The 61,254-nt window shown below is 44.5% G+C and overlaps 2 protein-coding genes across 2 annotated transcripts; both read right to left on the bottom strand.

The window, feature by feature from the left end:
• Positions 1-661: 661 nt before the first annotated feature.
• On the bottom strand, positions 662-6,318 carry LOC128627226 (carcinoembryonic antigen-related cell adhesion molecule 21-like). Its single transcript, XM_053664124.1, has 4 exons — positions 6,237-6,318; positions 5,944-6,125; positions 4,704-5,057; positions 662-977 (listed from the first exon to the last, which is right to left on the bottom strand). The coding sequence occupies exons 2-4, from the start codon at positions 6,005-6,007 to the stop codon at positions 697-699; spliced, it is 699 nt and encodes a 232-aa protein (XP_053520099.1). The 5' UTR covers positions 6,008-6,125; positions 6,237-6,318; the 3' UTR covers positions 662-696.
• A 52,577-nt stretch (positions 6,319-58,895) lies between these two features.
• Positions 58,896-59,948, bottom strand: LOC128627225 (cofilin-1-like). Its single transcript, XM_053664123.1, has one exon. The coding sequence runs from the start codon at positions 59,872-59,874 to the stop codon at positions 59,425-59,427; it is 450 nt and encodes a 149-aa protein (XP_053520098.1). The 5' UTR covers positions 59,875-59,948; the 3' UTR covers positions 58,896-59,424.
• Positions 59,949-61,254: the final 1,306 nt, after the last annotated feature.

The raw sequence follows: 61,254 nt of genomic DNA, 5'->3' as shown, positions 1-61,254 counted from the left end.
ACAACACCTGCAGTCTCTCTAGCTTTTAGTGATTCCTCTTCTCCAAGAGAGACCAGAAGACCAAATAGGTACAACTGAGCTCCATAAAGCATGAGGTCATTTCTAGTTCCTTGGGCATCAGTCTGAACTAGGACATTTGAGCTGAAACCTTGGCTTTATTACCAAAGTTTTCAATGGTATCTTATTAACAAAAAGAACAGAGAAGTACTAAACTCATGCAAATAATTTTATCACCATATAAATAAGAATACTCAAGAGACTTTAGAAATATTTTGAAAGACGTCAAAGAGAAAGACTAAGATCAGTGTTGCTACTCACATGGGTGTCCTCTTGTCCATCCCCATTGTCTACAACAGTGTCCAGGTGCCTCCACGTGTTTGCACGAAGAAGGGAAGGAGCTCAGATCCTGTGGGCTTATCACCTGCTCCCACTGGCTATCACACAACCACTGCTCATTCTCTGAGGGACACAGTGTCACCCCCACTGTGGACATGGTACATATAAGACAACACTGAGGCAGGGGTTGCTCTGAAATGTGACCTTAAGTCAGAAATAATAACAATGTCAGCTCACATTGTTAGGTATTGGTTGAGTCAGTGAAAATCTTTTAAGAAGTATGTATTTTCAGAACAAATTTATCATAATAATACAAAAACCTTTATTTAGAGTTTGATCACAAAGAGGAGGGGAGAAGGGTTACTCATGTTCCACATGTAGCTCAAGGGGCCAACTTTCAGCAGAACTGATGGGGTTGGAGGCTTCACACTGGTAATAACCAGCGTCCTCCCTCTTGACAGGGTCTATGGTGAGGCTTCTGCGGTCCTGGGACAGCTTCCTTCTCTCTGATAGTTGCAGATTCATGCCATAGAATAACCACTCAGTGGAAACTGCATTTGTGTAGCAGGTCAAGACCACGGCATCCTTATTCTCTGTGACTGTGGTGCTGTTGGCTTGGAGGGTGGGCTTTCTCACAGGCTCTGTGGAGAAAGAGAGAATGGGACTGAGAGTGGGCTTGAGACAGGGAGCCACACGGCTTCCTCAGAGATCTCAGCCACTCACAGCCCACGGTGAGCTATGGAAAGGTCCCAGAGTATGGTCTTGACATTTGCAGAAGGACAATGGTCTAAGTTTAGGTGACAATGTATAAGGAGAGATCTGACCTTAGACCTGGAGGAGTTCCATCTAAAAGTTTTATCAGTCTGAACAAGACTGTATTTCCTGGCCTGCTGATCGAATATACTGGTGAAATAAATCTCTAGAAGAAAGTGGCTACGGTTTTAACAAAAGACAGAAATCTAAGAATAGGAGAAAACTACTTACTATAATAAAGGCCATATATGAAAGCCCACAGCTAGCACGATATGCCATGAAGAAACTTCAAAAACTTTACTAAGATCATGAACAGGACAACAATGCTGTTTTCCTCACTTATTCAACATAGTACTGGAAGATTTGACCAGAACATTATATGCAAGAAGATGAAATAAGTTGCATCCATACCAGAGAAAAAGAAAAAAAACCCCTCTCTTTTTTAAAAGACAACATAATCTTATATATAGAAAACCCTAACGATTCTATGACAACCATTCACAAAGAAAAGTGTCAGAGCTAATAAATAAGGCACAGTTGCAGGAAACAAAATCAACACTCAGCATCACTTCCCTTTTTTGCAATGAGAATGAACAATTTCAAAATGGAATTAGAAAAAAAACAGTTCCATCAACAATAGCATCAGAAAGATTAGAATACATAGAAATAAACTGAATTCATAAGGCAGAAACCATATACACTGAAAAGTGCCAAATGTTTCTGAAAGGAAGTATATTGGAAACAAGTCACTTGGAAGACACCCATGTTCATGGATTGGGAGACCCCCAATGCTCTACACATTTGATACATTCCCTATCAACATCAAATAATTTTTTTTTGCAGAAATAGAGAAAATCCATCCTGGAACTCATAAGAAATTTCAATGCACCCCACATGTTTGAAGTGATCTTTAAAAAGAATGAAATTGGATGTGCCAAACGTTCTAATTTCAGCGCTCACTGCAGAGCTAAAGTAACTGAAACAGTGTGACAATGGCATGAGAACTTCTATCAAAGGACACAATGAAATGGTGTCAATGAAAATGTCAAGACTGTTCAATGGAGAAAAGACAGTCTTTTTAATGAATGGTATTGAACAGTAATATCCATACATTATTTTAAAAATGCAAATAAAAACTTTTAAAGTCAAAGTTGTTGCTTGTGATGTTTGGCATGGTTCACTTTGCTCTGCAGGTAAGAAAAAGAAAATCGCCCTGAGTGGTACCTTTGATTCCTCTAAAAGCTTCTTCAACCAGAGTTGAGATCTCTCAACCCTCACCTCTCAGCCAATTTGAGTTCTTAGAAGAACAAGGCAGGTCTGTACATCACAAGACAAATGCATGGGGGGTCTGAGGGCTCAGAAAATGTATGGCCTCCAGCTCTGTGTCTGGGGGAAAGTACAGACTCTCTCAGGTGACAGTTAGGTCTCAGGGTTTGGTTGTGGAGAGACACAGACTGTGAGTCAGAGACACCCCTGCACTTCTCCTGCTTCTTCACTGACCAGCTGACTGCCTGGTTGACCAGAAGCCTTTCCTTCCAGCTGCACAGCCCTCCATCACCCAGCTGAGGTGTGTTTCTATGAGGCATCACTTCCCTGGACATCCCAGAGGCAGGGGTTTGTGCAGAAATAACACATATTGCCCAGGGCCAGGCTGGTGGTCAGTTGACTACTCAGGCCTCTGGGCCAAAAGGTGAGTCATGTCTTCCCAGGTGTGTGTGACTGAAGTGAGCCAGTGGGTCACTAAATGATAGAGAAGAGTCTAAGAAACAGTTCAGAAAACAAGTGAAGTGGACAGGCAGAAGCTGACTATGGCAGCAGAACCCTGGGCTCTGCCCTTGGTGATTAAAGTCCTTCTACCTCTGCTGAGGGCAGGTGAGGATGTGTGCAGATGCAAAGTGGGTGATGGATGGCAAGTGGGGAGCATGGACTTGCTGCAGTTCAGGCCCATGTGGGCCACTTGGGTTGGGTGGCTATGAGATAGAAATTTGGGAAAAGCACAATTTTTCCATAAGTGAAAAAAGTATTACTGAAACCCCAAGGCCTAAGACCAAATGCAGGAAAGACTTTTCACTGGAGAGCAGAAAAGGCTCTGAGACATGGGGCTGTCCCTGGGGAGGCAGAGAGCTGGTGCCCTGTGGCCAGAGTTTCAAGGGCTCTGCATCCAGGTTTGAGGCCTTGAAGAGATTTTGGATCATTCATTCATTAATTCACTCATTCATTAAATCACTATTTACTTCTTCCTAATTCATCAAAAGCAACTGAGTGTTACATGTTGGTCCCTGAGCTGGTTCTGGGGTAGAGTGGGAGATGGGAAGACAAAGCCCTTTTATCTATATCTGGTGGGAGTGACTCCACCACAGCAGGAAATAAACGAGTGATTTCAAGTCCAGGGCAGGGAGCTGTGGATAAGTCACCTGAGTTACAGGCCCAGGTGTTCTCTGCACTGACTCTGATCGTTACTGCAGGTAATTTGGTTCTAGAGTTAAAACAGATTATTTCTTTATTTTCTTTCACTCCCCAGACCAGAACATATTTCTCTGAGGTGAGTATGCTAATAGGAAGGAATCTGAACCTATGGTAGGTTCAGGAATCCACAGACATCTCCTCGGGCTCCCAGGAGAGAGGAGAAGACAAGGCTGTGGCTGCAGACTGACCTTGAGCGACCCTAACCATCTGCTCATGGTCTGTGGGACTCTGCTTTAGTGACTGTACCTCCTTGTGTCTCAGTTTATTCTCCATGAAGGAGGATGAATATTTGGCTGCCATGTTATCAGTGTATTAACCACAACATATTCACATATAGGACCTAAATCTTAGGATAGAGAGTAGCTCGAATAAGAGGCATCTGCTATTGATCAACTCCAAGAGAGAATCCTCTGGGCCAATCTCTGGTGAATGAGGAGCTTCCAGAAGCGTCTTTTTTTTCTGTTTTTTTTTTTTTTTTTTCCTGGGGATGTGGACCTTTATCTGAACCTGACTTTGCTAAGTCTCCCAGGACAGTTGGCTAATATACAAGGACATTGTCCAACTGTGCTCTCCACACACAGTCTCAGGTGATAGGCTGAACTTCATTTCTGCCAAGATGTGGCTCTTGGGCCTGAGCCCTGGCTGGTGAGCAGCTCAGAATCCTTGTGACTCGGGCATCCATTAAACTGCTACCCAACTAACCCTTTTTTAGGAGGCCAAACCCAGCCTGACACAGGCTCCCCAAGGTCATTGGAGTCAAGATCCCTGGACAGGATTCTGGAGTAATCTCTGTAAGAATTTCAGGGGGCTCCTCAGAGCAGGCTTTGACAGAACCCTGCAGGGCCGTTCTCAGGGTCGAGGTCATAGGGAGGAGCTCAGGGCTGCACTTAAACTGGTCTCCCTTTGCTGAGTTACTCTCATCAGAATGGTCTTCAGCCAGCAGTGATTGTTTGCAGGGCTTCAAGTTGGGAAGGGAACTGAGATCTTAGGAAGTTCGTCTCCACTGGGCGTGTCCTGCACTAAATGCCCAACTCCAGCCTGGAATGTGATGCAGAGGGGGATGGAGGCTGAGTCCAAGACTGTCAGTCCTGTGTGTGAAGTAGAATTCACCCCACCTGACACCCAGAGGGCAGAGAGGAATCACTCACCGTATACATTAAGCCGTCCAAATCCTATTTCTTTTTTTGAATTTTGAAGGTGGGCCACTACGGTGTAGATGCCTGTGTCCTTCATGGTGACCTTCTTTAATTGCAAGGATCCCTCTCTGTATATTATCTCTCGCCCAGTGTATAAAGGCCCTTTTGCAAATGCTCTTATGCTTACTGAAATAGAGGCAATTCTACGATTGAATTTTTCCCCTTCCCCCCTGTACCACAAGAAGCCTACAGCATCAGGAGGTGTATTGCGGAGACGTAGACGCACATCCTTCCCTTCAGCAACATCGGTTGACACAATAGCAAATTGTGCAGTGGTGGGCGGGCTCCAGAGGTTTAATAGTGAGACTAGAAGAGAAGAAAAAAGTTAATCAATATTTGGACCTATGGTTTGGAGGGGAAGATGAGGCCATGGATTCTGAGTAAGTCTCTTCAACTCTCAGCCTTGGTCTCCGTGTGAGGGTGTGTCTCCGATGGCCAAGGTCAGAGTCATGGGCACCATTACTTCAGCACCTCTGAATCTGTCCTATTTTCTTTTTCAAATATTATCATCTAGGTGTTTGTCTCATTCACCCACTCACTGCCCTCAGACCCCTGCTGACACTCGGGAGTGTCTTTGAAAGACGTCTGTGCTGACCATCTTCTCTAAAGTTTCTGTGTCTTCACTTTCTGACCTCTTCCTGCTCTTCTTGTTGATAGCTCTTGTGGGTACCTGACATCCCATGTAGACCTTCCTCATCTCTCTCTTCACTAGATCATAGCTCCATGTGAGCAGGGGCTTGTCTGATCGTATCGTACCTCTAGCGACTGCAAAAGGCTGCAAATACCGGTGGGTAAATAAACAAGTTTTCCTGGGGCCCTGCATATCCTGCAGTGTATTTGACCATTTCTGAGGCTGGTGGTAAAGACAATGTCTAGCACCCTTGGTTATGTTTTTTTCTGGTGTTTACTGACATAAATCATTATTGTTATTATCAGTTCTCCTAATTCAATACTCAATGATGAATAACAGGAAATGAACAGCAATTGAGGCTTTCCTGTCTCTCACCACTTCCAGATTATGAGATTTTCCTTTTGCTGAGCCCTCTTCCTCATCCTGCTTTGCTCCCTTCTCCTTCACCCTCAGGTCAAAACAGAAGCCTTCCCTCTTTCTCAGAGCCCCGGTATTTTCAGCAGACCCCAGCCAGTGTCTGTCAGATCCCTAGTCAACCCCAAGGAATTGTCTCACACTTACCAACCACCAGCAGCCCTTGCCAGTGGACGTGTCCTCTGTGGGTAGAGACTGAAGGGGACCCCATGGTGTCTGCTGCCTCCTCTGTGGCTGTGTCTTTGAGAAAAGCCTGAGGTTCTGTGAGGCTCACAGGCACCTCGGTCCAGAATGGTGCAATCTGCTCTGTGTCCTACCTGTGGGCTGAGCTTTATTCAGGGGTAAGATTACGATTCTTGTCATGTGGGCTGGAGGCGGAGCCAGTGCCCAGGACCCTCCCACTCCCAGACCTCATTTTTGCCATCATTGTCTCTTCTTACCAGTTTACTGTCCTTTGATATTTAGGTTCCCTGGGAACTGCTGAGGCCTTTGAACACCACACGTACACACACAGCTACATGCATGAACTCACACACGCATATACAACACCAGCCCACACTCACATGCTGTGTCTGGAAAAACACAAGCCTGGGGTGCCTGGGTTTCGGGGTTTCCCCACTACTTCCTGTCAGGTGAACAGTAGCCTCCCCCTCAGCCCTCTCTCTTTCACATTTGACTGTTCCCTTCAGAGCAGGAGTTCTTGGGCTACTTCAGAAACACCTGTCAGAGGGATGGCATTTCTCCTGTGCTTTGAATCACCTGTGGAACTTTGTAAACGTTGCAATGACCAGGTGACACCTTAAAAATGCAGCTTCAGGGGCCGTCCAGTTAATGTGGGTGCCCATTCAAAATGAGATCTCTTGATGTGAAAGTAGAAGCACCTGTCCTGCTCTCCTGTGCACAGGGGAGGTCTCCAGGTTAAACTGCAGGTTCTGACTGGGCAGGGGGGGTGGTGGGTCAGAGACTCTGCATCCAACAGGCTCTCAGGAGGGGTTGATCCTACTGGCCTGTGGAGCTCACTGACAATTGCAGGGCTGATGGGGACACAGATGTCTTGAGAGGATGACCCACTCACCCTAGCACTGGCCTCCACTGTTTCTTCATCTTGGGTCTGTCAGAACCACACAGAAAGCCCCAGGTGTCCTGAAAAATGGGGATTATTTCTGTTTGTGACACAGGAACCCAGCTGGGAATCCAGGCTGCTTCATGATCTCAGATGCTCTGAGGTTTTATTTCCTCCCAGTAGGAAGGTCACGCAGGTGACTCTGGGGGTGATAATGGGTCAAGCTTGGTGATAATTGCAAAGGGGACCTTTCTTCTATCTCAGGTGTCACCAGCCTGGCTTCTGCTTTCAGGGACAGAGACCTAGGACCAGGAGTTTGCTAGAACCTTCAATTTTTGGGTGTGAAGGAGGAGGTGTCCTGTGTGTCCCAGGAAAGGACTGTGCTGAAAGGTCAGGTGCCTGTGGGCTTCCTGGTCATGGAGGGACAGGTTCAGGTAGACCTTTCCCCTCCATGTCTGTTTGTTGGGCCTGTCCCTGTGCTCCCTGTGTGTTGAGACAATATCTGGTTTCTGCCTGGGAGGCTTCCTTGTGGTCACCAGACTTGCCCACGGGTGATGTCAGGCTTGGGGTAGAGAGCAGCACAGAAACTCCTGAGGGAGAGGTGCTCCCAGGTTCTATAAAAATAAGAAAAGTGCAAACCCGTGGAGTAATTTGGTGAGTTTGTCTGAGCCAACCTGACGTCATACGCCTGGGATCAAGATTTCAAACTCTGCAAAGAATGGCAGTTTTATTTTTTTCTTTTAAAATTATATTTTATTGATTATGCTATTACAGTTGTCCTGATTTTTCTTCTTTTGCCCTCCCTCCACCCAGCACCTGACACTCCCTCAGGCAATCCCCCCACCGTTGTTCATGTCCATGGGTCATGTGTATAAATTCTCTTGCTACTCCTTTTCCTATACTGTGCTATATATCCACATGGCTACTTTGTAACTACCTACGGGTACGTCTTAATCCCCTCACCTCTTCCCCCATTCCAGTATATCCCACTCCCAAGGGGCAACAATCAAAATGCTCTCTGTATACATTATAATCAAAGGAGAAGATGAAAAAGTTACATGAAATCCACTAGGAGGGGAGAAAAAGCATAATGGGGAAATCTCTAGAATTAGATAAAAGTCAAAATGGAGAAACCCACACTTTTTTTTTTTACATTCACGAGTACAGAAAACTAACATTTATAGGACAGAGGGGGTGTGCAGGGGACCCATCTCTGGGGCCTTGTACGCTGGTCCCAGAGTCTGTGCCTTCCAATGGCCTAGCAAAGAAGATCACTCAGATGTGTTAAAGTTATGCTCTTTAAGATGCCTAAAAACAGGGATCGGGGCTCACTTAAGGTAAAGACTGACCTTTGCTAAGCAAGGTGTAGGCCTGAGAGGGGATGACCTGCCATCACCTGCCCAGTTAGAAATTTCTGACCAGAATATTGTGTTAGGTTACATTTGCTCCCTGAGCTTGCCAGGCCTGCCATGTGGCCCCCTGAGCTTGTCAGCGTTGCTGCACAGCCCCGTTTTGTTAACAGTCTCTAGAAGTAGCAGGTTGGACAGAGCAGGCATGAGGGAGGGCCCGAGCAAAGCCTACTGAAGCAGGGGATGAAAATCAAATTCCTCCATCTTCTTAGCCAAAACCAGGTTCACATGAGAATTTCCTGTTTTGTCTGAGTGTCTCAATGTTGCCCTCTGGAGGACAGGAGTAGATCTGCAGCCAATGTACTACACTGGGTTGCTGACTAGCGCAGGGTGAGCCCAGTAACAGAGGTCAGGCATTGTCCAGAGTATTAGGAGTTCAGTGTCAGGAGAACTGTCCCACCAAAGAACTGTCCTACCAGACAGAGCTCTCTGCTTTAAACCATTCAAATGAAGGGCCTGGTGAAGGTTCTCCTGAGGCTACTGGGAGAAGGTGCTGACCTGGAAGTTTGATCCCCAAAACATGTTATATATCCTCCAGCCCTGCATTGGGGCTTTGAACATAAGTCATCTGTGTCCCTGTCTGTTATCTGCTCGAGGCCTCCTCCCAGGGCCCAGGAGCTGGAGCAGCTCCATGTGACGACTCAACCAGGAGACCCTGTATGTCCTTCTGTTAAGGGAGGGGAGGTTCTCGTGAAACCCTCAGCCCCTCTCAGATGGAAGCGACCACAGATTTTAGTCCTTCTGTCCTGTCAGGTATGAGAAGTTTCCTTGTTCCCCAGGATACTGTAAACTGGTGACATGTCTTCAGAAACAACAGGCAGATGTCTCACAGACCAGGGAGTCTGGGGAAGAAGACTCGTCCCCTTGATTTCCTTAAAATCAGGGTTTGCTCCTTCCTCCCTGGGCAGTAACTACCTCAACTACTAGGGGATGAGGATCCAGAGTTTCTGTCAGGTTGGGTACCTGTGAGAACAGGAAAAACACAGGCCCTGAGTGATGAGACTTAACTCACAAGGTGGGTCTCTGAAGGGCTGTGCTTTTCTGGGAATAAAGTGTGGCCCAACCTTTCACTGTGAGGAGGTTTCTTTCCTGCTTTCTGAATGTGTGGAGAGCAAGGACCTGACCCTCGGATGACCCAAGCATGTGGGGACTTCCTCCCACGCTGACACTGATGCCTTTGTGTCTATAAGAAACTTGCTTTGACTGCACATGTCAGAGTGACAGGCTGACATTGTGTGGCCTTCCTAATCAATTTAATGAGTGCTCATGGAGCACCTGTAATATGCCAGGCTCCTGGCTTGGCCCTGGAAACTCCAAAGAGAATGAGACAAGCGTGGGCCCTGTGCTCATTGACTTTACCTTGTAACAGCCACCGGCTTTCAGATAAATCATGGCTCTCAGGAATTAGTCATAAATCAGTGAAGGGTCATAAAGGAAAACTTCTGGAGCTTTTAAAGCATGTACTCAAGTCTCAGCTGGACTGGGGGTCACAGAGAGCACTTCCGACAAAGTGACCTCTTGCCTGAGTCATGAAGAGTTAGTGGCCATTTACTCATTGAAGAACAGAGGGTGTATTGAAAACCAGTCTGCAGAGGACTGACCTTTGGTGGGCTGATGCTTGGCTGGGTGGTGTAGCAGACGCAGTCTACTGTGGGGAGACTGGAGAGTTAGAAGGGCTGTGTAATGATTGATGCTGATAAGGTTGGTCCCCGCTGGGCTTTGAGTGCTGCTGACTTAAGATCAGCAGCCCCTAGGAAAGGCTTCAGGCTATGGATTACCTCTGTCACCTAAAAATGTGCAAGGAAAACTCATGTGACAGTTAGGTCTGTATTGAGTTTTGTATTTTTTATTCAACTTCTATGGTAAGCAATACTTCATGTGTGTGTATTTAATTTTAACATATTTATTGAGTTATGGTTGAATATAAGATTAACATATCTAAAGCATACAATGTATTGAGTTCTTCCTGAGGCACACACCAGAGAAGCTGTCACAATGAGGATAATAACCATGTCCCTTACTCTCAAAGCCCCTTCACACCCTCTTGCAATCTCTAGATTCTACCCCACTTTACCTTCTTCCCAGTGTTAAGGAAACTCTCATCTGCTTTCTGTCATTATAGATTCATTTTCATTTTCAAGAATTTTCACTTTGAATCACACGGTACGTAATTTTAGGAGGAGTTTCCCTTCTTGACTGAAGAAAGATTATTTTGACATAGTTCTTTCTTTTGATGCTTTAGTTCTATCTTATTCCAGGGATGCATTACATTTGTTTATCCATTCACCCTTTGTGGACATTTGTGTCGTTTCCAGTTTTGGGCTGTTATAAGTGAACTGGTCATGAACATTTGTGCAGAAACATCTTTAACACAAAGAATGAGTGCTTGTAAAACCACTGAATAGCTAGAGAAATTAGAAGTTAGGGAGCTACCTTTGGAAGTCTGGTCTCAAGGTCACACGGCCACAGCTCCACCCAGAGGTACAGAATCACCTGCTTCTTCACATGAAGCTGTGTCTGCTGCTGCCCACCCACCAGTCAACACAGCAGCAGAAACAATGGTTCCATCTCAGTTCCAGATTCTGAATTGAATGTAAGCGCACCTCAGAGGCTGAATTTGATTCACACCTGTATTTTCAATCACTGGGACCAGGGAGAACTTAGCATTTAAAATTTCAATGCTTCAGATATAGGAGGAAACCTAGAAAAGAAGGAAGCACAGATGCCAAGTGCCAATAGACCACACCTGGCACGTCTGACTCCAGTTGCAGGCTGTGTGCCCCTGGCAGTGACCCCACCTCGAGAAGCCTCAGGTCGCTCACCTGACATCACAAAAAGCCATTTGGTCTTCTTTCCTGGATGTAAGAAAAGAACACTGGAACCTTTGGAATGCTCTTAAGTGAGAAGGGTGATAAGAGTGCCCTTTTCAGGATGAGGCAACACCTGGCAGGCCTCTGCGTGGTTGCCAACGGAGACAGGTCAGCAGAGAGACCAAGTCTGGATCAGAGTCCTGGAATCCCAGCCGTCAACAGAACAAACCTCTAAACCTATAGCAAGGTTTTACGAGTCTATTGGAGTCTAACTTGACAATTGCTGGAATCCACATCTCAGTGGATTGAGACAGCACTCTAGACAATGGCAGACTCGCACCTCATTTTGTACAGTGCAGTCAAAGCCAGAGGCCTGAGGGGTTCCATGAACTCCACTGACAATAGATTAGGGAGGTGGGAGAAAGCATAGTGCCTTGATCTCTGACATTTGAGTAAAATGTAAAACAGGTCGGTACGGGATAGTTGGCAGTTAGTAATAAACATGGTAAGAATACCAATTAATACAGGGTGCAGCCAAGGGGGGGGCAAAAAAAGATTTGCAATGGTGTCCAGAATTCAAAGTGTATAGGAATATTGGAGAGACATATAAGATGTTCTCACCTCACCCCCCCCCGCCCCCAGGGGGAAGAGACAAATAGAGCCAGGGCCATTGAGAGCTATTTTGCATAGCAACAGTTTTGCAGCTAACATCTGGAATGATTATTTAACATATCTATAACTTTTAACTGGTTTCATAGATATGTTAAATAGCTGTGGCCAGGTTTTGGGCCAGGGAGAAGGGAGTAGCTGGGACTCAGGATGAAACTAGGGGCTGCGCTCCTGGGAGAAGGCCTGTGTGAGAGCTTGGAAAAGACTGGCTCTGGGACATGAGGGGATAACTGCCCAGGTGAAAGGGAAAACCACGCAGCTTTGCCAGAATGGAGATCCCTGCAGCCAGGTGAAGAAGAAAGCCACATGCTTTTGGGGAAGTGCGGACCCCTGCAGCTTTGGTAGAAGAGGCCCACTCGGCTTTTGGGTGCTCCCTTTGGCCACGTGGCCTGGAAAGCAGGAGAGACTTTGACTGGAACTTGGTAGAAAGAACTCTTGCCAGTGGATCATGAGAAGGTGCCACATGATTGGATTAACGAGAGATCCTGCCTACACAGTGACACAGCTGATGGTGCCAGCGGCCTGCAACACAGACGTGTGCTCTTTTCCTGATTTAGGGTACCTGGAGTTGGAACAGTGGGAGAAGGGAGAGCTGTGTGGGTGTAGGTGTATACCCTAAAGGACTTTGCTATTTTAGTGGTGGCGGCAGGCCTGAATAGCATTAAATAAACATTTTGTTTCCTTTTCACAAATCTCTGGCATTAAGAGCTGTCTTTCCAATTGGCGGCGGACAGAAGAGCCCAGTAGATATTAGTATTCTGTCCTTGGGAGGGGCCCCTGTTGTATAGCAGTTTTTGGCATCCCTAGGTGGGCCAAATATTGTATTGCCCCTCCCTCGGACCTCTTGTTCGGTAACACAATGAGGCATTTTGTGGTCTCTGCTCTGGTGCAGTGAGGGGCCTGGAAAAAAAATTTCCCTGACATTTTAAAGGCATGTTAGAGAAGATGCAAAAAGACAATGAACATGTGCAGCTAAGGTAAAGATTGACCTTTGTCCAGAAAGGTACTGGCCTCAGACATGACTACTCACTATGAGTCACTTTGGATTAGAAGGTTTAATTTCAGACCATCCTGTGTGGTTACTTCAGGTCTCTGAGTTTGTAAGTCCCACCATGTGGGCCTCTCTTGAGCTTGGCAGGTTTATCATGTGGCTGCTTTTTTGCCCACACTTCCCCTTCTTAGTCATAAATCAGTCTAAAGAACACAGTGATGACCAATCTTTTGGTTAGTCAATATTATCTCAAGTGCTAGGAAGAGATTCTTAGGAAGTCTTACTATGAGTGTGTGTCTCGCTGAATGAGAAGCCATTGGTGATGCAGTAAGATCTTCACCTTGGAGGGAAGTCAAAGCTGAATGTTCTCAAATAGAAAAGCAGGTAAATGGGAGGCATTCGGTCCCACAGGCCTTTACTGGAAAAACATTCTTGGTCATTTCTAACCTGTAAGGTATCATCACCTAGGTTTTCTTGTCTCATGTCTCTGTGTTTTGTATCTTGTATCTTGTATAACATTTACTTTGAGTTTGAGGGCCTCCTATCAACTTCTTCAGTTTTAATAGTCTGACCATAAGATGGGTGCTCATTTACGATGGACCACTATATTTAATAATTAATTATTCATTATTAATCTGATTTTTGCTAGTTGTACACTTGGAAGCTGTCACCTTAAGATTTATTTGGGGGCCAGGCTGTAAGAACACAATGCTATAAAGTACAATTACTGTCTAAAAGTTCCACAGGTGAGGACAGTAAGAGTTTTATAAGTACATTTTCTCTGTTTCAGCAGCAGGTATGGAGGGTGGTATTTTATAGCCACTTCAGCCTCCATTTGTATTAATATAGTTAGTAGGCCTCATTAAGTTAGGGTGTAAGGACATTCAAATAATTAGATTCTTGCATTGATTTGTGAAAGTCCTTTCTTAATATTTTTATTCCAGTAACCTTCTACAACTTTCCTTGATTTTCTTAGTTTGCCTCTTTTTACTCATTCAGAAATGACCAACTTATAAGGATAAACTACACAATTTTTACCTCTCTGAAAACACACACATCCCTTTTTCTTCTTTTTGCAATAGCATTTCTTCTAAATTTCAAAATGTTACCAGAAAGGGGACCTGGCTCAGGGGAGGTTTGCTTAAGGGTAGCCAGTTGTGCATGGATTCTCAACTCTGTGCAGGAAGAATTTCTCTAAAGAAGCCCAGGTGATTTGGGGAGTATGTTTATTAAAGCTGGGACAGTGAAACTCGGATGGACTGAGAATAGAAAGAGTAGCAGGAGGGAAACTGGGTGGGGCTGCTGTGGCTGTCTTATAACACTATGGGAAATGTGTGAGACTAGGAGGGGCTGCTCTCAGCTTATTGTAGAGTCACAGAAAAAAGGGGGGCCCTTGGGAACAAGTTCAGGAGGTTTGCCTAGGACAAGATGCCAATGCCCATTGCTCCCCTGGTTGCAAGCCTCATGAGGACCCTTCAGAGTTTAGGAGAAAGAAAAAATTTACTTGAAAAGGAGATTTCAGTGGGCGTGCCTCCCACTGAACCCACTCTGGCTTCTTTGTCTCTAAGGATTTTATCTGCTTTCATAAGGTAATGATTTTAGGCAAGGTCTTAGGAAAGATCTGAATAAAATGTTCATCAGCTTTTTCAGATGTACCTTTTTAGGGTCATGGTCTCCACTACCTGTTTGGTGCCAGGGCAGAAGTTCCAAAGTACATGACTAGTGATTTTCCCAGTAGGGGAAAGGCCACCGTGCAGATGAGGTCCAGCGCAGGTGTGTTCATTGCCAAGCACTTGAAGATTTTCACCCTGGTGAACTTTTGTATATGGCTATAAATTGCTCACACAATTTGTTCAGCTATCTGTCTAAATATCCACATTTTACTTGTCAAGACATATTCATAGCTTCTTACTAACTTACCTCAAAAAGAGAAACCATAAAATGAATACTTTTGATAATACAAAAGTTGTTGTAGACACCTTTAGAAATTAAATACCAATGACATATTTCACAGATATAGAACAAACATTTCAAAAATTTATATGGAGCCATAATTGACCCTGAGTAGCCTCAGCAATTTTGAGAATGAAGAATAAAGTAGGAGGGATCAAGATACCTGGTATCAACTATATTATAAGGCTATGGTAATCAAAATAGTCTAGTACTGGCATAAGAACAAACATGTAATCCATTGAATAGAACAGAGAGCCCAGAAATAAACCTAAGTCTCTATGGTCAAGTATATTAAACAAAGGGGGCAGAAGCATAGAATGGAGTAAAAATAGCCTCTTCAATAAATGGTATTGGGAGAGTTGGACAGCTACATGCCAAAAAAAATGAAACTTGATCACCAACTCACACAAAAATAAACTCAAGATGTATAAAAGACTTAAATATAAGTCACAATACCACAAAAGTCCTAGAGGAGAACATAGGAAAATATCAGATATTCCATGTAGCAGTATTTTCACTGATATGTCCCCTAGAGCAAGGGAAATAAAGGAAAGAATAAATGAATGCGACCTCATCAAAATAAAATGCTTCTGCACAGTTAAGGAAAATATCAGTGAAGTGAAGAGGGAGCCAAATGTATAGGAAAATATACTTGCAAATGGTACCTTGGACAAGGGTTTCATCTCCAAAGTATGTAAAGAACTCACACAACTCCTCTTCAGGAAAACAAACAACCCAATTTAAAAAAATGGGCAAAAGACCTGAACAGACACTTCTCCAAGGAGGACATACAGAGGACCCAGAGGCATATGAAAGGATGCTGAACATCATTAGCCATCAGAGAGATGAAAATTAAAACCACAATGAAATACCACTTAACACCGAAGATAATGGCCATGATAAACAAATCAACAAACAGTAGGTGCTGATGAGGTTGTGGAGAAAAGGGAACCCTACTACACTGACTGGTGCAGCCACTGTGGAAAACAGTAAGGAATTTCCTCAGAAAAATAGAAATGGAACTGCTTTTTGATAATTCCACCACTGAGTCTATACCCTTAAGAATCTGAAACACCAGTTCAAAAGAACCTATGCACCCCAGTGTTCATAGCAACACAATTTACAATAGCCAAATGCTGGAAGCAATTTAAGTGTCCATCAGTAAATGAGTGGATCAAAAAACTATGGTACATTTACACAATAGAATACTACACAGCAGAAAGAAAGAAGGAGCTCCTACCCTTCACATCAGCAAAGAATGGAACTGGAGAGCATTATTCTATGTGAAATAAGCCAGACAAATAAGTGAAAGACAAATACCATATGATCTCGCCTCTAAGTGGAACCTAGTCAACCAAATAAACAAGCAAGCAAAATATAATCAGAGACATTGAAATAAAGAACAAATTGACAGTAACCAGAGGGAAGGTGGGAGGGGATAATGGAGGAAAATAGGAGAAGGATCCTTAAGGAACATGTATAAAGGACACATGGACAGAGCTAAAAGCAGGGAGTATTGAGGGTGGGGGGTGGGAGGTGGGGATGAGTGAGAGGTGGGTGGAAAATGGAGACAACTTTATTTGAAAAACAATAATAAAAAAAGCAAAAGAGAAAAAAAATAAATACAGGTAAAGCTGAGAATGGAAAAAAAGAGAAATTTATAAGAAATTAAAAAAACTTGGTTATCAAAAGAAAAATTAGTGGGTGAAAAAGAAATGTACAAAACAAAATAAGTATTTACGAATCCCATATATCTGTTAAGGGGTTACCATCTAGAGTATATTAAGAAACCCTACAATTTAAGAACAACAAAAAACCCAAATTACCTGATTAAAAATGATCAAAACACTTGAATAGACATTTCCAGAAGAAGACCTACAAATAACCAACAAGCTTATTAAATAATGCCCAACCTCATTCATTACCAGAAAAACGAAACTGAAACAAGAATGCGATGTACTCTGATGCTCACTGGAATGGTCACTACCTGAAACACAGAAGGTAACCTATGTTGGCACAATGTGGAGAGATTGGAGCCTGAACCCACTGTTGGTGGAAATGCAAAAACGGTGCAGATACTGTAGATATCAGTTTGTAGATTTCCCTAGAAATGAGGAATAGACTTTCCAGGTGGTCCTACAATCTCACTTTTGTTTTAACATCTAAATAAATTGAAAGCAGGGTTTAAAAAATATTAGCACACTCAATTTCATTGCAGCATTATTCATAATAGCCAAGAGGTGGAAACAAACTGTTTATAGATGGAGTAATGGAAGAAGAAAATGTGGTATGTATATATACAAAAAATATTAACCTTGGAAAAAAGGTAAATTTGGTTATTATGCTTGTTGAAACAAATCAGCCACAGGAAGACAGGAACAATATCTTCCACTTATATAAAGTATCTCACGTATTCACATTTAGAGAAACAAAAAAATAGTTGGTCATCGTAGGTACTTGGGAGAGAAAAATGGGCATTGATTTTTAGTTTTAATGATGAAAAAGTGCTAGAGATTTGTTTGGCAGCAATGAGAATATATGTATCACTACTGAACTATACACAGTTTATTGGTGCATGATGGTAAATTTAATACTATGTGTTTTTAAAAATACAATTACATAAAAATTTAAGGAAAAAAAACTGGGTTAAGAACCCCAAAGCTTTTTTTAATTTTCTTTCTTTTTTAAAAATATTTTATTTATTTATTTTTCGAGAGAGGGGAAGGGAAGGAGAAAGAGTGGGAGAGAAATATCAATGTATGGTTGCTTCTCATGCGTCCCCTGCTGGGAACTGGCCTGCAACCCAGGCATGTGCCCTGACTGGGAATCCAACTGTGATACTCTGAAGAACCCCAAAGCTTTTGAGATCATTCTGCCTCAACAGAAGAAATTCTGGGTGTAATAAATATAAGGTGTGTGTGGTTTGTGGGTTCATTTCTTATTTCTATCCATTTTGTTTCATTTCAGTTGCTCTTGGAGTCTCTGAGCCCCTCAAGAGACCATGATGGTGAAAGAGGCTCAAAAGCTCCATTGACTGTTGGTAGCTAAAGGGCCCAGGTGGGAGGCGGAAGGTCTGGCAGGTGGAAAGACTGTCAAAGAGACTGAATCTGGAGAGGAATACAGATAAAACATTCAGGGGAGCCAAAGAGTCTAAAAAACCCCCCAAAACAAAACCATGGGGGAAGGGAGGATGATGATGAAGACATCTTAGATGAGCTCTTTTGGGGACTACAAAGTCAGTGGCCCTGTGTGGCCAATGAAGCTCTCCTTGTACTTGAGAAACTTTTACCTCTTCTGAAGATATTAAACTGAGTTAGCACCCTAGTGTTGAAGCATGTAGTCTATGGCAGAAGAGGAGGAAGGAGAAAAGTTACCCATGGCATGGCAGCCTGTGTCTCACTAAACTTCAGCATGACAGCCTGCCAGTGGTCTGAGTGCCCATCTCTGCAGGAGCTGCTCTGCTCGGTCCCCATGTGTGGGGGTTCAGGGGGGTGACCGATCTTTGCAGTCACAGAGGAAGGAAACCCTGCCTGGATAAATGACACCATGGCGAGAAAAGGATGTGAGGGGAACAACCGTTCAAGTGGGACACTTATTCTGGGCTGACTTGGAAAAGTGCCTTCTCAGTTAAAACACAGAGTGTGAATATCGACCTCTATAGCAACAGTAAAAGCCCTGTCACTTAAAAAGAGAACGACAGGAGGATCCTGTCCTAATGTCTTCTTGTTTTCTCAGGGCCTCTGAACTGGCATTGTCAGCCTTTGTTGTGGCTGTAGGGGAGGGGCTACCTGCTCCTGATGCTGAAAAGCTATTAAAACTGGTTGAAACAGGGAGCCACGGCTTCATACAAAGTTTTTGAATTTTAGTCGGTTGTATAGCAAACATATTGTAGTGGAAAAACTATGTCCTAAATGGGCCAGCTTGGATTAGTGTTTGGAAGAGCACATTGTATTACAGAGAGAAATTTAGCAAATAGTTAATACAACATTAATATTCATACATTGGTGGCATTTCTATACACCAATAATAAACTATCAAAAAGAGAAACTAAAGGAAAGAAACTGAAGAAGGTACAAACAAGTGGAAGTATATATCACCGTCATGTATTGGAAGAATTGACATCCTGAAACCACCCAGGCTACCCCACAGCAGTCTGTAGATTCCATGCAATTCTTATTAAAGTACCGATGGCATGTTTCACAGATCTGGAATATACATTCTACAGATTTAGTCTTCCGGTCAAGATGGCAGCATAGGCAAACACAGCTTGCCTCCTTGCACAACCACATCAAAATGACAACTGAACTATATAGAGCAACCAACATTCAGACCTGTTGGAGATCAATCTGAATGGAAGTCCTACAGCTGTAGAATTAAAGAAGAAGCTACATTGTGCTTGGTAGGAAGGGCAGAGATGTGGAAGGGGCTGGTCTCACACCCATGTGAGGTGCATAAAAATTGGAAGGGATATCTCAGGAGCAAAGTGTCCCAGCCCCGCACCAGGCCCCCCAGCCCAGGGTTCCACTGCCAGGAGGAGAAGTCACACAACTTCTGGCTGTAAAAACCAGCAGAATTGAGGCTGTGGAATACAGAATCTGCTTGACTCCCTGGCAGTGCTTCCTGAAGGGGCCATGCACAAACTTACTCAGACTTACTCGCTCTCAGTTCCAGTGCAGGGGCAGCAGATTGAAAAACATTAGAGATGTACAGGGAGGAACTGAATTATTTATCATCAGGGTGAAAGCCGGGGGCAGCTTTCTCCCAGACAGAAGTGCTGGCAGAGGCCACTGTTCCTTTTCCGAGCCCTCTCTGCACAGAGCCACAGAGCTGACAGGTGGGCACCACATCAGAGACTCCACCAGGCTGGCTCACACTGCTGGCCTGCAAGTGGCTGATGTGGCAGGGATCAGCTTATTTGCTAGAGTTGTTTGGTTCCATGACAGAATGTCTCACATTTTTGAGCATTTATTGACTCAATGAAGTTATTTAAAAAAACTTCTACTGTATCAACAAATTTACTTAAAAAGGGCAAAAATACTTATTTAGAGTTTAATAACATAGTAGAGGGATAAATGCTGCACTTTCTCTTTTTTTAAATTGTTGTTCAAGTACAGTCGTCTCCATTTTCAACCCACAATGGCTCCCCACCCCACCCATCCCCCCTCCCCCCTCAAACTCATCCCCTTTGGCTTTGTTTGTGTGTCCTTTATACATGTTCCTTGGTGGACCTTCCCCTATTATTCCCCATTATCTCTCTCCCCCCTCCCCTGCTTACTGTTAGTTTGTTCTTAATTTCAACGTTTCTGGTTATATTTTGCTTGCTTGTTTGTTTTGTTGATAAGGTTCCATTTATAGGTGAAATCATATGGTATTTGTCTTTCACCACCTGGCCTATTTCACTTAGCATAATGCTCTCCAGTTCCATCCATGCTGTCATGAAGGGTAGGGGCTCCTTCTTTCTTTCTGCTGTGTAGTATTCCATTGTGTAAATGTACCATAGTTGTTTTTATCCACCTGTTTCCTGATGGGCACCTAGGTTGCTTCCAGCACTTGGCTATTGTAAATTGTGTTGCTATGAACACTGGGGTGCATAGGTTCTTTTGAATTGGTGTTTCAGGGTTCTTAGGGTACAATCCCAGCAGTGGTATTGCTGCTGCACTTTCAGTGGAACTGATAAGGTTGGAATCTTCACACTGATAATTCCCAGCATCCTTTCTCCCAACAAGGTCTGTGGTGAGGGTTTTTTTGTTGTTGTCGTTGCCCCAGGACAACTCATTTTCTTTGCAAGCTGTAGATTTATGCCACTGAGAAAACATTGTGTGAAGATCGCATTGTGTAGCAAGTGATGACCACGGTGTCCTCATGTTTTGTGACAGTGGGGTTTCTGGTAGGAGGGTGGGCACTTTCATGAGCTCTGTGGAGAAACAGAGGTTGGGACTGATTAAGAGGGGGTTTGGGACCTGGGTCCACAACGCTACCTTGAACACCTCAGCTGCTCACGGTCCACAGGGAGCTCTGTCCAACTCGCCAGAGGGTTGTTCTGACCTATGAAGGATGATTGTCTTTGCTGAGGCAACAGTGTTTAAGGAACGGGCTGCACCTTTTCTTGACCCCAGATCACCCCAGAGTGACCCCTGACTTGTTCCTGCAAACATCTCTGTATTTGTCAGTGCAGAGAACCCCTTCCCCACCCACGTGCTCTGAAACTTCATTTTCAGGTGAAATTTTCTTTTCATAAGCTTTTTTTTTAAACTTTTTTTTATCGATTATGCCATTACATTTGTTCTATTCCCCCCCTCCATTCCCCTCCACCCTGCACACCCCTGCCCCACCATTTCCCCCTTTAGTTCATGAACACGTGTCTCAAATTCTTTAGATTCTGTATTTCCCCTACTATTCTTACCCTCCCCCTGATCTATTTTCTATCTACTGTCTATGCTACTTATTTTCTGTACCTTCTCCCCCCCTTCTCCTCCTCCCACTCCCCCTGTTGCTAACCCTCCATGTGATCTTCATTTCTATAGTTCTGCTCCTGATCTAGCTGTTCTCTTAGTTTGCTTTTGTTTTAGGTGTGGTTGTTACTAACTGTGAGTTTGCTGTCCTTTCACTGTTCATCTTTTTTATCTTCTTTTTCTTAGATAAGTCCCTTTAACATTTCATATAATAAGAGCTTGGTGATGATGAACTCCTTGAATTTGATCTTATCTGAGAAGCACTTTATCTGTCCTTCCATTCTAAATGAAAGCTTTGCTGGGTAGAGCAATCTTGGTTGTAGGTCTTTGGATTTCATGACTTGGAATACCTCTTTCCAGCCCCTTCTTGCCTGTAAGGTCTCTTTTGAGAAATCTGCTGACAGTCTGATGGGGACTCCTTTGTAGGTGACTGTCCCATTAGCTCTTGCTGCTTCTAGGATTCTCTCCTTCATTTTAATCTTGGCTAATGTAATGATGATGTGCCTTGGTGTGTTCCTTCTTGGGTCCAACTTCTTTGGGACTCTCTGAGCTTCCTGGATTTCCTGGAAGTCTATTTCCCTCTGCCAGAATGGGGAAGTTCTCGTTTATTATTTGTTCAAATAAGGTTTCCACTGGTGACTCTTCCCCTTCTGGTACCCCTATAATTCGGATGTTGGAGCGTTTAAAGATGTCCTGGAGGTTCCTAAGCTTCTCCTCATTTCTTCTGAATTCTTATTTCTTCATTATTTTCTGTTTGGTCATTTTTTTCTTCCTTCTGGTCCACTCCCTTGATTTGAGTCCCAGTCTCCTTTCCATTACTATTGGTTTCCTTTGTATTACCATTCATTTCAATTAGTTTCGCTTCCATATGTTTCTCTAATTTGTGACTAAAATCAACCAGTTCTGTAAGGATCCTGATAACCAGTGTTTTGAACTGTGCATCTGAAAGACTGGCTATTTCTTCATCACTTAGATTGATCGGTTCTGGGGCTCTGAGTTGTCCTAGAGCCATTTTTGGTCTATTCGTGCCATTAAGTAAGCGAGCGAAGCCTTAGTTGTTTACCAGGACGGGGTGACCCAGGTCGCTGGTTTGTGACGCTATATGTGGGGGCGTGGTCAGAGAGGGAGTAATGGCGGTCCTCTCCGCTAGCTCAGTCCGTCCAGTCACACCACTCGCCCTGGGCCTGTTTATCCGATTGGAATTGTGCGAGCCAGCTGCCCGCGCAGGCCCGCGCAGGCTCACTGGTTTATCGGCATGCAGATGCGGGACTGACTGTAGACAGCCCACCGCGCCTCTTCCCTGTGTGCTCCCGTAGCTAGCCCGCGATCTGCACCTTCGGCTGCTCGTGCACCACCCGTTGGGGATTTTTTCTTGCCAACCCGCTCCGCTGCTGGCTTCGCTCCTATTACCGGTTTAGCTGAGCATTTCGTTGTCTTCGGACTCCGTATTGTCGATTTTCTGTGTGGCTTGGTTGTGTTTATTGTTGTTAAAAATAGTTGTTCTTAGATTTGCACAGAGGCAAGGTGGTTCCACCTACACCTCCATCTTGGCGGAAGTCTCTCATAAGCTTTTTTTTTTGATTCTTCCCTAGGACTTTGTTTGACTTCAAAAAGCATCAGATGCCACTTCTTATGTAAACTTCTGTGTATGTTGGGGAAGACAGGCTGAACCCCTCTGTCTATCTCTAGGGACAAGGGGACTTTATAGGGATTGATGAGGCTGTGCCTCATGTTAAATGATTTATTAGGCAATAAAGATGACTCAACCCAGTCTTCATGTCCTTGTACCTGGAAAGGTTTCATTTAATAGATCCCTCAGTCTGAAGAGAACTTTACTTCATTATCTGTAGATTAAATGTGACTGTGAAGAAAAGCTTTAAAGAAATGTGGTTATTGTTTTGACAAAAGGCAAGCACTGTAGCATAGAAGGAAACACTCATATGGTAAAGACCTTACATAGGAGCCCACAGCTAACACAGGACTCCATGGAAAAACACCCAAAATGTTACTAAAATTGGGAATGAGACAAGGATGCACCTTTTCCTAGTTATTCAGCATAATACTGGTAGTAGTGGCAAGAAGATGAAATTAAATGTATTCAAATTAAAAGAGAATAAGAAAATATTTCTCTTTTACCAGACAACATAATCTTAAATGTAGAAAACTTTAAGAATTCTGAACCCCACACAGAAAAAAGTATATAAGTTAATATATTTAATGAAGTTGCAGAAGACAATAATTAATACTCAGTATAATTTCTATTGTATTTTTTGCAACATAAATCAACAAACCCAAAATGGGACTAAGAAAATTATAATAACATCTGAAAAAAGTAGAAAATTTATCAATAAATTTACTCAAAGAAGGTTACCAAACCTTTCATGACTCTGAATGCTTCTTTCCAGCCCCTTCTTGCCTGAAAGCTTTCTTTTGAGAAATCAGCTGACAGTGTCTGATGGGAACTCCTTTGTAGGTAACTATCTCCTTTCCTCTTGCTACTTTTAAGGTTCTCTCCTTATCTTTAATCTTGGGTAATGTGATTATGATGTGCCTTGGTGTGTGCTTTCTTGGGTCCAACTTCTTTGGGACTCTCTGAGCTTCCCAGACTTTCTGGAAGTCTATTTCCTTTGCCAGATTGGGGAAGTTCTCCTCCATTATTTTTTCAAATAAGTTTTCAATTACTTGCTCCCCTTCTTGTCCTTCTGGCACCCTTATAATTCAGATGTTGGAATATTTAAAGTTGTTCTGGAGGTTCCTAAGCCTCTCCTCATTTTTAAAAATTCTTGTTTTTTTAATTCTGTTCTGGTTGAGTGTTTCTTTCTCCCTTCTGCTCCAAATCTTTGATTTGAGTTCTGGTTTCCTTCCCTTCACTGTTGGTTTCCTGTATATTTTTCTTTATTTAACTTTTTATAGTCTTCACTTCTTCCTCTATTTTGTGACCACACTGAACCATTTCTGTGAGTGTCCTGATTACCAGTGTTTTGAACTCTGCATGTGATAGGCTGGTCATGTCTTCATTGCTTAGTTCTAGTTTTGGAGTCTTGACCTGTTCTTTCATTTGGGCCATAATTCTTCATCTCAGCACACCTGTTATGTTGTAAGGGGCAGAGCCTGACATCTCTGCTTTGTGGCACTGTATATGGGGGAGGGGTCCAAGAGGGATCAATGCTGCTTGCTTGGCTCTTGGCTGGATTCCAGTCACTTCCCCTGCTACTCACAAGCAAATTGGGCCCTTCTGATGCTTATTTCTGTATGGGTGGGTTTCTGTACATTCTAGGACCCTGTGGGTCTCTCCAACAAACTCTCCTGCGAGGCTGGGAGTTTTTTCCTGCCCCCGCAACCCCCACAGGTTTTTTCAGTCCGGGGTTTTGAGGCTTTTATTTCCCCACACTGGAACCCTGGGTTGTGTGGTCTTTCTGGCTCCCCAGTTATTCCTCCCAGTTTATCCACATGCCAGTGTGGAGCTGCCAGCTGCTGCCTTGCTCACCCAGCCCTCCAGCCACTTGCCTTGCCATGCATCCTGTCCACCCTGGCTGTCCATCTCCACCCCTCCTACCGGTCTGGATGAATGTTTCTTCTTTAATTCCTTGTTTGTGGGACTTCCATACAGTTCAATTTTCTGACAGTTCTGGTTATTTTTAAATTTTTTCTTGTTCTTCTCTTGGTTGTGCGAGGAGGCATAGTGTATCTACCTATGCCTTCATCTTGGTTTGGAAGTCCTGGCTCTATGATTTAATAAAAGTACAGACTTTCTTAGGTGTCGAGTAAGTATCAGGGTTTGATCATGAAATGGCAGGACTGGGAGTTAATGACCCACATGCACTTCTGGTTCTTCACTGACAAGATGGGTGGCCTGCTTGACAAGGCATTATTCCTTCAGCCTGCACAGACCTCCTTAGCCCAGCTGAGGTGTGTTTCTTTGAGGCACCATTTGTCAGGACATCCTAAGACTTGGGTTTTAACAGAAATGACACATAGAGAGCACTGACAAGTTGGTGGTCAGCTGACTATTCAAGACCTTGGACCAAGATGTGGGTCAAGACTTTCTAGGTGACTGTGACTGATAAATGACAGAGCAGAGTGCAAGGACTGAGCTAGAAAAGAGTGAGGGTGTCAGGCAGGAGCTGACTGTGGCAGCAAGACCATGGGCTGTGCCCTTGGTCATTAAAGTCATTTTTCTTTTGCTGCAGGCAGGTGAGGGCTTGTGCAAATGCAGAAGAAGTGATGGGCAACAAGACAAGAACATGAATTTGCTGAAATTTTGGCCCTTGTAAACCATTTGTTTGGTGGTCGTGTGATAGAAATTTGAAAAGTACTTATTTTTTTTCTGTATGTGAACATTATTATCAATACCCAAGGGCCTAAGAATGATTGCTGAAAAAAATTGTTTTTCTAAAGAACAGCCAAGAGTCTGAGACATGGGTTTCAGCTCCTGGAGAAAAAAGACGCCTGTCCCATGTGGCCAGAACTGTAGGAGCTCTGCATCCAGGTGTCAGTCTCTGAAGAGGTTTTGGATTATTCATTTAATCATCCATTACTTCAGCATTCTCTCCTTCTCTCTCATATAAAAGAGCAGTTGAGTGCTGGTCCCTGAACTGGTAGCAGGTATAGAGTGAGGAGTGAGAAGGCAAAGTCCTTTCCTTTGTCCGTATCTGTCTGTGGGAGTGACACCAACATATCAGGAAGTAAAGAAGGGATTTCAATCCAGGGCAGGGAGGTGTGGAAGGGCCACCTGAGGGCGAAGCCTGGGCGTTCCCAGCACTGAGTCTGATTGTTACTGCAGGTAATTTCGTTCTGGGGTGAAAACAGATTAAGTCTCCATTTGCTATCACTTTCCAGAACATGATGTCTCTCACTGTGCCAAAGAAACCTAATGTAAAAAAAAAAAAAGACATGAGCCAGTAGATAATCTAGGAATCCACAGACACCTAATAAGACCCCCAGGGCAGGGAAAACAAAGGGGCTGTGGCTGCAGACAGACCTAGAGTGACTTTGATCAGCTGCTCATCGGGGCTGGACTGAGATGGTCTCCTGTCGCTGAGTGTCTCTCATCAGGCTAAGCCTTCACTGGGCAGTAAATGTCTGCAGGAGTAGAATCTGGGAAGAAAACTCTGATCTGAGAAAGCTTTTGTCCATTAGGTGTTGTCCTGCACTAAATGCCCAAGCCCAGACTGGGACGTGATGCAGAGGGGGATGGAGGCAGAGCCTAGGATGTGAGTCCCGTGTGTGAGTAGAATTCACCCCTCCCAACACTCAGAGGGCAGAGAGCAATCACTCATGGTATATACATGAATCCATCCAGTTACTTCTTTATTCTAAAAAAAAATTTAAATAGCTTGGAGGGTGTAGCAATCTGTGTCCTCCAGGGTGACCTTCTGGAACAGCAGGGATCCTTTGGAGTACATTGTCTTTTGACCACTGTGTGCAGGCCTGAAGGTAGTTTTTAGAAGGTCTATTATGTGATGCAAAAAAGATGGCTGTCTACACTTTTTTTTGTATCAGGCATAACCTGCAAGATGCTCAAGCAGATTATCATAGAAAAACACATCCTTTTCTTTGGAAACATTGGATGTCACTGATGCAACAATGAATTGGGAAGATATGCATGGGTTACAGAAGGTTGAGAGTAAGATTAAGAAGAGAAAGAAATTTCAATTAATATTTGGATATTTGTTTTGGGAGAGAAAGGTGAAGCCCTGGGTCCTGAGCAAGCCCCTTTCTCTCTCAGCCTTGATGTGTGTCTGTGTGTGTGTGTGTGTGTGTGTGTTTGTGAGTGTGAGTATGTGTCTCTCTCATGGTCAAGGTCAGCAGCATGGCCATCATTACTTGAGTACCTCTGAACTTGTTATTTTCTCTGTTTGGAAGTCTTTTCTGTATGTGTCTGCACAGCTCACCCCTTCACTGTCCTCAAACCTTTGTTGACACTCAGAGGCATCCTGGTGTCCTGTTTTTCTGGTCTTTGTGAGCAGATGTTCGGTCCCTGTGAGCACTCCCTGAGTGAGCATTTCTTCTCTGTCAACACTGGGCTTGGTCTTGTGATGCCACAGAGACAGGTCTGATGTGTTCCCTGTGTTGGAGCAGGTGCTAGTCATTTAATGTAGTTTTGGAAAGAGTATTTTATCATCGTTGTGAGAGTGTGAAAAAAGTACCTAGTGTGATGGGAGCATCTAATAGATCTTCCCTGGAGAATAAAATACTTAGTTTCGCTGGACCTGAAGAGTGAGTTGGCCTGAGTGAATGTTGGCTCTATTTAAGACAGAGGGTGGTGGGGGAGGAGCTCCCTGCACAGGACTGACTTTCAGGTGGGTTGACGTCTGGCTGGATGGCGGAGCTGACAGAGTCCAGTGTGGGCAGCTCGAAGAGTGAGAGGGACTGTGGACTCAAGAGATGCTGGTGAGAATGGACCCTGCTAAGCTGTAAATGTTTCTGAGGGGGTGTCAACAGACCTCTTGCAAGGCTCCAGGTGGAGGAGTAGATCTACTACTCTCTGGCAGAGAAGCAGAATTATGTGCAAGAAAAAGTCATTTTACAGTTAGGTGTTTTTTTGAGTTTTGTATTTTCTACTCAACTTTTACTTTAAGCAATATTTCATATGTGTACATGTAATTCTTAACATATTTATTGAGTTATAGTTGACAGGTAGTAAGCTTAACATATTGAAAATATAGCTTGTTAAGTCTTGCCAGATGCATGCACCAGAGAAGTTATTACAATAAAAATAATGGGCATGTCCCTTACTCTTAATGTCTTCTCAGTCCCTCCTGTAATCTCTTTATTCTGCCCCTCTCTCACCCCCATTCTCAGTGTTAAAAAAATTCTCATTTGTTTTCCATCATTATATATTTATTTGCATTTTATAAAATTTTCAAAACTTGAACTATATATTCAAGTATGTAATTTTGGGCAGAGTGTGGCTTATTGATGCAACATGATTATTTTAAAATAGTTTTTTTTCTTTATTATATATGAGTTCTATTCCACTCCAGAGATGCATTAACTTCCTGTATCATTCACCGTTTCTTGGACATTTGTGTTGTTTTCAATTTGAGATTATGACAAATAAACCTGCCATAAACATGTATGCAGAAATATCTTTAATGCAAAAAATAAAATGCTTGTAAAATTATTAAAAGGTGAGATAGAGGAAAGTTTCCACTTTCAAGGTTGTTTCAAGGTCGCACAGCCCTTACAGCCGTGACCCTATAAAAAAAACACCTGCATCTGCACAGAAAGCCGTGTCTGCCACAGGCTGCCCACCACTCAACAGAGTTGCAAAAATAGCAGCCCCAGCTCCTTTCCCGCTTCCAAATTACACACAAGCATGTAACGGAAGCTGAATTTAATTTACATCTAAATTCTCAATTAAAAGAAGAGGAAGGAATAGTATTTATGATTTCAGTCCTTCTGATGCAAGAGGAAGCACAGAGGAAAGTGGAGCAAAGGGGCCGAGGGCCCACAGACAGTGTGTGACGTGTCTGAGTGCCCTGCAGGCCGTGTGGCTCTGGGCAAGTGACCCCCGCCTCGGAAAGCCTCAGTGTCATCCTGTGATACCTTAGACAAATGTGTGGCCTTCTTTCTTTTATCTTGGAATGCAACAGCTAAAACTATAAGGGTGATAAAAGAGTGTCTTCTGTCATGCAAAGGCAACTCTCGGCAGGCTTTGAGGTAGTTGCAGGATGAGGACAGGTCACTGGAAAGATTAAGTCTTGATTAGAAGCTTGGAATTCTCAGTTGTCAGGGTAAGAAATGTTCAAACCTGTAGAACATTTTTATGAGTGTATCTGAACCAGAGTTGACAATGATTGTCAGGAAGCAAAATCGCCAGGGATTTAGAAAATGGTGAGGAGAATGGCAGTTTTGCCTCTTATTTTATTCATTACTGTCAAAGCTGGAGGCCAAAGGGGTCACTTCAAATCCGTTAGCAGCAGATTAGAGAGGCAGGAGAAAGCAAGCAAGAAAATCATCAAGATTGTTTAAAAAGTAAAACAGGAAGACATACTTTTTTTTTATATTGGGTGGTACAGAATAGTTGGTATTTAACAATTAAAATGATAATGACAATAAGTTTTGTGGTCTCTGTTCTGGTGCAGTGAGGGGTCTGGAAAATAGGAAATTACTCTGAGATTCCAAAGTTATGCCGTTCTTTTTTTTTTTTTTTACTGTTGTTCAAGTACAGTTGTCTCCATTTTCACCCCCCACCCCCCATCCCCACTTCCCACCCTTGAGCCCACCCCCTTTGGCTTTGTCCATGTGTCCTTCATGCATGTTCCTTGATGGCCCTCACTCTATTTTTCCCCATTATCCCTCTCCCCACTCTCTCTCCAAAGTTATGTTATCTTGGATGCAAAAGGACAATAGACAAGCTCAGGTAAAGTGAAAATTGACCTTTTCAGAGAAGATAATGATCCAGGACATGACTACCAGCCATGACTTCCTTTTGGTTTAAAGTTTGAACTTCAGACCATCCTACGTGGTTTCTTCAGGTGTTTGTGTTTTTCCCACTGCCACACAGACCTCCCCTGAGCTGGTCAAGTTTAGTATGTGGCTTCTTTTTTGTCCAGACATCCACCCCCTTTTGATCATAAGTCAACCTGAAGGGTGCACTAATGACCCATCATTTGGTTAGAAGATATGGTTCCACGGTTCCGGGAACGCTCTTTTCTTGGAAGTCGTAGTTTGATGAACCATAGAGATAGGGTTAAGAATGTAACTTTGTATGAAAGCCAAGGCCAAAATTCCTTAAAATTTCAAAGCAGGTAAATGAGAGGCAGTTAGTTCCATGAGCCTTTATTAAGAAAAAAACCCACTCTGGATCATTTCTAACCTATAAGCTATCATGACCCATATTTTGCCATCTGCCTTATTTCTCTGTGTTTTGCATCAAGACTAACACTTACATTTTCAGGGCACATCACACACCTCTACAGTTTTCATGATCTGACCATGAGGTGGTTTCCCTTTTACTATGGCTCATCTACTTACCATTGGAAACACTCAGGTATTACTCACTATTCATCTGATTCCTGCTCATTGTGAAATCTGGAACTGTAACCTTAAAGTTTATTTTGGGGACCAGGCTGAAAGAAGACAATGCTATAAATTATTTACCATCTAACAACACCAGAGATCTGGAAGACAGTAGGAGTTTCATAAGTAAAATTTTTTGTGCCTCAGGAGCAGTTACAGATAGCCATGTTTTTATAGCCACTAATAGAGGACTTAAGAGTTGGGAAAGTTTAGTTTAAGTAGTAGCTAATAATCTTAGTAATCAATGCATGCAAAAGCTGTTGTTCCAGGAACTGAAGGGACAACCCACCCTGACTCCAGGAGACCATAAGCAGCTCCACCTTTGTGCCTCAGAAGGACTGCAAGCAACTCAAAATGATATCTGAGCCATTGTACTCCAGGGTGAGATGAGCACCGCTCAGGACACAGCTAAAGACCACCACCTGGGGCACAGCTTAAGACTACCCACCATCCATGATAAGAATGCTGAAGTTGTTTTTTTTTAAATCCAATATATATTTCCCTGAATTTCAAAACCTCTCACCACATCTTGTTCATTCCCTGCTATAATTACCTTGGCCTGGAAAGAAAAGACAAGATGGTTTGTTAGGGTATGAACCCGCCATCATCTCAGGTTGCCGACCATCTGAATAAAGTGCCCATAAAGATTCAATCCCCGTCATTGATTATTGGGTTTGGTAGTGACGGGTGGCCAGGACTCTGGTGTCTTTTCCGGTTTCACCTCGTCAGCTTCCATTTGAATTAATGTAATTTGTAGTTTTTGTTGGGTTAGGGTGTAAGCTCATTCCCATAATTATGTTCTAGCCTTTCTACATAAAATTCTTTCCTCTATATTCCCTTTCCATTAACCTCGTACAACATTCCTTGTTCTTCTTTGTCTCTTTTTAGTCATTCATACATAGCTAACTTATTAAGACAAACTACTTCCTTTTCACCTCTCTTAAAACACTCACACATTCCTTTCCTTCTTTTTGCATTAGTAGTCCTTCTAAGTTTCATATTATTTTTCTGAAAGGGTACCAGACCCAGAGCAGGTTTACCTGAGGCCAGCTGGTAGTGGATGGGTTCTTGTTTTGGTGTGGGAAAATTTTCACACCATCAGTCTAGGGGATGTTGATATGACATCTATGAAAGCTGAGGACAGTGACTCAAGGAAGAGGCCAGGACAGAAGAATTAACAAGAAGGAAACGGATCAGGTCTGCTTTGGCTCTCTAGATACTTCATGGCAAAGAAGTTAGACCAGGTGGTAAAGCTTTCAGCTCACTGGAAAGTCAGAGGAAAGGGGCCTTGGGGACAGGTTCAAGGGGTGAACCCCAGACAAGCTTCTTCTGCTTACTGATTCCCTGGTTGCAAGTCTCATGGGGCTTGCTTAAAGTTTAGGAGAAAGAAATGTACTGGGAAAAAAAGATTCACATGGGCATGACCCAAAGAGGGTGCATGTTGGTTTCTTTGTCTTGAGGGGCTTACCTGCTGTCCAAAGGTGGACATTTTAGGAGAGGTCACAGGGAGAGCTCAACAGAACAGTCATCAGGTTTTCCAGGTGTGTGCTTTTAGGGTTGTGGTCTCCACTGACCAGTTGGCACTAGAACAGTGGGTCTAAACCACAGCACCCTGTGGGGGGTATGCCTGGGGTATGCCAGAGAAGAAAGACCATCCTGGGCAGGGCTGGGCACCTGCTTTTCCATTGCCAGGCACCCAGGGCTTTTCATTCTGATGGCCTCCCATGTCTGGCTGCAACTTTCTCAGCCAGTTTGCTCAACCATCTGCCTCAGTTTGCCATTCCACTTGCTGAAAAATATTGTTTTCTCTTTTACTAACCTGCTTCAAAAAGAAAAACTAAAATAAGAGTACTATTACTTAAAAATTTCATCATATACACATTTAGCAATTATTAAGTCTTGGGGTAGATACACAAGGTTTGAGAAAAGCCCAAAGGAGAAGTATACTTATTATGATTAATATCTGCAGATGAGTAAAAAGTAATTAAACTAATACGTTTCAACACCAATTTGTAGGTACGCAGGCCTTGTTGATTTCTGAAGGTCGCTGTCTGTCTCTGATGTCAGCAGCTTGGAATCTTGAACAGGTCTTTGGTTGCTGTGGGCAGAGGCCAGTGAGGAGACGGAGGCAGGTGTTCATTTGCAATTGGGCACTTTTAAAGCCCTTCCCAACAATGTGGGAGAGTGTCTACAGTTGATGTCTTTTCCAATTGATAAAATATGTTGTGGTGTTTGAAGTCCACAGGAATGGCTGATAGTAAGTTATATGGACTTGGAACCACAGGGTGGCTGAGGAAAACTCTCTTGTTTATAGTTCTGAAATTCTGTACAAATCTCTATCCTTCTCAATTCGGTTTCTTTACTGGAAGAATAGAAGAATAATAGAAGCTGGTAAGTGAAATTATAAGTAACCCTGTATAAGAAGCTTAATTCCAGCTCATGTATTAAGTCTTAAAGGATAATGGCAAATATCAGGCAGAGGCAAACTATTATCAATAGTTATTGTGACGTGAGCGGCTGACTCGAGTTTGCCAATATCTGTACTGGAAATGGCCCAAAGTTGCATAGGAATGTCCTGTGAGAAACACCCACTGTCAAGGTTATTTTTCTGTTGCGAAAGTTTACTTATTATTTCTCCAAATGATTCAGTATCCAAATCATTGAGTTTTAAATACATTTCATCATTCTGGAAAAAGAATATGTGGGCATTGTGAATTTCAAGAAAATCTCTCACCATCAGGGGAATTTGTGCTGATTTGACCAGTTAAAATATAAGTTGCTCTGAAACATTTTCTATTTTGAATGGGATAGGTCCTGATTTAAAAAAAAATCACTGCTCGATTAGATATTCCTTTTATTTGAACAGAAACTTTATTTCAGTTTTGCTGCACTGTGCCAAGCAAATGTCAATATAAGAAGTGCTTGAATCTGTAAAAAATTTTTATGCGTTTACCCACATTTTTCAGGCTATAAGACGCACCTTCCACCTGTCTCCACCCCCACCGCTGCCCCAAATTTGGGAGGAATAATGGTTGTTAATGCTGCTGTTGAGTTCTGTTTACATTTACATTGGTGAAATATTATGTTACTTATGTTATTAAATATTTTATCACATTTTTTGCTTCAAAAATTTTTTTCTGTTTTCCTCCTCTAAAACCTACATGTGTCTTATTGTCTGAAGAATATGGTATTTGAGCCAAACTGATGACACTTGCCAAGAAGCAGAATCACAATGGGTTGAGAAAATGGTCCAGAGAATGGCAGGTTTGTGCCTTATCTTATATAGTACAATCCAAGGAGGAGGCATAAGAGATCACCTGAAATCATTTGGTGATAGATTAGGGAGATGGGAGAAAGCAAAGCAGGGTAATCTTTGGGACTGAATAAAAAGTAAAACAAATAGACATGTACATATTTATATTGTTGGGTACAGAATACTCAGCAGCTAACGATTAGCACAATAACAACAATAGTAGGAGGGGTTTTGTGGTGTCTGAGCTGATGCATCCAGGGTTCAGGAAAAAATTATCCTGACCTTCGAGGACATGACATTGTAGATGCAAAAAGACAGGAGATGGTTTCAGTTAAGGTAAAGATTGATCTTCGTCAGGGGAAAAATGAGCCTAAACACATTACTTGCCATGACTCAATTTTAGTTAGAAAGTTTAAGTTTCTGAGTTTAGAAGTTGCCCCTTGCAGGCCCCATGTTGAGCTCATCAGGTTTAGTATGTGGCCCTTTTTTTATGCACACAACCCGACTCTCTCTCTAATCTGAAAGGGGAGAGGAGCTAGAGATAATTATCAGTGGCCAGGCCTGGCTGGTGTGGCTCAGTGGGTTGAGCACCAGCCTGGGAACCAAAGGATCGTGGGTTTGATTCCCAGTCAGGGCACATGCCTGGGTTGTGGGCCAGGTCCCCAGTAGAGGGTGTGCAAAAGGCAACCACACATTGATGTTTCTCTTCCTGTTTTTCCCCCTCCTTTCCCCTCTGTTTAAAAGTAAATAAATAAAGTCTTTTAAAAAATCATAACAAGCTATGGGAGCAAAAGACATTTTTTCTCTTATTTTAAAAATTTATCAGCTGGGCTAATAATCAAATTAAGAGAGGCAGATTAATAAAAGACAATGTAGAGTCCATTATACAAATTAATAATCCGGAGTGATAAGAATGACATTCAAAAAGCATTGGGTAGTTGTGGCTTATATGTTATTCTGAAGCTAAGGAGAAAAGAGGGCTGTGCTTTGAGGCTTCAGAAGGCAGGAAAGCTGTTCGCATGGAGACACCAAAGCAAATGTTTGGTAAATAAAAGTTTGCCTCACATGGCATGTGACTGACCCTCCCGGAGCTAGTCCTTCACCTGAATTCGTTCTAGGCAGTTAAGGGAGGGGGATCAAAGCCTTGTGTTTCCCAGCAGCTGGATCAGAATCAGTTTCCTAAAAGGCACATCTGGGTAGGCGGCCAGGCTTCCATTCCCAACAGAGACACGACTCCTAGGCTGGTTCCACAAGTTTAGCTAAAAGCTCAATTCTGGTCTGTCTAGTCCTTTCATTAAAGTTTCTGAGTACCAGAATAATTACCAAACAAAACAAAATAGTAAAACATGGCTAAATTCACCCAAACGTACCAACTTTTGACTCATCACAGAAAACCTACAAGATACGTTTGAATGTGCTAATGAAAAAATTCTGCGCTTTGATGTCCACAGCTTCCCGCTGATGAGGGAGTTAGTTCTTGGAAAGCAACTCAGTGTGCGTATTGTGACATTTCCCACAGCTGTTCAGGAAGAACTAGGAATCCTGTGACCTGGGTTCATGTCTCAGACGACTGTTTACATCACAGCTGGCAAACACAAGGCCTGCAGGCGGAATCTGGCCCTCCACCCTCTTTTATCCAGCCCCGCACTTTGTTTATACCCCACAGCAGCACAGAGCTCCTTGCTCCTAGTTAAGAAGTAGTTACGTTGATACAGTCCTAAAATTACATTTGACCCTTTGAAGGCCACCAGGAGGTTGATGCGGCCCCTGGTGAAAGTGAGTTTGACACCCCTGGTTTATGCTATGATTACTCACTGCTTGATCAGTTCCTCTATTGTGCTTTTACATGTCCCTAATTTTACTTAGTACCTGCTGAGCTTGGTGCCTGCCTGAAAGACCCCCAGTCATGTCTCTGTTGGTGAGGACCTGAGGGTGGGGGATTGTCTCACAGAGGGGTGCCTGTTCAGGTTCAATATTTCCCCAGCACATTGATATTTAGCTTAGTTCCAAAAATGTTTGCAACAAAGATGCTTAAGGAAAATTTTGATATAACTTAAAAAAAAGTGTTTACAAAGGTCCCTCCAGTCATGACAAGTTTGTGTTATTCAATTTGAAATATTGTGTATAAGTGCTCAGAAGACTTTCTGATTGCTCATCCTTGTTCAAGTGTTGATATAGACAATGTGGAATCTGCTCTTACTGTGCACCTGCCAGGCACTGTCTGAGACCCTGGGGACACGAGGGTGGATGAGAGAGACAACTTGGGCCTTTTTGCTGATGTCCAGCTATTTACTTAATAACCAATATCTAAAAGGAACTTCCAGGTGCCTTAAGATTGTGGATCCCAGCAACATGTCTCCCATCCAAGTACTAACCAGGCCTGACCCTGCTTAGCTTCCGAGATCAGACGAGATTGGGCGAGTTCAGGGTGGTATGGCCGTAGACCACAGCGACATTTCTGACCTCGATGTGCTTCTCCAAAATTCTGCTGAATCTCTTTGTGTTTTCCCGACTTCCCTATTCATCCCACACCCCACATCTAATGCTTCAGCAAATCCTTTTGACTTCACACTCAGAGTAAATTCACAAGCCGACCACTTTATATCACAGTGGTCTGACCACCCTCACCTGTCACCTGCATGACCACACTGGCCTCCTACCGGGCTCCTGCCCTCAATCCAGCAGCCACATGAATCCTGCCTGCTGTGGAAGTTAAAGCAAATGTTAATCCTGTTCTTCCCACCTCCTAATTTTTTTCTGGCTAATTTTTATGACTAATCATAAAATTTACAGAGACAGAGTAACAGGAGAAAATCAACTTTTTAATATGCGAGCATGGAAAATTCCCATAAGCATGAAAATTTGAAAGACAATGAGGTCACATTTGGTGCATATGACATTTTGGGCAAAGAATAAATAAAGGAAAGGATAGGGTCTTACATTTAGGAAAGTAGACTGGGCAAGTACAGTTAATTGAGAAGAGTGGGGCATACATGGCAGAAAAACTCTTTCCATGTAACAGAATCTGTGGGTCGCAGGGGGTGTCTAGCCAACAGGGTCTGCCTGACGCCCCCTATTTACCACACATAATCAAATTGTACTAGGGTGAACATCCTGAATCTCTTCCTGAAGCAAAGTTATAAAACCTAATCATTTTGCAAGAATGTACAAAGGGTCAACAATTCTTTCCGCGTTTTGTTTCTTTTTTTTTTGTCTTTTTTTTTATTGATTATGCCATTACATTTGCTCTATTCCCCCCTCCCTTCCCCTCCACCCTGCATACCCCTCCCCCACCATTTCCCCCTTTAGTTCATGAACATGTGTCTCAAATTCTTTAGATTCTGTATTTCCCATACTATTCTTACCCTCCCCCCTATGTATTTTCTATCTACTGTCTATGCTACTTATTTTCGGTACCTTCTCCCCCCTTCCCCTCCTCCCACTCCCCTGTTGCTAACCCTCCATGAGATCTTCATTTCTATGGTTCTGCTCCTGATCTAGCTATCCTTTTAGTTTGCTTTTGTTTTAGGTGTGGTTCTTAATAACTGTGAGTTTGCTGTCCTTTCACTGTTCATCTTTTTTTATCTTCTTTTTCTTAGGTAAGTCCCTTTAACATTTCATATAATAAGGGCTTGGTGATGATGAACTCCTTGAATTTGGTCTTATCTGAGAAGCACTTTATCTGTCCTTCCATTCTAAATGAAAGTTTTGCTGGGTAGAGCAATCTTGGTTGTAGATCTTTGGTTTTCATGACTTGGAATACCTCTTTCCAGCCCCTTCTTGCCTGTAAGGTCTCTTTTGAGAAATCAGCTGACAGTCTGATGGGAACTCCTTTGTAGGTGACTGTCCCCTTAGCTCTTGCTGCTTCTAGGATTCTCTCCTTCATTTTAATCTTGGCTAATGTAATGATGATGTGCCTTGGTGTGTTCCTTCTTGGGTCCAACTTCTTTGGGACTCTCTGAGCTTCCTGGATTTCTCGGAAGTCTATTTCCTTTGCCATCTTGGGGAAATTCTCCTTTATTATTTGTTCAAATAATTTTTCAACTGGTGGTTGTGCCTTTCCCCCTTCTGGTACCCCTATAATTCGGATGTTGGAACGTTTAAAGATGTCCTGGAGGTTCCTAAGCTTCTCCTCATTTTTCTGAATTCTTATTTCTTCATTCCTTTCTGTTTGATCATTTTTTTCTTCCTTCTGGTTCTCTCCCTTGATTTGAGTCCCAATTTTCTTTCCATTACTATTGGTATCTTTTGTATCACCATTCATTTCAATTAATTTAGCTTCCATATGTTTCTCTAATTTGTGACTAAAGTCAACCAGTTCTGTAAGGATCCTTATAACCAGTGTTTTGAACTGTGCATCTGAAAGACTGGCTATTTCTTCATCACTTAGGTCTATCGGTTCTGGGGCTCTGAGTTGTCCTAGAGCCATTTTTGGTCTATTCGTGCTGTTAAGTGAGCGGAGCGAAGCCTTAGTTGTTTACCAGGACGGGGTGACCCAGGTCGCTGGTTTGTGACGCTGTGTGTGGGGGCGGGGTCAGAGAGGGAGCAATGGCGTTCCTCTCCGCTAGCCCAGCGCATCCAGTCTCTCACACACCTCGGGCTTGTAATTGTGCGAGCCTGCTGCACCGCGCGGTTTTCCCTTCTCACTGGTTTCTCCGCACGTAAATGCGCGCGACGGACCGAGCCACCGCGCCTCTTCCCTGTGCGCTCCGGCAGCCAGCTCGCTGGCGATCAGCGCCCTCGGTTGCCTGCGTGCACCGCGCACCGCCCCGGGAATTTTTTCTTGCTAACCTGCTCCGCTGCTGGCCTCGCTCCTCGTACCGGTCCAGCCGAGTATCTAGTTGTCCTTTGGACTCCGTATTGTCGATTTTCCGTGTGGCTTGGTTGTGACTGCTGTTAAAAATAGTTGTTCTTAGATTTGGTTGTGCACAGAGGCGAGGTGGATCCTCCATCTACATCTCCATCTTGGCGGAAGTCTCGTTTTGTTTCTTAATACAGCCTAAAATCAACATCCAAGAAAAAAAATTAAGGCGGCAAACGTGTGGTTCCCTTCACTAAACACCAATCAGCCACGTTTCACTCCTGATTCAACCCTCCAGAGACTGGAGGTGAAGCCAAAGTGAGCTGTGGCCAATACCCGCTCCTTTTCAGATTTTATCTTTTGTTATCTCCCTCCCCAACCAGTAGGTGGAGTCCTACCACGCGCTGCCTACCAGGCAAAGCTCCAAAGACAGAGTTCAGTGGAAAGGAAATGATTTTTTACTTAACAATAATTAAAAAAAAAAGGCAAAGCATCACAACAACTACATAGATTCAAGACCTGAAGATAACACAACATTAAAAATCTGTACAACTGAAGAAGGCACACAAACTTTGGTCTATGACATCCAAAGAAAAATCACCCTGTCACTCTCTGCCAGCTCAGTTCAAGGTTATGCCAGGAACCTCTTTTCCCACCCAAAAGTGTCTTAAATGTAGGTGGCTTAGCGGGTCTCCAGTCGTTGTCTAGCTTCAGGCACCTTACGGAGTCTGTGCATCCAGGCCGGCTACCCTGGCGCACTGCCCTTCTCCTATCTCTGCTAAAAGGATGGCGCTTGGTGACTGTTGGCAGGGTGCTTGAAGCCTGCGCAGTTGACAGGTTTCGAGGGGTGTGGTGTGAGGCTGGCCCTCACCGGCCTGTGCTGGTGACTGTGGGCAAGCCTTCCCAGGAGCGGTGAGGAGGGGGCTGGAACCTTCTGCCAACAGGGCCACCCGGCATTGTTTTGAGGCTGGGCCCTTCTGTGAACAGGCCCACGCCTCTTTCCCTCGCCTCCTACAATCCCTAATGTCTGGCCCCAGGATTTCCAGCCCTGGCGGGGAAGGAGGGGAGGTCAAAAGGAGTGGTCTTTCCGCCTGCTCCTTTATTTTTCTTTTTGAATGAATAACTTCACCTCCCACCTAATCGCTTGCACTGTCCCAGGGCCCAGCTCCCTGGTTGCCCAGGCAACACTTGCTTGGACTGCTTAACCCCTCCCCCACTTCTAGGGGCGGATCCCTCATTACACTGTAACCAGGTCACATCCTCCTTGCGGTCCCAACATTTTTCAATTAAGAAAGAAAATTAAAACTACCATAAGCATGCCTCATATTATTCTAACATACTATAACCCATTAATATCATTGCTCTTTGGATTGTCGTTTGACTCCCCCACCAGCATGCCGGGTCTGTGAGGACTGGAGTTCTCTGTAGGATCTATTTCACAGCTGATCCCTAGTGCTTAGCACAGCCTCGGGCACAGGGTAAGCATTTGGTTGGTGTTTTTTACTAAATGAGTAAAGAAAATTATACGTGTGATAATAGTTTAAAGGGTGAATGAAATATGGAGCGCTGTGACCTCAGATACTGGTATTCTGACCTAGACTGAAGAGGGGTTTGTAATAGAGAATGAGCCAGGGCTGATTTACACACAGCTCATGAGGAGGCAGAATAAGGGGTCCAGGCAGAGGACACAGCATGTGCAAAGGCCAGGAGGTAAGAAAGTTGAGTGACATAAATGAGTTCACCTGACTTATCTCACTGAGTAAATGAGCCAATATGCCTGAAGTGCCCAGAACACAGCCATTGCTACAAAAAAGCCAGCTGTTGTCATTATTGTGCTTCTCTGGGCACACATCCAGGGTGTGCCCACTCGGAAACAACAGTAGTAGAGGAACAGTATTCTCCCCTCCTGACCACACAAGCCATCATGTCACCAAGCACTGATGACAACTTGACTGAGCTGTGAGAGACAATAAAGCACGCATCTGTAGAGTGTACAATCTGAGGAGTGTTGACTCACACGCACACTTCCACTTAAAGATTCCTCATGTGCACTTTTAACCCACCTTTCTGTCCCCCACTAAACCCCCACGATCTTCAAGCAGTAATGCGTCTTCTGTCTTTCTTGGTAGATTAGTTTGCACTTTGTAGGATTTTATGTAAATGGAATTACACATACAGCCTTTTTTCTGCCTGCCTTCTTTCATTTCAATCAAAATTCTTTTTATGAGGTAGACTTCATAGAATAACATACTAATCAGTTTAAAGAATCCAGTGTACTCACAGTGTGTTGCAGCCACCATATCTACCACATTTTCATCACCCTAAATGGAATTCTGTGCCCATTGAGTGGTTGCTTCCCATTCCCCCAGCATCCAGCCCCTGGAAACCACCAATCTGAATTCCGTCTCTTTCTCCTTCTTGTTTCCTGTCTCATGTACTAGGTTATGTTCCAGAGACCTGCCAGTCTGTGCATCTGGTGCTCCCATTTGTTTCAATGTCAGGGAACTAATCCGAGTCTTCAACACATTATACTTTCTCCCAACCCTGTGCCTCAGTTTTCATCCACATCTAAGTCTGTGAAGATCTTGTCCCACCCTTCACTTTACCAGCTTCTGTGGCTCCTTCCCAGAACAGGTAGGTCAGCTTATATATTTCAGCTTCATTTTGAACCTCTTGTAAGAGCCTTCCTGCAAGATAACCCTGGGTCCCTTGAGCCCAAATAATGTGTAACATCCCCAAACACTACAGGCTTTATAATTTATTCTGACTCTGAGCAGACCCCATCTTTCTACAGCCTGCCCTGTGCCCACCTCAGTTTACAAACAATCCACCTCTGGCCAAGTCTCCAAGAATTTCAGCAAAATACCCCTGAAGCCACAAGTAACAGTAAGTAAACAGAACTAGAAAAATATATATTTATTTCTCATTTTTTAGGTTGTAGGTGTGAATTCTGTAAGGACAGGCATGTGGGGTTTGTAAAAACAATAATAAGAAGAAGAACAACAACAAAAGCATAGAATGAGAACAATGGTGTCTGGCCTGAGCACCAGGTCACAGGGAACTTGAGACAGGGTTGTCTAGGGCATGACTGAGGGTAGGCAATATGACAGGGACCTGCATGTTTAACTAGAGCTGTTGAGTTGTGTGACAGAATTTCCTTGAAAATCTCTGTGATTTTGTTTTTGTAATGCACAATGAAAATGGACATGGAATGAGAACACTGTTGAGGTTAGGACACTGTGGACGTGCACAACTCATGCCTGCAGCTCTTCTCAGATTCTGGGACAAAGAACACTTCAAGGCAATGTGGTGAGCCAGCAGGATGTGGGCAGTCAGGTCATCTTTTGCTGTGGGTGCCAAGTCAGAAGGGAGGAAGCAAAATCTGAAGCATTTATTTGGAGAACTGTAGCCAGAGAAGGAAAGAAATCTGAAAATATTGTGAGCATGGACCCTGTGAGCAAGATGAGAGGATCAGCTAATTACAGGTAGGGGATGTCAAGTTAAAATGTGCTGCAGACAAATTTAAAGAGGCAAGAAGGTCTTTATTCAAGACCATGCCATAGGGAAGTGAGGCTGACCTCAACTCCCCAGAAACAAAAAGATGATGACATTTTAAGAATGGCAGAAGGACTCACATGCATCTTTCTTTGCTAACTGGCTTTACAAAAGAAAAGTAGAACTGTTACCGAACAGAGGTCTGAGGGGGGGGCAGTATTTGGCCCACCTAAGGGCACCAAAAACTGCTACAGAACAACAGGGGCCCCTCCCAAGGACAGAATACTAATATCTACTGGGCTCTTCTGTCCTCCACCAATTAGAAAGACATCTCTCAATGCCAGAGATTTGTGAAAAGGAAACAAAATGTTTATTTAATGCTATTCAGGCCTAACACCTCCACTAAAATATTAAAGTCCTTTAGGGTATACACCTATACCCACACAGCGCTCCCTTCTCCCACTGTCCCAACTCCAGGTACCGTGATCAGGAAAAGAGCACACGTCTGTGTTTCAGGCCGCTGGTATCATCAGCTGTGTCAGGCAGGATCTCTAGTTAATCCAAAGCACTGTGGTACCCTCTCATGGTCCATTGGCAAGAGTTCTTTGTACCCAGTCAAAGTCTCTCCTGCTTTCCAGGCCACTTGGCCAAAGGGGGCACCCCAAAGGCGCGTGGCCCTCTTCTACCAAAGCTGCAGGGGTTCTCACTTTACCAAAAGCATGTGGCTTTCTTCTTCACCTGGCTGCAGGGATCTCCATTCTGGCAAAGCTGCGTGGTTTTTCCCTTTCACCTGGGAAAGAGGGGGTCCACACCCTGCCAAAACCACGTGGCTCCCTCTTTCACCTCACCAAGAGGGGGTCCTCACTCTGCTGAAACCACGTGGCTCTCTCTCTCAATGGCTGCTGTGTCTGGCTTTTAAATCCTCGCACCCATCTTCCTCTGTACCCCTATTTCCGACTCCTCCCAAGATCAGTTACACCTCCCAGTATTTCTGTATTATTACAAGTTTACTGGGCTTCCATCATTAGTCTGGGTAGTTATCGCCCCATGTCCTGGAGCCAGTCTTCTCCAAGCTCCCATGTATGTGCTGTAACTTGGGGGACCTGCCCCCAGTTACATCTTGGGGGAAGTGACTTCATCCCCCTGGCTCCAAGCCTGGCCACAGCCATTTAACATATTCAAGTGACCTGCCAAAGGCTATAGATATGTTAAATGACCATGCCATGGATTAGCTGCAAGGCTGTGGCTGTACAAAACAGCCCTGCATGTTCCTGCTCCAGGTGTCCCTTCCCCCAACTCGCACCTGTGGCAGGGGGGAAGGGGTGAGGACATCTTACATGTCTCTCCAATATTCCTATACACTTTGAATTCTGGACACCATTCCAAATCTTTTTTGGCGTCCCCCCCTGTGGCTGCACCCTGTATCAGCTTTACACAAAAGTAAAGTAGAACTTCTCATGAAACCCTGGCAGAAAGTTGTTTTACATCTTAGTTGTAAAGGCCCCTAACAAAATTTGTGTCATGTTTGTTTTTCAGGGACCTGGACATAGGGCTACCAGAAGGAATGAATTTCAAAGACATGGGTCCAGGCCCCTGAGACAGATATTCTCTGAGTCAAAACACTGGCAAGAATATTTTTAAAAAAACTTCAAAACAATAGAGAAAGAGTCTTAAACTACAAATTACAATTACATTACTCAAGAAATACTTTTTATAAATAATAATCACAGGTCTGTGTGCAGGAAAAACCTGCCTAATGGTTAGTGACTGTGCGGGAACATTGAGTCTTCCAGGTCATAACAAAACTGCTTTCTCTCCTGTGGAGAAAAACTCAATTAAATTACTTTCAACCAAGACTCAATTTGCATGTCAATTAATGCCTGCAGTTTATAAAGATATGCAAATCCCCAGCCATTTATAAACAGGTGCAAAATAGCTGAGAGTTTCTGTGTGGCCACATGGGAACCAAGGCTCTGAATGGGACTTCCTGGGCAAGTCTGCAGTGTGTGGGCTCTTGAACTCAGCAGGGAGAATTTCACAAGAGCCCAAGTATATTTGAGAGTATGTTGATCTAAAGTAGAGGCAGTGAAGGGAAGGAAGGACTTAAGGTAGAAGGAGCAACAAGTGGGAGCCTAGGAGAAACTGCTTTGGGTCTCTAGACCTGTTACAAGGAAGAAGTGAGTCTGTGAGGCTGCTTCCTGAGCAGTCACAGCAACAGAGGGGCACCACAGTGGCTGCTGTGAGCTCCTTGCAGAGTGAGAGGAGAGGGTGTCTTGGAGACGGGTTTAGAGGCTGAGCCGGGGACATGCTGCTGCTGCCCACTGCTGTTCTGGCTGCAACTTTCATGGGGTCCTGGAGATTTTAGGAGAAAAAGAAGCAGAAACAGAAGGCGTGGTCACACTCCCACAAATGACCAACTGGATCCTTTGTTTTGATGGTTTTTTTTCTTCTGTGTTTATCTGGAGGAAATTCTCTAAAGGGTCTCACTGGAGAATCTAAACAAAATATTCATAAGCTTTTCAGGTGTGTGTTTCAATAAGTTGATTTATCAGAATGTGTGCCCAAAGAGTCAGTGCTTTTTTCTGGTTAGTTTTCTTTTTGTAGCATGTTATCCAAAAGGGAGCAAGACCTGGACCAATCTGCCCTGGCACGGTCTGGAATGTGGAAACCACTTGCTCCTAAGTGTCCTTGACTAGAAATTGTAAAACACTGTGATTCATCACTGGCTGTAAATTGCTCCAGTTTTTGGACTTGCTTATTTTGTCTCAGCTTCCCTCATTGCCCTCGTCAAGAAATTTCCTCAGCTCCTTACTGTTCTGTGCCACCTGAACAGGGCCTGCGTCTAATCTCCCAGAAGGCTGTTTCCATGGGGACATTACGTTTCTCTCTACAGCCATTTTCCCATTGGTCAAACACCATCTCCAAAAAAGGAGAGTATCCTTGATCCTCCCGCGTGGCTGGTGTCACTCAATTTGGCCGGGTTAGTTACCTAAGTGCAGAGGAGTGACAATCACCACATACTTCAGTCTGGTGAAGGTTTTCTTATGAAACATGAGATGAGAGTTCTAATACCTGCTTGAGATTTAGAAGCCACTCCCTCACACTCCTACCTACTTTGGGTGATTCCCTCTTTTCCAAGAGACACCAAAATGCCCAACAGGTCAAACTCAGTTTTTAAAGGTTGAGGTCATTTCTAATCCTGCGGGCATCACTCTGAACTAGGAAATGTGGGCCAGAGTTTTGGTACATTATACATATTTTCAATTATATTCTATTAACAAGGAGGACAGAGTCGTACTGAACTTACACAAATAATTCTATGGCTATGAAAATAAGACTATGCCAGAAAACTTTAGAAATTTTTAAAGACAAGTCAAACAGGCAGGACTAAATTACTGTTGTGATGCTCCTGTGTCCTCCGCTTGATTTCCATTGTCTACACAGTGTCCAGGTGCCCTCTACACCTCTCCCTGCAGGAGGGGCAGAGCTTGGATTCCTGCAAGCTCATCGCATGCTCCCACTGGCCACCACAGCACCATTGCTTGCTCTCAGAGGAGCTCTGTGTCACCTGCACTGTGAAGATGGTGCAATAAGACCAACCGGAGGCAGGATTGAGGGTAGACTGTGACTCAAAGTCAACTATAGTGACAGGGTCAGCTCACAATTTTGAGTAGTTTTTGACTCAAAGCAAGTGTCCTAAAAACTTTCTGCCTTCACCATGAATCTATTTAAAAAGCACAAAACACGTTTATTCAGAATTTCATAACATAGGGGAGAGACAGTGTCACATTCACCCCAAAAGGCTCACTTTCAGAGGACCTGGTGGGTTGGTGACTCCACACTGAAAATCCCCAGATTCCCCCCTCTGAGGGGTCTATTTTGAGCATTCTGTGGCCCCGGGACAGTTTCATCCCCTTAAAGACTTGTAGACCCAAGACATTGAACAACAATTGGTTGGAGATCACATGTGTGTAGCAGGTCATGACCACAGCATCCTTATGCTCTGACTGTGGTGTTGCTGGGCAGGAGGCAGGAGGGTGGTCACCTCATAAGCTCTGTGCAGAAGCAGAGCATGTCTCAGATTGACAGTGGGCTCGGAACCTGAGGCCACCCTGCCTGCTCAAACATCTCAGCCATGCACGATCCACATTGTGCACTGTAAAGGTCACCAGAGGGCGGTCCTGACCTCTGCTGAAAGACAATTGTCTTAGTTCAAGAGACAATGTATAAGAAGATGGTTGCATCTGTTTTCTGACCCCAGACCGCCCTGGGGTTACCCCTGACATGTTTCTGTAAACATATGAGTACTATTGATACAGGGTGCAGCCAAGAGGGGAGCCCCAAATAGAGATTTGGAATGGGACCCAGAACTCAGGGTGTCCAGAAAATATTAGAAAGATATATAAATGTCTTCACCCCTTCCCCCCGACAGATGTGAGTTGGGGGAAGAGACACATGGAGTAGGAACATGCAGGGCTATTTTGTACAGCTACAGCCTTGCAGCTAATCCATGGCATGGTCATTTTACATATCTATAACCTTTAACTGGCTGCATAGATATGTTAAATTGCTGTGGCCATGTTCTGAGCCAGGGGGATGGAAAAGGACTTCCCCCCAAGATGGAACTGGGGGGCAGGTCCCCGGAGTGACAGGGCCTGTGTGAGAGGTTGGACAAGACTGGCTCCATGACATGGGGCCACCCTTGCCCAGACTCACGATGGCAGACCAGTAAACTTGGAATCATACAGAAATGCTGGCAGGTGTAACTGACTGTAAAAGGAGTTGGAAATGGGGGTACAGAGGAAGATGTAAACCCAGACATGGCAGCCATTGTGGGGGACATCCACGCAGTTTTGCCAGAGTGAGGATCCCTGCAGCTCTGGTGGAGAGAAGAACCATACGGTTTTGGCCAGAGTGGGGACCCCTACGGCTTTGGTAGAGGCCCATGTGGCTTTGGGGTGCTCCCTTTGGCCACGTGGCCTGGGAAGCAGGAGAGACTTTGCCTGGAAGAAGGATGAAATAATTCTTGCCAGTAGGCCATGAGAAGGTATCGCATGGTTTTGGATTAATTAGAGATCCTGCCCGAATGGCCACACAGCTGACAGTGCCAGTGGCCTGAAACACGGATGTGTGCTTCTCTTCCAGAGTTATGGTACCCAGAATTAGGGCAGGGGGCGAAGGAAGCACTGTGGGCATCTGTGGGTATCCAAAAGGACTTTGATATTTTATTTATTTACTTATTTTTCTTTTTTTTTACTGTTTTTTTAAAATTTTTATTGATTATGCTGTTACAGTTGTTCTATTCCCCCTTTCATTCCCCTCCACCCTACCCCCCATCCCCACCATTACCCCCCCTTTAGTTTATGACCATGTGTCTCAAGTCCTTTAGATTCTATATTTCCCATGCTATTCTTGCCCCCCCTTCTATTTTCTATCTACTGTCTATGCTACTTATTTTCTGTACCTTCTCCCCCCTTCTCCCCCTCCCACTCCCCTGTTGCTAACCCTCCTTGAGATCTTCATTTCTATGTTTCCACTCCTGATCTAGCTGTCCTTTTAGTTTGCTTTCATTTTAGGTGTGGTTGTTAATAACTGTGAGTTTGTTGTCCTTTCACTGTTCATGTTTCTTTAACTTCTTTTTCTTAGATAAGTCCCTTTAACATTTCATATAATAAGAGCTTGGTGATGATGAACTCCTTGAATTTGATCTTATCTGAGAAGCACCTTATCTGTCCTTCCATTCTAAATGAAAGTTTTGCTGGATAGAGCAATCTTGGTTGTAGGTCTTTGGATTTCATGACTTGGAATACCTCTTTCCAGCCCCTTGTTGCCTGGAAGGTCTCTTTTGAGAAATCAGCTGACAGTCTGATGGGGACTCCTTTGTAGGTGACTGTCCCCTTAGCTCTTGCTGCTTCTAGGATTCTCTTCTTCATTTTAATCTTGGCTAATGTAATTATGATGTGCCTTGGTGTGTTCCTTCTTGGGTCCAACTTCTTTGGGACTCTCTGAGCTTCCTGGATTTCCTGGAAGTCTATTTCCTTTGCCAGATTGGGGAAATTCTCCTTTATTATTTGTTCAAATAAGTTTTCCACTGGTGGCTGTTCCTATTCCCCTTCTGGTACCCCTATAATTCGGATGTTGGAGTGTTTAAAGATGTCCTGGAGGTTCCTAAGACTCTCCTCATTTCTTTGAATTCTTGCTTCTTGACTCTTTTCTGTTTGGCCATTATTTGCTTTCTTCTGGTCCACTCCATTGATTTGAGTCCCAGTTTCCTTTTCATTGCTATTGGTGTCCTGGGCAATTCCATTCATTTCAATTAGTTTCGCCTTCATATATTTGTCTAATTTGTGGCTATAATCAACCAGTTCTGTGAGGATCCTGATGACCAGTGTTTTAAACTGTGCGTCTGAGAGTTTTGCTATTTCTTCATCGCTTAGATCTATGGGCTCTGGGGCTTTGAGATATTCTTGCGACATTTTTGGTCTGTTCACACCCTTTAAGTGTGAGAAGCGGAGCCTTGGACTCCCAGGTCGCTGGGTTGTGATGCTGTATGTGGGGGAGTGGTCAGAGCGAGGAAATGGCGACCCCCTCTGCTGTTTTGCACCGCTGGGTGAGGAGCAGCGCCTTAGGTGGTTCACCTGGGCTGGGCCACTCAGAGTCGCTGGGTTATGACGCTGTATGTGGAGGTGGGGTCAGAGCAGGGAAATGGCGGCGCCCTCCACTGCCGCCTGCTGCGGGGGCCCACCTGGCTCCGGTCCAACTGCCCACTCCCTCGCCTGTCCACCCGCGCACAAATGCGCGACCACAGTCAACACGCAGCACCGCTCCCCCGCTGTCTCCCCTGCGGTCGCTCGCCTGGTCGCTCGCTTAGTCACTCACTAGGTCCAACCCTGCGCCTGGATTCCAGGAACCTGGATTCCGCGCGCCTGAATTCTGTGCGCCTGAGTCCGTCTGACGGAGTCCTCCTGTGCAACCCCGCTTCAGCAGCCGCTGGTTTCGCCCCTTACCGGTCAGGCTGAAGAATTTGTTAACGGACTTCTGAAAAGTTCAATTTTCCGTGTTCTGGCTGTGTTTTCTGTTGCTAATATTTAGTTGTCTCTAATCTTGGTTGTGTGAGAAGGCACGGCACATCCACCTATGCCTCCATCTTGGCGGAAGTCTAGGACTTTGATATTTTAAAGTAGTGACATTAGGTCACCACTTTAAGCCTGTATAGCATTAAATAAACATTTCTTTTCCTTTTCACAAATCCCTGGCATTGAGAGACGTCTTTCCTATCTGGTGGCAGACATATGAACCTGGTAGGGGGTCCTTTTGGTAATAGTATATTGTACCCCCTTGGTCCTGTATGTGACTGTTTGGTAACAGTTTTTGGCATCCCTTGGTGGGCCAATAATTGCCTGCTCCCCCCGCCCCCCAGTCTGTCCTGTAACAGTATCAGCAAAACAAAAAAACAACCCCAAAATGAAACAACATAAAAACCTTCTCAGTCCAGATGTCTTATAACCTCATCGTCTGGTGGAATTTTCTTCTCATGAACTTGTATGGATCCTTTCCTAGACCTTTCTTTGACTTCAAATAAAATGAGGTCTTATTCCTCGTGTAAACTTTTGTTCATGTTAGAGAAGGCAAGCTTGCAACCCGTGTTTATCTCCAAGGGAAAGAGAACTTTACAGCAAGTGGGAAGTCACTTATCTCACTAACTACTATTTAAGCAATAAAAATGGCCCAACCCTGTCTTTATAGCCTTGAACCTGGAGAAATTTCATATAAAGATTTTCTCTGTATGTACAAGACCTATTTTTCTGGCCTGTAGATTGAAGATCATGGTGATATGAATTTTTAGAGAGAAGTGGTTATGGTTGTAAGACAAGATATGAACCGTAGGCATAGAAGAAAACCACTCCATGTGGTAAAGTCCACACATGAAAGCCCATGGCCAACACAATGCTCCGTGGAGAGACACCAACATGTTACTAAGACCATGAACAAGGCCAAAATGCTGCTCTCCCCACTTCTGTGAATTACATAGTAATTGAAGGACTGGCCAAAAAGTTAGGCAAAAGAGATGAAATGAGAGGCATCAAAATTGGGAAGAAGAAGAAAAATGATCTCTTTTAATAGATAAGAGAATCGTACCTGTAGAAAGTGCTAACAATTCTGCCACACACACACACACACACACACACTCACACCCTGTTAGAAATAATAAAGGCAAAGTTGCAGAACATCATAATGAAACTCAGCATCATTCCCATTTCTTTGCAACAACAAGGAACAAACCTGAAATGGAATTCAGAAAACAGTTCTATTCACATTGGCAGCAAAAATTTAGAATACTTAGGAAAAAGTTAACCAAAAAAAGGTAGATGTGGCCCTGGCTGGTCTGGTGGATTGAGTGCGGGCCTGCCAACCAAAGGGTTGCTGGTTTGACTCCCAGTCAGGGTACATGCCTGGGTCATGGCCAGGTCCCCAATAGGGGGTGTGTGAGAGGCAACCACACATTCATGTTTCTCTTCCTCTCTTTCTTTCCCTTCCCTTCCCCTTTGTCTAAAAATAAAAAAGTAAATAAAATCTTTAAAATAAAAGAAAAAAGAAACAAACCACTGCCCCCCCAAAAGGTAGATGTACACACTGACAACTACCAAATGACTCTGAAAGAAAGTAAAGAAGAAACAAATAACAGCAAGACATCATGTTCACTAGTTGGAAGAAAATCTGTCAAACCTCAGTGATTCAGAAAGCTACACGGACACCCTGTCTCTGTCCCCTCTCGTCAGGCACCCCCACTCCCACCACCAGGCTTCTCTTCAGTTTCCACGCGGTACCTCTTTTGGGGGGAGTCCCAGTCTCAGCCTCAGTATCAGAAGACTTCAGGGTACTGAGGAGGAGGGATCTGTGTTCCTAAGGTGCTTCCAGGCAAAGCTGAAAGTGCCTGACTCAGACTGGGCTTGGGAAAGAGCAGGGCCAGTCACCCTGGTCAGGGCAGGACACTGACTACCCTGGCCCTCACTCTGGGAGCAACCGTCCCTGGTTCTCGCCCCTGTGCTCCCTCTAGTATCAGCCCACCCTCCTTTCTCATCTTCTTTCCAAACTGGGACTTTGTAGCCCTCTTTGGATCTGACATTGGGCACCCCCAACTTTTTCCCGCCTTGAAGCCTAATCTCCTGTTCAGGCTTCAGCGGAATGTAGGGTCCCCATTCCTCCTTTCCTGCCTCACCTCACAGTCTCCCGCTCACCCTGGCTTTCCCTCTCACCCTTCTCTCAGAGTCCTGGTGGCCCTTTTCTGACACCAGCAATTCTGAAACTGCCTGTTCTTAATCAGAATCCACATGTTTCTCTGTCTGTGTTTGCTTAGGGATACAATCTCTGTCCCCAGCACAACTGCCACCCTGCCCCATGTTCTCCTGCGTGCTATTTTTTAAGACTTTTTGTTTTCTTCGTTTTCCATACTCCACCATGGACTCCCCAAATCAAGTGTTTGGTCCCATTATTAAGAACACTCATGTGACTTATTAGGTGTCTTATTTTTTTCCTATCAACAAGCTAGCCTTCCTTTCAGGACCATATTTAAGTCTAGAAGATTGGACCCCTCTTCTTCCCCACGGCCCTCCCCCAGTTCCAGTGACTTTCTTCTCCTGGGAGGCTGGGCCCCCACCCTCACCCTCTCCACAACTCGGTGTCCTCAGCTTTTCCTAAACACTGGCTTTCCTCTCAGTGCTCCCCATACTTTTCACCCTGAACCAAGACTTACACCTTAGTTTTGTTTTGCAGACACCCAGAGCCTGAGGCAGCAAAGCCTCAGGGAGGGTCAGCCAGCCAAGATTTTATCTGCAGCACCAGAGTGTTAGGTGACTGCAGAAAAAAGTGTGTATCACTAAAATCTTCTGGAAGTGGGAGGGAGGTTCTCCAAGTTTAATATAGCATATTGCAGTAACAGGGAATCAAGTAAGAAAGCTTTATTCGTGGTTACTGGCACGGGGGGCAGAAAGCTGGTTTGAACATGGAGCACAAAATGGGAAAAGGGACGTGGAAATCACAAGGTTTGGGGGGGCCTTGTGAAGAAAGAAGCCTGAGTTCCATGAGCACAGTGTGGTCAGATGCCTTGTGAGTCCCTTCTCGCCCTCCCTTCTTAGGAAGATCTCTGAGCTCTGCCAGAGAGACCCTTGGAAACCTCGGAGGTCACACACATCAATGTCAGTTGTCCCGCCTTTGACCCAGGAAGCAGAGGGTTCTGCTCATGCTGACAGGAAGAGAGGCCAGGGTGAGAAGGAGCGCAAGGAGGCGAGGAGAGGCCCTCCGCAAGGACCCCAGCGTGAGACAGAGCGGGCAGGGTTTGGAGGGAAGACCAGGAAAGACACCTCCCACAGGCTCCTGGAGAACACCATAGGGAAGGGAGGGGACACCCGTCTCATCCCAGACAGGCCTTTCTACCCAGAACCTGCGTGGGCAGGTGGAACCAGCCACAGCCTGCACCAGTGGGGAGCCTGGTGAGCGCAGTTCACCTGGACGCCCGCTCCTCAGTCCTCGAACTTGAACGGGCCAGCCAGCCTCTCAGTTTGCTCTTTAGAGGGTGTTTGTCATCTATTTACTTAGAGACAAATCCAATGTTATTATGTTTCCACACACACCAAGCCGTAGGAGCCTAATTCTTTTCTGCACCAGGTTCCAGGCACCAGAGAGACCAGCCCTACATATCCGCATCCACCAGAGGGTTTCCGATTGGAAAAGAGTAAGATTTTTTATTTTTTCTTTCCTGCCCGGGACCCTTTCCTTGAAAACCACAGGAGAACTGCTCTGACTCAGCACTTCTCCCTGCACCCGTGTCCGCACAACCTCACCACAGTCTGGCAGGCCCCAGTCAGTCTCTCTCTCTCTCTCTCTCTCTCTCTCTCTCTCTCCCTCTCCCTCTCCCTCTCCCTCTCCCTCTCCCTCTCCCTCTCTCTCTCTCTCTCTCTCGCTGTCTCTCTGTCTTATTTTCCCCCCAGGAGAACTGTGAGTACTAGAAATGTCTCTGTGTGTGTGTTCTGTTTTGCTTTAAAAAAAACACCTGTAAAATTGGCCTCTCTGTCGCTATTCAATCACCTTTGCATTTTAAGACTCAGGCTCAGCAAAGTGTTACTGTTTCTGAACTCTGGCATGTCTGAGGCAAACAGGTATTCATAATGTTTGCCAAAAATCCAACAACTTTATTTCTAAGAGCCATTCCCATGTACTTTGTAGTGCATTTCCTGGCAATGTTTCTTATGAGTGAGATAATGCTAATTTTGCCAGAAAAACTAATAATGTATCTATGAGAACATACCTAAAACAGATGTTTCTGTGTATGATTGTAGATATTACGTTTCTAATGACAATGATTGCTGCTGTGGGAAAGTGGTTTGTCGTTGATACTGTAAAAGATGTCACATATTTTGTTAAGAAAGAGCTTTCTGAATCAACATGTGAAAATATAGTTTAAGAAAATTAAATATGTATCAATGAATTATACTTTCCTTCATACTATTTAATGGAAATATCATCATACGTTAAAAACATTGGTAATTTAACAATTACTTTTGCAACAATCTGTTTACATACCATCCAATCTGGTAGATAAATAAGAGCATAAAACATGAAGGAAATTTAGAGACAGTGCAGTCTGTGGCCTGTCTCTGTGCTGAGGTCTGTGCAACCTCCTGCCCAGGGTCTCCACCCTGGGCCCTGAAGTCCAGCTGGGCTGCTAGGAGAGGGCGCACCAGGTGAGAGGGGCCATAGGAGGTCTCTCCGAAGGGGAACGACTGCTTGCCCAAGCTCAGGAGAGTGGATTTGGGTTAGAGAAGGGGTAAGGGGAGGAAATGGCAGGTCCAAAGGCTAAAATAGTAAAGTTTAGAGTCCTGAGTGGCTTCGCTAACCACCTGCCTCATGGCAGAATCTCCAGAGAGGCTGAGGTCACAGTGTGGGTTGTCTCAGGAGATGACTTTGACCTGAGGAGTCAGAGTATAAATGAGAGCCTAGAGGACACAGCTATTAAACACCTAGGGCACAGAGACACCTCCCACGGGCTCCTGGACCTTATCTTTTTGGTCACTGACACCCTGGAAGCCTGGGTCCACCCCTTCCTGAAGTACTGCCAACGTCTCCTCAGGCGTCTGGAAGAGCCATGTGCTGGTTGCTCCCAGCAGTAAAGAGTCTTGAGAAGTGCACTGATCTGCGTGTGTTTGGTCAGATACACAGCTGTGGAATCCTCGCTGGTTGAGCATCTGGCCAGAGCACTGGGGAGAACAGTGCAATGAAGAGCATGTTTAGAGGATGCATGAAGAGCACACTGGACTACAGAGATCCTTTATATTAGAAAATAAATAAATAAAAATGGTCAAATAGCTGTGAAGCCTGAAATGGACCCTGCTCCATGGTGACCAAAGGTACGTAGGGTTCTGGGTCCCTGGTCCTTACTCTCCACCATCCTCACTTCATCTCAGTGACTCCGAGGACACCCTGCCTTTATTCCTTTCCATCAGGCACCCCAGCACCCGCCAGCAGGCCACTTCTCAGCCTCCTTGGTGGGCAGCCACTTTCGACTGCAGACTCAAGAGTGGAGGTCTGGGGATATGGGGAAGGTGCCATCTCGCACTTCTAAGGCACTTCCAGGCGAAGCCACAACAGCTGGACTCAGACCCACCTTGTGGGAAGGGCAGTGCCAGCCTTGCCCTGGCTACAGCTGGACATCCCAAACCCTGGTCCTCCCTGTGAAAGCCAGGGTCTCGGGACTCCAGCTTGCATCATTCCCAAACAGCTTTTTCCTTCCTTCCTTCCTTCCTTCCTTCCTTCCTTCCTTCCTTCCTTCCTTCCTTCCTTCCTTCCTTCCTTCTCTCTCTCTCTCTCTCTCTCTCTCTCTCTCTCTCTCTCTCTCTCTTTTTCTGGCTGGAGTTTTATAATTGTTTTTTGCTCCCAACATTCTCTGTTTTTGAAATTTCCTCCAGCCTCTTCTCCATCCCTCCTATTTTTTTTCTGGTGTTTTAGACTCTAGGTCCCCAGTGACTGGTAGTTCTCCTCTCACAGTTGGTCTCCCTCTCACCATTTTCCCAGGGTCCCAACCTGGGTTTCCCTGGGGTGATTAGTTTTTAAGTCGCTCTGATGGCTGCCCCACCTTTGGCAGTAAGTGCTGGCATTTTTTTTTTGCTTACCTCTGTTTAGAATTTCATTTTCTCTCCCTTTCTTTCAACGCCTATTCCCCCTTCCTTACCACTTCACAATTCCCACATCTACAAAAATAGCTCCCTCTTCTTTCCCACCCCCTTCTCCAGCTCTGGTGACATTTTCTCACAGGAGGGCTTCCCAAACCTGCCTCACCCCCAGTTTGGAGTCTTCAGACTCCTCCTGGAAACCTTTATCACTCCCTCTTCCTTGTTCACTATTATCGACCTAAACCAGGTTAGTAACAAATACCCTGCTCCCCTCCCCACTTACAGGGATCATTAAAATTTTTTTCTGGCTCAGTTCAGGGCTTCATTTCTCCTTGATTCCCCCAGTCACTACGGTGTTGGATTGAGTCTGTTTTGTTAATTCATGTGTGTGTGGTATGAACTTTCTCATGCCATCTAAATAAACTAGTTTGTAAATCAGCATTAATAGTTTTCTCTCATAATCACGTGGCTTTAAATATAGTTGCTTGATCTTTAACATAGAAAGTATTTTTATAGAAATATAATGACACAGTTCTAATAAGTGACACTTTTGCCCTTTAAAATGAATAAGCTCATTTAGTGAAATAGATGATAGGGTTTTTTCAAACAATATAATAATCGTGTTTATGTAATACAGCAGTACTCAGATTTTTAAGTGTAATTAGCTTGTTCTTATAAAAAACAAAATAATCACGTGGGGGTGACTTTCCTCACAAGTCCCCCCTATGTGCCATGGATGAGAGTAAACATGACTGAGACATGATCTGCTTGGGGAGGAGAGGTGACCATTTTCCCAGAGGAAAAAGGCCTTGAACAGTGGCCAGTTTCTCAGGGGAAAAAGGCCTCGAGTTCCCTCCTCCAGGGGCTTTTATTATGTTGTAATACACAGGAATACAGGGCGGCAAGGATCAAACAGTAGATAGTCTGAGTCAGAGTCTGTCAGGCAGAGAGTTTTAGAGTTTTCTTTTCGAACCCTTATCATATGAATGAAAGCACTCTTAGCAGAGCAGATTTCACAGGTTTATCAGGAAGTCTTTTTGATGCCAGATTTTTCCCCAGGACACGCTCCAGCAAGGCAAGGAGCTGCACCCCTCCCCATCAGATATTCAGGCTTAACGGGATTAGAGCCAGGAAATGCTTCTCCCAGAGGACATGGGGACTTGGGCTTTGTCAAAGGGGAGGAGGGGTCAGGGGAGGGTGGGCGGCGAGAATCCATTGCTCCCTCTTTGTTGCAGCCCCCAAGTCCTTCCATGATGGCCTCCCATTGTGTCTGGCCTAGGTTGCCCCTCCTCTGATGGATCTTACTGGTCATTGACTTCCAACCATGCTTTGCTACCAGAAACAAGCTTTGTCTCCTGCGGCTCGAATTCCAAAGGTCGTCCCTTGCCCTTGGCCACAAGGGGTCGAGTTATAATTCCTGAAACCAGGCAGAGCAGTCCACAGCAAATCATGTTTTCTTATTCATTGCAAAGGCACTTCTTTTGGAAAAGTGTAATATGCTTTCAAATGTGTCATGACCTTTGCTTTCAAAATATCCCCATCATTCCCATGGACAGTTGATGGTTTTGTCTTTAAAAACTGTGTCATTTCCTGAGGAAGAGCACAAGGCTTTCTGATGGCAGCGGGATGGAGACCACACGTGCCAACATGAACGTGTCTCAGAGACACAGTGCTCAGTCAACAGAAGCAACACCGGTCCATGGGTCTAGTCCACATGGCGTGTGTAGGTAATGTTGCAGGAAAATGAAGCAACCAGACACCGAGGGATTCTGGAGTATGAGGTTTATTAATGTGCACGAGCCCAGAGGAGTCAGTCTCCAAATTCTAAGCCCCGAACAAAGGGAAAGCAGCCGTTTTATAGGGGGGGAAGGCCTGTCCTTCAGACTAAAGCGGGAGATAATTTACAGAAGCAGAAAGCAGAGCGCTTCACTATCTCTGGTATGCAGGCGATAAGCTAGAAGAAACAAGGTAAATCACTGGGCTGTTAAACATCCGGGCTGTAAAAAACAGTCCCCTAATTGCTGTGCTATATTTTAAAATAGCTATCAATTTCCCCCAACAGTAAGAGCAGAGGATGACACATAGTCCCACTGAGTCCTGCAGCTTGGGAAGAGACCACCCCAGTTTGAACTTCTTTTCTCTCCAAACCTCAGCATGAGAATAGTGCTGCTCTTTCGAGTTAATTCCAGAGGAGAAGTGAAGGGAGGCATGAAAAGCCAGGAAGGCAAACTCTTCGAAATACCCCCATGTCCCTTCTTCAGGGAACATCATCCCAGATTTTAGGTTACTGTACATTGGGCAACAGTTGACCATGTATCGCCATAATTGGAGTTTGTCATTTTTAGGTCTGTGGTCATGTCGGACATGCAGCAATTTTTGGTTTGGTGTTTTTCAGCTAAATAGCTGTTTATATCAGGAAGGAAGACAATCTCTGCATGATTTTTACATGTCCACAGGGCTGGAATTATTCATACTTTATACAAAATAAAATGGAAGAAATGTACTCACATTATAACGTGTAATTATTAATGAATGAGGGGCAGCAAATAGGCCAACGAAATCACTAAGTGTCTTATTTATTTAAATTGACTTGCTTTTTTATTGCAAGACATTCTCCACTAGAGCACGGAGTTGCTTGAACTGCTAATGGAAACTCCTGTCTTGTGCTGACCGGCACTGTGATGCAGGACCTTGGGGGCTGCGGTGAAGGCTTTGGATTTTGGTGTCAGTGAGATGGAGCAACAGGGGGGCTTGGAGAAGACAAAGGGTGACCTGACTTGTGTTTTAAAAGAATTCATCTCTAAGGATTCACAGGTCAAAATCTAGGGAGATTGTTACAAGTTGGGTCAAAAGGGCAGCTGGAAGACCAGTTAGAGGACCATTCCAAAAGTCCGTGTAGGAGAGATGGTGGCTTCAATTTCAGTTTTTGTGCTGAGTCTGTACATGTAGACTGACTGCAGGTGTGCTGATGGATTAGAGGTTACTGCAAGAGCAACACAGGCATGAAGGATAATGCAAATACTTCTTTAAAAAACCAGATTTTATTTATTTATTTTTAGGGAAAGGGAGGGAGAGAGAGTGGGGGAGAAACATCAATGTGTGGTTGCCTCTCCCACACTCCTAACTGGGTACATGTCCTGCAACTCAGGCACATGCCCTGACTGGGAGTTAAACCAGCAACCCTTTCGCTCTCAGGCTGAGCCACACCAGTCGGGGTGAATAATGTACACATTTCTGAGCTGAGCATCTGGGATGGTGAGGTTGACCTTGCCTGAGAAGAGAAAGGCTCTGGAAGTATTAAGTTGGAAGGTGGGAGGGTAAGAATCTTGGTGGTGCACATGTTACATTAGAGGTGTCCCAGTGACATCTGGGATAGATACCCCAGGTTGGCTTAGCTCATTTTTTACCCTTGGAAAACACAAAAAACTTAGAAGCTGTAGCACCAGTCCTCAGAATCCGTGACAACAGTGTTGATGTGTGAATTCAGGGAGAGGGAAGTGAAGTTGTGAGGTGCAGGTTGTGCCTCTCACAGCTCTCAGGGCAGTGGAGCTGGAGGGTCCTTGACTGCTGCTGCAGAGGCTGCAGAGGGGCTGTGGCCTGAGTCCAGTGCAGCCTGTGCATTTCCCAGGGATCTTTCATCCAGGAAGTAGCAGCAGCATTGTTAGTGAGGCGAATCTCCATAAGGATCATTTGAGAAGCTCCAACCTCAGTCTGCTTCCAAATACATAAGTAAAAAATAAGTAAAATTTAAGTTAAATAAGTGGTACTTATTTTAAAAGGAAAGGCAGAGCAATTATGGACTGGTGGAAATACTGGTTCATGAACTAAGGTCTATGACTTTTTTTTCTATGCTCCTAGTAACAAAAACAGAACAAAAACAAAACAACACAGAGAAAAGTCAGAGCTCCTCACATGCCATTCAAACAAAGATCAAGGCGCGTTTCTCAGAAAAATCTTAATCAGTGTGGAAGGCCCAGAGATGGTATATGTTTTTTTTTTTTTTTAAGTGAGACTTTTTATTATTATTTTTTTTAATTGAAGATCCCTTACTGGTCCTGCTTCCATGAGTGGCCACGACCAGGTGGAAAAGGGGAGGAGAACCAGGTGGCATGGGGAGGGGTCATCTCCACAACATTCCATTTATACACAGAACTAAACAGACAAGCACAGAGTCACTATTGCGGTTAGAAGTTGGCAGCATGGGAAAAGGAAGGAACAGGTGGGGAGTTGGGGCGTCGTTAAAAAAAATACAGGCTGCTCCAAAAGTGGGGTGCCTGGGGGCAGGGGGGGACTTGGTCTGCTTCAACCCAAGAGGAATCAGAAGATCAAAAGTAGTTTGGGAAGGCCAGAACCGTCAGGGGTGAAGGGAGGAGGAAGGTCCAGGGGGTAGGGGGGCTGTTTGGCAACTGGGTGAAGGGACTGCCCTCCCCCTGCTGGGATCCCCCCAGCCCCTCTGGTCTGGCAGGAAGGGGGCAGCCGGCAACCCCCGCAGGCAGGTCTTGGGCTGCCAGATGCTCCAGGCAGGGGGCTGGAGGGGGCTCACAAAGGCTTGCCCTCCAGGGAGATGACAGCACTGCCCCCCAGCTTCTCTGCCAGAGTGCAGCGGTCCTTGACCTCCTCGTAGCAGTTTGCTTGTAATTCATGCTTGATCCCTGTCAGCTTCTTCTTGATGGCATCCTTGGAGCTGGCATAGATCATTTTGCTCTTAAGGGGTGCGGACTCGGGGGCCCAGAAAATAAACACCAGGTCCTCCTTCTTGCTTTCCTTGGTCTCGTAGGTTGCATCATAGAGGGCATAGCGGTAATCTTTGTCCGGCAGCATCTTGACAAAGGTGGCGTAGGGGTCATCTACAGTCTGGCCCACGTCACCTACCAGGATCTCCTTGCCCTCCTCCAGGATGATGTTCTTCTTGTCTTCACTCAGGCAGAAAAGGACCGCCTTCTTGCGCTTCTTCACCTCCTCTGGTGTCGAGGACTTACGCACCTTCATGTCATTGAACACCTTGATGACTCCATCCGAGACAGCCACGCCAGAGGCTTCATTCTCACTGTGGCGCGCGACATCGGTTACTCTGCGAGAGGCCGGTATACGTTTTTAATGTGATCACTCACAGGGCCATGAAGATTTTAACTCCCACTGTGGCTAGAACATGAAATCGCTCTTTTTTTGGTGTGATAGTTACACTGTGAACAAAGTTGGTTCCTGGCTAGCTCCTGTTAATGTTCTTTCTTTTCTTTGTGACCACACTGTAAATCGCTGTGATGAGCCTGTGTCTGTGTAGGCTTTTTTTTCCGAGTAATCACAGGAAAGTTCTAGCTACTTTTTCTAGGCCACACTGAGGACATCTGTCCTGAAAAACAGCACCTTTCCCAGATGGAACAAAACTTGTTTCTAATAATGTCCTTTGATGCTACTTACTGTCCTTCCCTTTTAGGCACTGTCTAATCAAGTTCTTCTTTCTTGAAAGATGAGGACTCAGCTGCTTTCTTCCCCCTACCGATCCCCCCACACTTTCTTCTCATTCTGCCACTCCAATATTCTTCTAAAGATCAGTATTTAGTGCAGACTTCATTGTGTCTGTTTAATGCTATATACATTTTAGTCAACAAGCTATAATTTTTTTAAAAAGTGTGAGTCTCTGAAGTACATTATAGATTGGGAACCTTCCGTTTGAGGAGGGAGGTCCTGCTCGTTAGACGTATTAAAACAAATAGAGCAGAAAAAGCCAGTAACTTTCACAGCCCTTCACAACGCCTCCAGGTTACACTGGGATGATAATGCCCTCTAGTGGTCACATTACAAATTGCACCTCTCAATATCTTCAAACCAAAATTTTTTTTTTTTTAAAATTCATGGTCACTCCTAGGAAAAGAACTAGGCAAAGTGCGTGTCAAGTGACAATGGAGACCACTTTGTTCAAATGTCATTAAGAATTTTCAAATGGCAAAATTAGACTGTTAAACCTACCACAAGCCCTTCTAAGTGAATGCACAGATTGTGAGCCCATGAAGCCAGCCTTTCCTAGCAAGACAAATGGTTTCATTCATTTTCTACATAAATTTTATGCCATATTCAACTTATAAAAAAACCTACCAACCTACAGTTCATGTCACCCTTAATGGTGAGAACTAGAGACTTTCTCGCATAAATTAAACAAAATGACAAGTTTACTAAATGCCCTAGTAAGACCTGTGAGCTCAAACAATGGAAGTGGGTGCCTGCTCCTCTTCATGCTCTCAAGCAATGACCTCAGTGAGGACAGTGACACCAGTGACAGGATCAGCTCTGATGATCAGCAGTTTAACCAAAGCGTGTGCTGTGGGGGCATCCACATCTGTGACCATTCAGGGATCTCTTACACCTATGAGG

Source organism: Artibeus jamaicensis, unplaced genomic scaffold (genome assembly GCF_021234435.1).
Source record: "Artibeus jamaicensis isolate MK-2021 breed Jamaican fruit bat unplaced genomic scaffold, CSHL_Jam_final contig_35, whole genome shotgun sequence".
Lineage (NCBI taxonomy): Eukaryota > Metazoa > Chordata > Mammalia > Chiroptera > Phyllostomidae > Artibeus > Artibeus jamaicensis.
The sequence above is the reverse complement of the archived record's forward strand: the minus strand, read 5'-3'. Positions and strand labels throughout refer to the sequence as shown.

What these genes read in the sequence shown, in the direction of transcription:
- LOC128627226 (XM_053664124.1), bottom strand. Translation starts at nt 6,007, where the DNA reads ATGGGGTCCCCTTCAGTCTCTACCCACAGAGGACACGTCCACTGGCAA. An exon ending in GCAAGGGCTGCTGGTGGTTG is followed by an intron (nt 5,058 to 5,943) that starts GTAAGTGTGAGA and finishes CTTCTCTTCTAG; the next exon opens with TCTCACTATTAAACCTCTGG. An exon ending in TGGACGGCTTAATGTATACG is followed by an intron (nt 978 to 4,703) that starts GTGAGTGATTCC and finishes CTTTCTCCACAG; the next exon opens with AGCCTGTGAGAAAGCCCACC.
- LOC128627225 (XM_053664123.1), bottom strand. Translation starts at nt 59,874, where the DNA reads ATGAAGGTGCGTAAGTCCTCGACACCAGAGGAGGTGAAGAAGCGCAAG.